The sequence below is a fragment of the Periplaneta americana genome, chromosome 4 (genome assembly GCF_040183065.1).
Source record: "Periplaneta americana isolate PAMFEO1 chromosome 4, P.americana_PAMFEO1_priV1, whole genome shotgun sequence".
NCBI classification, from domain to species: Eukaryota; Metazoa; Arthropoda; class Insecta; order Blattodea; family Blattidae; genus Periplaneta; species Periplaneta americana.
This window is the reverse complement of record NC_091120.1, coordinates 38,062,270-38,134,358: the sequence shown is the minus strand read 5'-3', so window position 1 is coordinate 38,134,358 and position 72,089 is coordinate 38,062,270. Positions and strand designations below refer to the sequence as shown.

The following is a 72,089-nucleotide window of genomic DNA, read 5'->3' as shown; positions in this document are numbered from 1 at the left end:
GTAATAAACTCATTTCATCGTAATACTTCTTGGAAATAAATCATAATTGAAACGACAGTAAATGTTGCGGAAATACAGTACAAGGACGCTTCTGTTTGAAGACGGGTGCGTTATCAAATGTGTACCGTTTGTATGAATTACTGACCGTAACAATTCTACGACGCTCGAGTTCCGTGTTCATAAGTGACCGAAGGAGCCGTGATGGGAGCAGCTTGTTGTGTTCATTTAGGAGCCGAAGCAAGTCTGCTTAATGATTTGCCCTAGTCCCTACTGATGGACAATCCGTTCCGCCAAACAAAACAACAAAGTACAAGAATGAACTATAACAAAACGCGTATGTATTACACACCCGTGACCCAGAGCTACAGATAATATCGAAATATCTTCGCAACTGTTAGCCTACTAACATAGCTGCCGAATTTTAGTTACATTCTCTCTGGCCACTCGGGTATAAATGCTACAGTTTATAGCAGCGTTTGTGGTTCAGCGCTAAAACACTGTCTTCCATCCAGACGGCCCGAGTTAGATCCCTGGTGTGGTCATATTTATGGTGGGCAAAGCAGACAGAGAAGGGTTTTTGGAGGGTAATAATACATTTCACCAGACAGTAAAAATTGGCTAGAGTGAAATCTTGGACTAGCACGTAGTATGGGTCTCCAATACTGATATAGGATTTAAGGGCTGCAGTTTATCAAGTTCTCGTCTATGGATGAAACCTGGTTTTGTTAGAACTGAGAAACGATGACCTGTCAGCTTCGGATTCACGAATGTCATCCTAGCCACTCGTGGGACTTGGACAATCATCGCGTGTACAGGACATACAATGGGCTAATGAGTAACGAGGTGTTTGGATTCGTCCCAAGACTTGTCATCCAAAAGCCAAGCTATAGTTTCTAGCTACAGCTCTAACCGACAATAGGACTGATCTTTCCGTTATTCTTTGTATTAAATACAAAAAAAAAAAAAAAATCTTAATTTATCAACAGTAATCTCACTAGAGGTTTTGATTTATCTAGAGAAAATCAAAACTCAAGTGGGATTTAATTGACTATTGCACGATTAGAAGAATGTATATAAAGATTAGAAGTAACGAAATACTCCAATACAATAAAATACTAATTGACTTAGGAAAATACAACTGTCTTCGAATGTATTATTGTACCATATCAACATTACATATATTACGCTAGATAGCAGTAGTGTGATTAGCTGTTTTCTTATTATCAGTTGTGCCAACTATGGAATCTTCATTGAACTCTGTGGACGATTACTAGTTAAGAAGACTTTGTTGATTGTTTCATTTTTATTAAAACTGTTGCATTTACTGAATTTCATCAATCACCATCTCTATTCATCTTTATAATCTTCAGTGTATATTATTTATTTTCAATAAATTTTTATCGTTTTAATAGTTACCACATCTTGTCGCAGAATATTTTTTTTTAAATTTCATTATGTATTTTTCTAAAATTAATTTACATTTTCTTTTTTTGTTCATTTGAATTGATTAGGATGTCGATATTTTAAATCCAAGATTTGGACGGCTATCATGTCGATATACTACTTCATTTCACGGCTCTTTCAATAGCCTCCAAATTCAACGTGAGAGAGAAATAAGAAACTTTGCATGGAGTTTTCTATTAGACACGGAATTCTCTTACTTGCAGTAAATCTACGACATGGGATCCCCAGTTTCACTTCAATTCCGGCGGAAACCATGCCAAGGATTTTATCATCCTTTAAACTACATCACCATAGGTCGGATTTGAACCCGTCAACTTCGAATTCAGCGGCTAACATGGTAACCACTAGACTATCGAGGACGATTAGCTACCATTCAGTTATACGAGTATGAGAACTGCCAAGTTATAACGAGAATTAAGTTACATTTCTTTTTAACAACTAATTAGGAAGGTTTAATTTCCATGTGTGAGGTGGCTGATAACAGAACACTTTCAAAACCGTAGACATTTTGTTAATAAAGTGTACGTAAAAGTATTAATAACATTTCATTAAAAATGGGCTTTATCTTCACAAGGATTATTTTCAACTGTATGTTGCTTTAGAACAGTTTCTTTCACAGTAGCCTATAAAAATTAAAGCTATTCGAGCTATTTTTGTGAAGTGAATTATTCTTAGTATTAATGATTTTTCCCTGTATAACATAAATATGCCCTTTATATTCCAGACATCTCCCCACACTTTCTTTAAATACAGCAACGTCATTTATCGAGAAGGCGTTGAATGACTGAAATTATGATGAGTTTGAAACAAAATAGTTTGAAATCCAGCCAACCATGATAAAAAATAAAGAGGAAACAAATATGGCATCATAATGAATTGATTATTATTCACAGAAAATTTTTGATATTATAAATTTGGGGTGTAGAAAAGAAGGACATAGTTAATATAATATAGTATCATTTTATTCTAAAGTATAAACGTATTTAATTGTGATATCAATTTTCAAATGACCGCAATTCTCTGTAATCACATGTTATTATGCATTGCAATTTCAAACACATACATTCACACTAGTATACCACATAACTCTTCATAGATACAGATCATGCACAGCGTGACCAGCCGAAGTGGTGTGCAACTTGAAAATGGGTCACAGTCCTGCCATCTATCCGCAATATGAGGAACCCATATTACGTAAGTGAAGTGGGCAGACATTGGACACACACATAATGCAATTCGGCGTCATATTGATGTATGAAACGTTTCGACTATCAATTGCATTCTTATCTCGAGACTAGAATTCAAGAAATGAGGAAGCACTAGTGAAGTAATTAAAAGAAAGCTCCGCCTCGTTAAATTTAAATGTGGGAGGAATGAAGACAAAAATGAAAATAGGAGTAAATATGAAAATTATATCCCAAATTCCAAACATACAACAATAACCATGATCGCAGTATTAATCACGAATAGCGTAAACGTTTCACACAATTCTAGGGATTCGACTGTGATTTTTTCAGAAACTGTTCAGGAAAGTTCGGTTTCGTGACAGATATAAACGGTCTAATAGCCTACATAGAACAAAATGCTTAAAATACAATATGAATGCTGTGAAGGTTTTACAGTAAGCAGATATGTAACGAGTATTCCAAATGCGGCATCTGCAGTGAAAAGAAAGTTGAGAGAACTATAAACCAGCTAATCTACAGCGTGACGAAATTTCAGACGACAGTTACAGCTGTATAAACTTTACAAATTAATGCTTTTTGAACATAAAGAGGCCGACAAGGCGTTTCATATCAAGTTCGTTTCATAAACACCGGTAGGAATTGAAAGAAATACGAAGTGAACAGAACGCTGTACTGAATATGAATGAGGTACTATGAATGGGTGAAGAACAAAATGGCAGCCATAATTGTATTTTTTATAAATCTCTCTTGACACAAATAAACGCCATTTTTCTTTTGGGAATTAATTAAAGTTTGTTATTTTCGAAACTGTACTCACTTTTACTTGTTTCAAAGGTTTAAGAATTATTGTCCTAATTTCTTAATAACTTACTAAATTTTTCTTCCAAATTATTATAAAATTTGTGTCATTACTTCAGACACTTAAAAGTCAATTTTCCCCAGACTTACCAACTACAGTTTCATAAATAGTTTAACATTTTAACGGAATTTCTACAGTTTGTGCCAAACGATTGTAAAATATAATTCTCGGCATTTCATAACTATTCAGTTCGCGAGCAATTTCCATAGTTCCGAAGTCCTCAGCGCAAGGTTATTATTTACTATACAAAACCTAAAACAAAAATTGATCGTTTTGCAATTTTATTGAATTTCACTACTTGAACTCGGGTTCTATTGTAACCACATTCTTTGATATTTTTGACAGAAGGGATGGTAGCTTGATTTTCAGCTACAGTTTCCATTACGCCATTTATGCATTATCGCCAAATCGTCATCCTTTAATAGCCTAACTATAACATAATTTAAGCCGTGCGTCATGTGAAGAATTTAAAGATATGAAGGAAACATATTCATATAACAGACTCGAATCTCACAAGTACACATAAGACTTATGTTCTTTCCATAATGGTAAGATTCGTACAAATTATGCATACAAATGTGTGCTTTATATTAGATTGAAATTGTGTACTTCTTGAATTACTAAGAACATTACACATTAATTAAGGAACTTTGGCCACATTGTCTGTATGAAGAATATAAATTTCATCGTAATTTCTTTAGTTGGTTATTTAACGACGCTGTATCAACTGCTAGGTTATTTAGCGTCAATGGGATTGGTGATAGCAAAATGGTATTTGGCGAGATGAGGCCCAGGATTCGCCATAGATTACGTGACATTTGCCTTACAGTTGGGGAAAAACTCGGAAAGAATCCAACCAGGTAAACAGCCCAAGCGGGAATCGAACCCGCCTCCGAATGCAACTCCGGATCGGAAGGCAAGCACCTTAGCCGACTGAGCTACGCTGGTGGCTTTCACCATCATTAAATTGATGCATGAGTTATTAAAAAAATCGCAGTTTATATGTACGACAATGAAAATTATCTGAATTCTACACAAATATAAAAAACTGTGTCGAGGCTAGCGTATCAGATGACACACTTTACCTAAACCGTTACTTAGGTTTTCCAAAAAAGTACTAAGAAACATAATACGCAAAATCATGAAGTGAAATATTAAGTTTAGACGTACCATGAAGAAACATATTATTTACAATGTTAGAGCCCTGTCAAATTAACAGTGTTTGAATTTAAGTGAGTACAAAGCTTGAGGCACTAACAGTTCTGTGAGAGTAATGAATTTTTTTTAACAATTATTTTTTTATTATTATTGCAAGCAAAAATTACTTAGAATAACAAAGATTTTACAGTACTATTGTAATATTCGTATATGAATATTCTTCAAAATTCGAAATTGATTACAAATCTCATATTCAAATACACATTAGGCCTATAAGTCCTTGTATAAATACAACTGTAACTGGGTCACACCCGAAAAAGCAAGATGCTTGAGATCGGGTGTGACCAATAATCAAAACTGGATAGAAGAAAAAAAATAAAAACAATAATAGTATGGTAAATTAGGGTCTGTTGGACAGTCGGGCATTTTGGACACTTTGTACTTTAACGTGTTACCTCGCCACTTGTGGGCACCACATTCTGCTAGAAAACAATGACGGAAGTAGCCCCACTCGTGTCCAACAGATCCTAATTTACCCTAATACTAATAATAATAATAATAATAATAATAATAATAATAATAATAATAATAACAATAATAATAACGATAATAATAATAATAATAATAATAATCATCATCATCATCACAACTGTGATTAAACTGTTAACTGTAATTACACATACATGTAACGCAATAGTCGAAAACTTGCAACATATAGCCTATCCATCAGATTAATATTCGTTGGAACAAATAACCATTTAAACTGAAATAATGCTTCCCATAATTTTAATGTAGCCTAATAAGCCTATATTATCACTACTATGAATGTATGTATGTATGTATATTTACCTATTCGTCCAGTCACATACCAATTCATCTCCCAATCCGACCATATATTCACCCATCAAACCATTAATCCTTATTAGATCTACCCATCCATCCACTGGCCTACCCATCTGTCCACCCCTCAATCTATCTACAAATTCACAGATTCTTAAATCCATCTATCCATTCGTTAATGCACATATTCACTTGTCCACCAATATCCATCTATCCACCTGACCAGCATTCCACCTACACAACTGTCACTCATTCACCAATTCATCAATCCATCCATCTATCCGTACACAGTTTTCCATATATTTATCCAACCAAGCGTCCATCCATATATTTAACAGAATTCATATATTCGTTTATTAACCAAATTATGCATGAATTGATTGTTTACCGTCAATTTCTCAACTACAATCGTTGGATTGTTATTAAATTTATTGTCATTCATTCGTCCACTCATCTACATATTCATTCATTAGTTTTGTCAACGATTTATATATCCACAAATGTATAAAATAATTGATTCAATCGTCTCATTACCAATTCATTTGTTCATACATTCGTGCATTCACCCATGATATAACCTACTTCTATATTAATTATTCTTTTTCCCTATGTCTATTAACTTATAAACATCGCTTTCAAATACATATAACATTCATGACTATCAGAGAAAACACAAGTGATAATGAAACGATAGTGATATGATAATTATGAAAGTTTTTCTAAGTACGTACTTGGAAAAATACCTGCTTCTTAGGCATTTAGTTAATCGTAAATCACACAGTACCTGCTGGGAATCGAATTTCGATCGTTTCGATAGGAAATCGCCACCAGCTTACAGAACCACACACTGACGTAAATAATAATATTGCGATGTCGATGGGTGTGAATGATTGATAAATTCAGTAGCGATTGTTCTCAATTACATGAGAAAGTGTTTCGACTGCTTGACATAGTCTCGTTCTCAATTAGTTTTGTTTTATTGTCGGCTGACCGCGAAACATCCCAACCCTCCCTTCACTTTTGACTTCTGTAACAATCACATTCCCTCCATCAACTCATTTTCATTCCATTTTTCTTATTTCCCTTCTTCTTTTGTTGCAGGACTTACAAAGTCATGCTCCACTAAAATCCATTTCAAAACAGTTCGCGGATGAATGGTGTCGCCCTCGGTCCATCCCGAGCTCGGCCAATGGCGAAAGAGAGCAGAGCGGCGGCAGATGGCCATATGGGAGAGAACAATCACTGTGCAGTAAGTGAAACATTGCTAGGAGTCTGTGCTCTTGAATTATCACTCCCCTCTCCTTCCCGTTACATGATTTTTTCCCTACCCGTCTTCAGAACCTCTTAGTCCCCTAATATGACTATTCTCAAGCGCCCCACATTTTCTGAAAGCGTACCGCTTGAATTATTTTCTTTTGCAATTGTGACGAAGCGTTATATACTAACAACAGTATATAAGCGGTCGCCTAGGAAACGAGTGCATTATTTGCATTGGACAGACAGGAGGAATGGACGTTTATAGCACATTGCGCTGAAGCTATTCTAACGTCAGCTCTTGATTTAACTTTTTTTTTGTTTGCTTTGCTGAATAACAAAAGCAACAGTGATTATACGCAGCAGTGGTGGACAGGTATAAAATGTTCAGGAGAGATAGTGTAAGAATGGACTTTCGTATAACTACTGTACTCTTAGCTGTCATTGTGATTCATCATAATTCGCGTCTTGTGACTGCTGAGATTCTGACGTCTACTGTAGATGCCAAAGTAGAGACAGCTACACACGTTTATCCTTCGCCATCATCGGAGGATAGTCCATCTGCATCATGGAGAAATTTCGACGGGAGCAAGAACCACGTGCCCTTATCTGCAGGGGATATAATGAAGAAAGTCATGTCTAAGGGTTGTTCTCACAGATACACCTTCACCTGTCTGAAACTTGACGTCGTGTCCTTGGTGGATCGCTTGTCCGAAACGGACAAATATCAATTGCTGCCAGGGGTGACTGTCGTCAGGGACAATTCTAGTGCCGGAAATGACAGTGATGGGAATGAGTCCACAAGCAGGAAGTTTCCAGCGGAGTTGGTGGCGTCCTTGGCCAGGGATTATCCCAACGACGTAGACTCCCGTTTGGACGCTTTTCTAATCCGCAGAGTGGGGCAATATCTCAATTCACATGCGATCACCGTCAAACTTTTCGACGAGGAGAGTTTTGCAAAAGCGAGGCAGCTGGAAAAGGAGGCCGAGGAGCAAGTGCAGGAGGCAAAATCCGACGATATGCAAACAGGTAAGCCTCTGAAAGTTAAAGTGTGTCGTGTTTTATTTAAATGTAATTTCAACTGAAGACTTCATATAGCGTTGAAATTTAGCGTGGCAAAATACGGCCGACGTATTTTGCTTGGAGGCCACTACTCAGAATAGGCTTCATTTATGTCCAGGAAACCTACGACAAGGGTCTGGGCGTCCACACCTGTGGAGTAACAGTTAGCGCGAAACCAGGTGGTCCGGGTTCGATTCCCTGTCGAGGCAAGTTACCTGGTTGAGATTTTTTCCGGGGTTTTCCCTCAACCCAATATAAACAAATGCTGGATAACTTCCGGTGTTGGACCCCGGAATTATCACCTTCATCTCAATCAGACGCTAAATAACCTAATACGTCGTAAAATAACATACTAAAAAACAAGGGTCTGGGAAGTTACAGTGGATACAAAAAATAGGTTGTCGGTTCGATGCGATCGTACTACTGTAACTAACTACAGATAAGAACGCCATCCTCATCACATCAAAAACCTCCATGAAAATTATTACATGGTAAATAATTCAAATAAACAGTGATCCACAAAATCCTAGCTGCAAAGCAAAGACAAATGCTAAGACACAATAAAACTAAGTTAAAAGCGAGGGAAACATTTTCCAGTCCAGTAATACGTGTTAAGAGGCATTAGGACTGAGTTCTAAAATTTTTACAATTTTAACCCCTTTTTTTCATTTTTTTTAAGTTTGTTAGATGCATTAAGAATAAGGTGTGTGCAAATTTTCAGCTGAATGGACAGCTAGTTTCGAAGTTAATTTTACTTTCATTATGCTCATTAGTGATATATTCGAAATGTTAATGTGCATTACATATAAATACAGCAAGTTCATTTTTTTTATTTACGGCCAATATTTAACTTCCAGAAATTCATAATATCTTGGTTAGTTAGGCATAATAAACGTTTTGAATTAAGACATTTATTTCTTCATATTTTTATTTTTATAATAATTTTAGCTCCTAATTTCGAAGAAGCTTAAGGTTAGATTTCAGATAAAATATGCCTTTACATGTACGAATATTTTCTCTAATTCGGTGAAAAGTGCATGCGCATGGATCATTATTAACATCTAAAAATGTAATTTCGAGAAAAAGGCAAATTTGTGAAAGGCGATGCTCCTAGACCTCAAAAAAGACGAAAAGGAAAAAACCTCTTACTATCAACTTCTTAAGTGACCAAGAAATATAAAAATTTAAGAAGGGAAACTTTTATTAGATTTGAAATGTAATACGAGTATTTTAGTTTTCTTCGATTTCAGTGAATTAAATATAGTAACTTGTAAATAAATAATATAGTCCTTTGTTACTGACGTAGCAATAAAAATTGACCTTTTAGAAATGCGTACACTATTCAGAGATGATTTAGAAAATGTAAAAACTGTGAAGGGAGAACAGAATATGTGTAATGAACTCTATGAAAATCTAAATCACAGTAGAACTGTCCAGCACAATCCCAAGAGAATTTGCTAAGAATAGAACGTCTACAAATTTGGTGAGAAGCATTCAATTAAACTTTTTTCGCAAATCGCAAATGACACAAAAACTTTTAGCCGTACCAAATAAGGAAGGTTCTACTTTGGCCATGATGTCATATTCAAAGAATTAATGAGAAGGAACTGATTTCGATATACATAAATTTTCTAAACACTCAAGTTACGCGAGTTGTGTGATGTCCACTTCCAAACACAGTTTATTTTGCTCCAGGCAACGAACAAAAACAATTATTATTTTTAGATTTATGAGCAAACTAATTAGTTAGAACATATTATGCTGAAAACTGGTAAAACATGTGTATATGTCCCTAAGACATATACTACATAAGATATATTGTTTGTTTTAGTATGCCATATGGTAATTGTACAGAAATATTTATGAATATACTGTCCACATTAATCATTGTTACTAATATATACAGTAAATTTGCATTACATGTTATTGGGTCACACAAAAATTTTTTGAAGTTCACGAAAACAGATACATTCTCTTACACTAAAGGTCATGGTTTGGTGTCCTACGCCACCTTTGAAAGTTATCGTGTTTTACTTTCTATATTTATTTTAGATTTTGAAAAGCATACAATATAAAACGTTCAGAATGAGATATTCTACCATGTTTTGGAACTAAACACTTCCAACGTCTCAAAGATCTACTTCTGAACACATTCGCCGTGAAAGCCTAAAAACTCACCATTAAAATGGTATCACCAGAACTCTACTACAAGTTACAGTATGTACAATATTAAGCATACAGATCCTAACAAGCAAACATTCTGATGAGGGCAGATAAAAAAGTTATTTTTTTTTCTTTCACCATGTTAATAATGCCAAAAGAAGTGCTTATACAAATTTTGGCCAATCGACCGCGATTACGATGGCCGTAAAAAAATTTCGCCAGGAGCCGTTTAACAGAAAGAAAACATAATTGCATTGGTAAAATTTATTGGAACAGACACAGCATTGTTGAGCTATTTTTCAACATATTCCCCACCGCAACTGAGATATGTCATATCGTGGGATCGACAGAGAGGTGCAGACGGCTGTCAAACGCTGGTTCCGATTCCCAGACGGCTGACTTCTACGACACAAAGATACAAAAATTGATCCCATTGTATGACAAAATGTCTCAATTCCAGTGGGGATATGTTGACAAATAGAGTAACAATTGCTGTATCTGTTTCAATAAATCTTTCCATGCAATTGTGCTATTTTTCTGTGAACGTCCCCAAGGAAAATCACTTTCTGGACAGTCTCGTAATTGCGGTCGAATTCCCAAAATTTGTATAAGCACTTATTTTGACGTTATTAACATGGTGGAAGAAAAAAATTTAACTTTTTTATCTGCCTCCATCAGAATGTTTGCTTGTAAGAGAATTGTCTCCATATAGACTCATTTCTCGAAGTGGTAATTCCCTCTAACAGCTCGGTCACGTCTTGATCTTTACGGATTTATATGATCATATCTAAGGAAAGAATAAAACATTACAAGAAATTTCAAGTGCTAAACAAAGCAATGAGCGATTTCAGTCTTACTTCACATAAACGCTTAACGAAAATATGAAACTATTTTTGTACGATACATTATGTTTCATTTCTAGAAATCTGTTCTTTAAATGAAGACCTCCCCTGAAAAAGGACGTAACATCAAATTATTGAAATATGTAATTTAGGTGGAAAAAGTAATTTTGAAGCATTCATTTATAAAAATAAATGAATGCATCTAATAGCTGAATAAACTTGTATTCTTCATTGGCCAAAATGGTTCTGCTAGTAAATATAGGCCTAGTGAAATATGTCCCTGATGTTTATTTACATGTTCTGGATTGACTTACCCAGTAAAAAGAGGTATTATATATTATTATTTTGTTGGCATCAATTGTTTCATGAAAAAATGGTAGAGACTTAGGGCCGTATTCACAGACATTTTTAGCGCGGGCTTCCGGTGGATGATCAGCGTTTTTCGTATTCATAAACCAGTGTTAGCGATAGGATATGATTTGAATTCTGTACAAGTAACCAGTGGATAACCGGGGCTAGCTTGGTACGCTAGTAGCGCGTGCTGAGAAATGTCTATGAATAGCACCCTTAGTTGCTGTCTCTTGTCTTCATGGACTAAGCTTATTTCACCTGTAACGAAATATTTCAGGACAATACTTTTAAGCAGGAGATACACAGTATAATACCACTAAGTCCAATAATGGATTCTCCTGTCAAACATTTTACGATTTGTGGCTTAGTGAAAATGAATAATCCTCGATAGCCCGTTTATTTATTATTGTAAGACTAAATGGATTTCACCAATCGATAGACCAAGAATAATACCATATAATAGTATAAATAACTCAAAATTACTAAAATTGGACTTAGGCCTAGTGAGTTTCGCTTGTATGCCGACGTTCTTGTTTTTGCCATAATTCACAGAACAACTTCGTAGTCTGCTTAATCTATCACATGATTGCCTGAAAGTATATCTATGAAACAAGAAAGGAAGAACCATTAAAATATTATCCACTCATCATTCTATTGTGTCAATTTAAGGAAATTTAACTTCCTCATCTCAACCGTGAAGTCAATTTCTAAACAAGGGTAATCAATTATGAATTAATTTTGACTGTTTCCTCATCACACGGAGTAAGAAAAAAGTATTGTAAATAAAAATGAAAACGGATTTTACATACAAACATAAAATTTAATTCGTCCATAAGTTGGGCAGTCATATGTTATGTTCATAAAGGCTATCTGTCATCGCATTCGCATTCTCGAGTTACACTACCTCGGCTACCGCACGACCCTCCAATTCGTGCCTCAATTCCCCCCTCCCGCGCATAGCTATGTGACGTCACCGGCTCCACGTCAAGGTCACGTTGCATATGCTCCTTCGTCTGCCGATCGCCGTTTATACTTCATTAGAATATATCATGTAGTTTATAAATTATAGGCGCGACAAAACTAGCCTGATGGCTTCTGGGATGGCACCCTAGTACTGGACCGAACTTACAGATATATAAATGTATTAATTGACATGAATTCGCATCATGTACTGTAGAGTAGTGCCTCTTCATTTATAATAGCTTCAAATATAACTAATCAGGTACAAACAAATAAATAATATGTACTTAAGGTTCAATAGTTTTGCTGCTGCTAATTTTACGCTAATTTTATGGTATGTTTCTTTGTATAAAATATATACCTGCTAATTTCTTCTTACGTCTCTGTTCACCGTAATATCCGTAGAGTAACGGTTAGCGCGTCTGGCCGCGAAAGCAGGTGGCCCAAGTTCGATTCCCGGTCGGAGCAAGTTACCTGGTTGACGTTTTTCCGGGGTTTTCCCTCAACCCAATATGAGCAAATGCTGGGTAACTTTCGGTGCTGGACCCCGGACTCATTTTACCGGCATTATCACCTTCATCTCATTCAGACGCTAAATAACCTAAAATGTTGATAAAGCGTCGTAAAATAACCTACTAAATTAAGGATCCGTAGAATCAAGGTAAACAATACTAACGCCACTGCGATAAGACTAAATTAAACGACGGACGTCGTATAATCTTCCGTAAATAAATTTACAAATCTTGATTATGATTTCATTGCATTCTTTTCTTCTGTTTTCACAGGTCGTCGTAGATACGGAGGGAAGGGCGGCAGAAAGGGCTTTGGTCAGCTGTTGATGATGCTGCTGATGATGAAGGGCACGCTTCTGCCCATCGCATTCGGCGGCCTAGCCATGCTGGCCGGCAAGGCCATTATGACAGCCATGATGTCTCTCATGTTATCGGCCATCGTCGGTCTCAAATCTCTGACGAGCGGCGGAGGTAAGCAAGCCGTGACGTATGAGATAGTCCAGAAGCCGGTGTACTCTCATTCGCACTCCCACTCACACGAGCTACATCACGAACACCTGGGCGGCGGGGGCGGATACGGCGGCCACGGAGGGGGCGGCGGCGGCGGTGGCGGTGGAGGCGGCTACGGACACTCGTCATACGGCCGCAGTTTCAACTTGGAACCAGGAGTGACGCTACGAGACGCGGAAGAGTCTGCAGAGGTCGAGGGTGTTCGTTTGAGATCGGTGCAGGGTGCAGACAGAGAAAAGAATAGCAGACAAGCACAAGGGGATGCCCAAGAGATGGCTTACAGCGCTTATGTCACGCAGGGCGTCGACGCAGCGACCCGCATCAGCTAGCGTAAAAGCTCTAGCAATCAAATGTTAATTAGCTACTATTACAGGCGATAAAATCCATTGAAATTCTATTTAACGTATCATTTAAAAAGTGTAAGTAATTTATATTCTCATATTTATAAACACGATGCACACTATAATTTATGTCACAGATTAGATGTAAGGTAAAAAATAGTACTAATAGTTGTTAATATCCAGTGATAGTTGTGCCACGCACGCCCAATCATTACGGAGAAAGACAAAAAGAAAGCGACGTTGTAGCCTCGATCCGTCCAATTAATTTACATGATGACAGACATAAATCCTACGTCCATAAAGTCTTCTTTTTTTCTTACACTCCATACAGACAATAGCAGACATTAACTGACACTTTGACACACTATTAACGTATGTGACTTGAGTACATTAATAAATTAAACTTGCCAACGAACAATAAGACTAAAGCTGTTATAGATGAAACATGCAACTTTTTCAGCCCGCAACACACTTCTGACAAAACCGAGAGACCATAAATTGACCATGAATATTACTTCGACCTATGAAAAACACGTTGACGTCTACGGATGACAGGAAAGATACAAATACATTTGTCTTTTCAACGACAGCAAACGTAAAACCATAAATATTTCTTACCGCTTCAACTAATTAATAATGAAACGATAATGTGACGTTTATTTTATCGCTTAGATACAGTACCGACAACGACAAATTTATTGAAATCCTTATCCCACTCTCGAAATAAATACAGTACATAAGTTATTTGGCTTAATAACAGAATTTTAAAGAATGACAAATAGCAAAAGAGTTGCTTAAATAACAAAAGGCTGCGAAAAGAAAAATTGTTTATCAAGCAATATGTTGAGTGCCAATTTCTATCACATTTCGGATCTATTTATGAGATACAGAATCATGGACGTATTATAGAAACAGAAAATGTTAGAAAAGTTTTAGGAAATAACTCTAAATATCTAAATAAAATCGATCGCGCCGTAGCGCCGTGCTACAAGGCATTATGCGCTATTTCGAGTCTTCACGGGGAAGGAATTTTCTTATGAAATGTCGGCCAGTGTATGGCACCGGTGCCCCAAATCATTGTGTTAAATTTGGGGAGCTGCGATAGGTTGTAAAATCCGGTTACGGAAACCAGCTATAACGACTGGGTGGATCATCGAGCTAATCATACAATACCTCCGTTCAGGTTGGATGATCGTTCACCTATGCTGAAGCATTTGGGAGACCAGAAGCCGGCTGTTCGGTCTTGGCCCTTCTTGGGTTGTAGCGCCACGGATTTGATTTAACTTAATTTTAATAAACAAAATTGCGAGAAATTTAACATCCCTCTTCGACTTTTTTCCTTACTATTAACAGTTTGTACAGAATTTTTCGGTTTATCGATGCAGCATGATTTTGGAAGGGAATACAATATTTAAATACCTTTAAGATTAGGCTGTAATCAGAATAGGATAGAGTTCTTTACCTTCTGAAGAACTTCAGTGTATCAGTGGTTCTCAGTTCGTTTATCTGGAAGACTGTCACAATTGAAATATTATTTAAGCTAATAACATCGTTGTTTCAATTCATAAAAAGCATTACGAAAAATGTCATAATGCGTAAGGGATGTGCTGTATTTTTTTTTATTATTCTGCAGCAGTGAAATATTGAAATTAATTTTCGTAACACTCAATATAATCTCAACTCATGTATGAAAACTGCAAAATAGCCATTCCAATTCGATCCCAGTGAAAGCTAAATATTTCAATTTACTTGAGTTTATATTTAGTAAATAATTCACTTATTCTTACAAAGTTCGATTAATGTTTAATAAAAGCATTTAAGACGAAAAACGTAAAATTTAAAAAAAAGGAAAGAAAAAACACCACGCATTTACTCTTACGAAGTATTCAAGCACTCTCAGCTGAAAGTTCTGTACAGTATCTACAGCTGTGTAATCTTACGAAATGAACTAAACAAAATGACAGCAGATAAAAGTGGTAGTTTTGTAATTTTTATTACTTGGGAGTGAATACGTGTAGAAAGAAAGAATTTGTTAAAGGTGAACAACGCTTCTTGTAATCCATACAATTGAAATTATTGGATAAGGTTATTAACAAAATAAATACTTAAAATATTCGATACTGTAACTGATAACATAATATTAATTTTAAATTTTCGTACCTCAAATGCGCGAAACAAACAAAAATCTACTTGAAAGAAAAATAAAGGTAATATTTCAAACATGAGCATCGAAGAAAAGTTTGAAAAACCAGCAGAATTAGTTTTTCATTTTCCGAGATTTTGTAATGTACTACACAATAACATTTTTTGCACGATTATATTTATAAAATTGCAAATACAATATATTTTTCATTGAAGATTTAGAGCAATATCATTCCAAAGCCTTCGCAAAACTATACTGTAATGATAACTAAGTAACAATAAGTGCACTGTAATGGGTCTATTTCAGTATAGTTTTATGTTATGAAGAATGGTTTCCCTAGCAACAAGTTTCTGTGTGGGAATTTTAACTTTCAAGGCTTAACAACAATAGCTGTCAATACAACAAAAAAACAAATACGATCGTTCAAAAAATAATTTCAACGCACTTTTTTAATTTCTGTAGAGTGGGGGAGAATAAGAATGGACACAGATTAACTTTCGTGCGCACTAATCTACATAAGGCAGGCTTTACCTCTGACAGACTAAGTGTACAACAAAATACTAAACAGGACATGGACTTTACACATAATATTTATCTGACAATAACGAAACCCATAAAATAATATGGGCTAATGAATACAGAGACGAAATTTAAATACATAATAAGACATTCATTCGAAGATTATAACTGAATAGACAACTGCATAAAATTTGATAAGTTTTTACTTAAGTTTATACTTGTTAGTTATTTTGAAAGATAGCTACATTGACACAAACTACTTTCTAAATGACTTAAGTTACTCTATAAACACTTGTACCGAGACTAATTTTGAAATCAAATGAATAAGCACAAGACAAACTTAAGAACATATAGATTTGCTTGACTAACGTTAAATGATTTAAAGGAGAAATATACGAAAATGAACACTTAACTAACATCTTAATCGACACATAATTTATAAATACATAAACTTGCTCTAAAATAGAAGTGTGCGGACCTGACTTGAACAAATAAGACACCAAAAGTATTAATATGACTTGCTAACATACTTCTCAATAAAAATGACCTCGGATTTGACTTCAAACGGGAAAGGATGGATCGATGAACTTTTGACGTCTTCCGTGACAAGTTTAAATAGACATGTAGCATCAAAATGCATAGATACTACTCTGACGACTTCAATTTTAATTTTCTACAATAATTATCTTTCTGCAGACCCGGTTGTCAACTTATTTGCATGTAGCAATGAGGATATGCTGTTAAGTCGATCTTGAGATGCGACTTGCCAACGTGACCGTTATAAAACGAGCACACGAACACCAATTTTGAAGTTCATTATAAGACGATCATACCGACATACGAATGACATCAGAAACATGACTCAAAACATAAGAATAAATGACTGAGGAAATTCCACAGACTTCAAAGTAATGACTTAAAACTTTAACAGAAATTGACGATGATTCCAACTTATTACTTATTACTTCTACGGAAAATATAAACAAAACTTATTTGTCACAAAAATTGTACCACTCACATAATAAAGACTGTTTATTGTTAATTTTTGTATATATTTCCTGTCTTAATATTATTTATATACCTGTATAATAACATTGTGATTTTATTGCCTAGACTATCTTAGTGATAGATAATGGAAGGAGAGGTTTTGATTTTACTGGAATATTTACAATAGACTTAGACTACATTCAGTTGTGAACACTTATATCTGAGGCTCAAATGGTATCTAGTGAGACTATATCGCAAATTTAATAATTAATATAAATAATATAATTTGTAGTATTAAAATCATATCATATACTAACGTACTATCACAGTCTACTATATACAGTCACGAAGCTTGAGTTTTGAGGGTGCTAGAAACAATAGACTGTGACGGTACTATTTTGCATTGCCTGTAATGAGGCGATATTAGCGATCCTAGTGGTGAGCAACTATCTAATGTTTGCATATTTACTACGGATTGAGCTTCGCAACTGTATATACTAGACTGTGGTAGTATTATATGTCATCGGCTGGCATGACCTACTATACTCGCATTCTTGATTGGTTTCGCACAGTTGCTGAGATTTTGAATGTATTAAACAGCCTTAGTTTTAATTATGCTAACATTTCTTAAACGGAAGCTCCATCGCATCTTTTTTGATCTTCCGCCATTGTGAACATACTCATTTCATAACCATAACCTTCTACATTGCATAAGAGAAAACAACAGCGATGAAACAAAATTGAAAACTATTATATTACAATGATAGATGACTCTAATTTGTTGTAATTCGACGGATTCTGCTGGTGAATTAGTCTATTTTAAAATTTTGGACACCAATGTTTTCTATCATTAGTTTTCCACTGCGTGACTCTATGCAGAACACATTGAACTTTTTCAGAACTCGTTCTAATTTTAACCACGAGACTTATGAATATAAGTTTATTTGAACATATTGTCCTAAGTTATTAACTATTTTTTTCAGTGACAATTACATGAAAACAACACTGTGTGTAAGCTTGCTACTTGAGAGGAAATCTTCCGCAACTCGTATGAGAATTTGTATACATGGTAAATAGTGTAATACAAAAAACGATAACATTTAGTTAAAATTCAAACTGTAAAACGCAAAGTATTAGCTTTTAAATATGCCGTAAAATGTTCCGTTTTATTAACGATTTGATATATGCATCGCTCTGTATAATGATACTGCTGGCGCCCTCCTAGAAAAAGTGCATTGGTATGTCAAATGACTGATATTAATTAGCTACATGAATAAGCTTTCAACTTCTTACCCAAGGTAAGTCATTTACGTTAATCTTGGTGGCGGCAGTGATTTAATGTCTTGAAGCTTTCTTTTTCATTCGAGGTTCTTAAAGATAATAAAATCTGCAAATAAGATATGCGCCAAAACAAACAGTACTGAAAATCTCGCACTGATATTGCGCATGTACGTATTGTATCTATGCTGAAGTTTATTTATCTGAACCCATTGTTGTATTATTGATACATAAATAGTGAAGATTTTCTGAAATGGTCTCACAACTGAGGAACAAGTGTTTATTGTAGAGTATTATTTTCGTTCATACGGGCTGGGAAGCGCAAATGGCCCTAATTTGAAACAAGTTTCAGATGAGTTTTGTGATAATTTTCACAAAGCTCCGCCGAGTAACGCGATGTTGTTACAAGTTGTTGTTAAAGTTTCGCCGTACAGGAAGCGTCCCTACTCAAAGAAAAGCTGTACAAGTCGGCCCGTTACTATGGCAAATAATGATAATCATGGACGGCTTCTGACCCAGGTGTTACAGTCTCCGAAAAGAAGTCTTCGGCGAACAGCTTTGAAAATAAAATTAGTATCAGTACAACGTCCATACGTCGGATGTTCAAGAGACTTGGTGGAGTTTTTTGTAGGTTATTTTACTACGTTTTATCGACGTCTTAGATTATTTAGCGTCTGAATGAGATGAAGGTGATAATGCCGGTGAAATGAGTCCGGCGTCCAGCACCGAAAGTTACCCAGCATTTGCTCATATTGGGTTGAGGGAAAACTCCGGAAAAACCTCAACCAGATAATTTGTCCCATCCGGGAATCGAACCCGGGCCACCTGGTTTCGTGGCCAGACGCGCTAACCGTTACTCCACAGGTGTGGACTGACTTGGTGGATATGCATATAGAATCCAGATTGGACAACATTTGATTGATATTAATCTTCGTGCCAGAATTGTGTACTGTGGTTCAGTGTTAGCTATGATAAACGAAAATCCCACATTTTTGTCTAACATATGGTTTAGTGAGAAATATCACATTAATCTCGATGGATACATTAATAAACAGACAACTCGCTTCCTTGGTTATGAACAAACATAGACATCCATTCATTCTGAATGTGTAACAATATGGTGTGCCATATCTGCAAAAGGTGAACTTGGCACGTATTTTGTGGAAGACGATGGTGGACATCCTCTGACTGTTAACCAGGATCGGTATAGGTATCTCATTATCACACCATTTCTGGGGGATCTGCGAAGACTTTGTCGTGCACGAAACATCGCACATCATACTCAATGGTTCCAGCAAGATAGAGCCAACTGCCACACTGCCAGAAACTCGCTCATTTTTCTCTGGGAACATTTTGCTGAACGCATAATTTCCCGTGGAACAGATTTTCCGTATCCATACCCGATGCGTATGTCTGGGGTATGTTGAAGAAATCAATTTTTCGACAGAACCCGCCGATAACAATTATGGAATTTCGAGGAAAAATCGTATAGTTTTTTCGCCACTTGCAACAACTTATATTTTCAAACATGTTTCGAAATCTACGCTAACTTTATGAATATTGTTTGGAACGTAATAGAAAGCATTTTGAACATGTTTTTTATATAGAAAATGTTAGAGAAAAGTGAGTCATCTTCATATCTTCATGACTATAATATATATATATATATATACATATATATATATCTGCCCAAGAACAGGTCTTTCACTGTAAACCCAGCATTCTTCATATTTTCTATTTTCTGCGTTCCTCTTTGTTTCCTCATATGAACCATATATCTTAATGTCGTCTATCATCTGATATCTTCTTCTGCCTCGAACTCTTCTTCCGTGCACCATTCCTTCCAGTGTATCCTTCAGAAAGCAGTTTCTTCTTAATCAGTGACCCAGCCAATTTCTTTTCCTCTTCCTGATCAGTTTCAGAATCATTCTTTCTTCACCCACTCTTTCCAACACAGCTTCGTTCCTTATTCTATCTGTCCATTTCACACGCCCCATCCTTCTCCACAACCAAATTTCAAATGCTTCTAGTAGCTTCTCTTCACTTCATCGTAATGTCCATGTTACAATTCTACACTCTACACAAAGCACTTCACTAGTCTCTTCCTTAGCTTTTTTCCAGAGGTCCTCAGAAGATGGTCCTTTTTCTAGTAAAACTTAGTTTGCTATATATACAAATTGTACAAATTTTCAGTTCAATAAATATTTTCAGTAACTTACTGTTTGTTTTGGCGCATACTCTATTTCTTAAACAACATTAATTCACATATTATTGCTATTGAAGACATAAGAAATAATAGACATTACTATTTATTTGAGAATAAGGTTCTTAGGAAAATATTTGGGGCTAAGAGGGATGAAGTTACAGGAGAATGGAGAAAGTTATACAACGCAGAGCTGCACGCATTGTATTCTTCACCTGACATAATTGGGAACATAAAATCCAGACGTTTGAGATGAGCAGGACATGTAGCACATATGGGTGAATCCAGAAATGCATATAGAGTGTTAGTTGGGAGGCCGGAGGGAAAAAGACCTTTGGGGAGGCCGAGACGTAGGTTGGAAGATAATATTAAAATGGATTTGAGGGAGGTGGGGTATGATGGTAGAGACTGGATTAATCTTGCTCAGGATAGGGACCAATGGCGGGCTTATGTGAGGGCGGCAATGAACCTCCGGGTTCCTTGAAAGCCAGTAAGTAAGTAGTAAGTACTACAACCACATTTCTAAATTTGTCGAACGCTGTGAAACGAAATTCTGAGACGTATGTTTTAGGAGGATATTGTTGTTGTTATGAGATTGTATACGTTGTTATGTTATCGCCTAAATAAAGTTGTAATTGTTGGATGGTTTTCCACCAATTTACACAAGTTAATGCATAAATTAGTACGAGTGGGGCTGCTGTCGGGGACTGCGTTTTATGTGTAGACTTGCGATGTTATACAGTCGAAACTAGTGAGTGAAATTACATTATTGAGAAGATTTTTGCTAAAAAATGTACCGAAATCAGGAAATGAACAAACTAGAGCGTATGATAAAAGGAAGCGTCCGAATGAACAGCTGAAAATTGGTTCAAAAACGAAAAAAGTAGACTTTAAAGAGGAAATTGGCACTTTATAATCTTCTACAATTCAGTCTCAAAGTATAAACGGCTAAGTTAATGTTTCTACACCACCAACAGTCAGCACGTGTAATGTTTGATGACTTGTATCATGATTTAGAAATTATTAGACCGTTGTTCACCACATAAAGACTTCAAATCATTGAAATACTTGAAAAGCAAATAATTCATAAACAATCAATTGGGTTTGTGTGCTTCATTTTTGGTATCATATTTTAGCAATCATAAACCAATTTTATTGATTATTTTTTAATTCTGAACAGTATTGAGAATGAAAATCTTAAATTTAACCTAACATATTATCATCTCTCATTGTACGAATATTTAAAAAAACTGTACAATCTCAGCCTAAGAAGTTTAATTTCTACGGCGCGTAGAGGCTATAATCTAATTTACATTTATTTATTTAATTATTTATTTACTTATTTACTTGTTTATTTATTTATTTATTTACTTATTTATTCCTTCACCCATACATTTATTTATTTACAAATTAAACAATATTATCCACAAAATCTCAATAAAACATGCAGTTCTGGCTACATTCTTGCAAGATTTAATGAAACAAATAAAAATCTTGGAAGCAGTTCTTATAATTAAATATGACAACGACAAGATTAAAATATTCAAACAACTTTTTGATGGCGAAAATCTTGACAGCTTCATTAAGCAACGGCATTGATTCTCTTGACACTTTATAAAACTTAATCAGCTCAGTTAATAAAATTCTCCTCACGATCATCTACTGTAATGAAGACTCTAGTGATTGTCGACATTTCTTCAGACCCACTTGAATTATGTATGTGTATGAAGGGGACAGACCAATATTCTTCTACAAGGAGACCATCATAGATCCTTTATGCACAAATCTCCGAAAAGATAGCGGTGAGACGAACAGCTAACATTACGAGTGGCTCTTCATAACCGAAGCATCATCAGAATTGATCAAGAAGGTCCATAATTGTCACCAGATATCACATACACATTACTAATGCCGGAGGAATGTCAATTAAATTGTCTTCCAACTGATACCATTATCTTCTTTGAGAGGGTAGCGAATTTCGCCGCTAGAATTTCATCACCTGGCACAGAAAACACTCCCGAAAGTCAGCAAGAATTTCCGTTTGGAATATATGCGGTCGTTTTTATAAAGAAGGAGTCGTTCTTCTGATCATTTCCATCCCGTGTCACAAAACTTCATACTTACACTTCTACATGAAAATAGACTGTATTTTATACATAGCCTATAATATAAAATTATATGCCATTAAAACAAGTTTATGATGAAATAGGAAGTATTGGTGCAGTAAAATCTGTGTTGTTGTTGGAAACGGCAAAATCTCAGGAAAATCCTCATATTCTGATGTCCAATCCAGTTAGTGATTGCGATCGAACAGGAGTTTACGAAAATAGTCTAATAGTATAGCGGTTAACCACTAAGGTACAGGAGGTGCTTTCAACACCACTTAATTACCGGTACATTAATTAGTTGTTACATTACCTCGGAATGATGAATTTACACCACTGAATCAAATAACTTTCCGCCGCGGTAGCTCTGAGGTAGCGTACGCGCTTCCCAACTAAGCGGCCCGTGGTTCGATTCGATTCCCGGAGTATGCAATGGAAGAAATTTATCTTCCATCTACGGAACTTGTCATGTGATGTCTCGGCGGTAGCACTGGGTTGTGCCAATTCCACATCCAGGGAGGCCCGTAATGTGTAGATTTCTAATGTGGATTCAAAAACAATCCCTCTCCTATACCGCAGTGGTCTGTAAGGCGGTACCACAGGAGAGGTAAAACGGATAAAGAACTAATCAAATCGCTACACTCTTCTGTGTAAATCTTCGATTCAAATCTCTCTAAGTAATTTCAATTTTAATTTTTCTCATTTACCATTCCAAATAAAATATAAATAAAGTATCACCATGTTATTGAAGCTACGGCAAAACTATGGCGAAATTACAGAGGCAAAGTTAAGGCTGGTTCACAATAAACCGGGAAGGAGAACCAGAATGAAAACGAGAAGCAGAGGACGTGAATAAACCGAGAACGTAGACGACTATGCATATCGATATGCATGTCAATAACGATATGTAAAGTCGATATTACGCATTCTGATGTTATTTGTGTATAATTGACCAATGGCGTTCTCTCATGAGTACAAGGCAGCCAACATAAACACAGGTTAACCAACTTCGAAATTTCAACTGAAACATTTCATTAGGTACGGTACTATAAATATGCCCATGCATCTTTATTATCACAACCTATTTTAAGTCTACCATAACGTAATATAATTAGAGAAGAAACATTTGTAATAGAACAAAAATGAACACAACAGTAGTTATTGAATTGAAGCGTGAATATGTATGTGTAATACAACCAATACAGTAATAAACTATGATTCACTTACGATCGGTGTTCAAGGATGCAGCTATTGAAAGCCACGTATTCTTCTCATCTTTATCGTAAACGTGAGGATTTTCCTCAACACTCAATATTAGAATCTCATCAAATAGAAGTTGCTCCACAGAAGTTGCACAGAACAAAATAATGCATAGGTTATGTCACGATCTTCTACAAAATATACGACGACAAAATAGCTTTCAGATGGCAATAGAATGAACCTAGTGGGCTGTGATCGGAAACGTGAACGCCAAAGTTGAAACTTGGCCAACTCTCCGTTCCCGATCCCGGGCTCCGGCAAGCTTTTCGTTAATTGTGAATGCTCACATTTAAATGTACACATTTTAACAATTTTACCGTTTTCGTTCCGATTCTCGTTTCCGGTTTATTGTGAACCAGCCTTTAATGGATATTCTCGCAGAAAGTCCGCATCACAGAAGATAAATTTCACAGGATCGGATTGGTGAGAAGTATATGCAAGAAAATTGACGAAATGACAAAGTGAGAGCGGAATTCGACGTGGGATTTAAACTTCAATCAAATATTAATCTACAGACAGGATTGTCTTCACCCAATGGTACCGTAGAATACAAAGCAGCAGATGACTGAGCAGAATATTAAATAATTTTGCCTTGTTACTAAATCATTCATAAGATTCTCTCAACGAATTGTTAGATTGTTATCTCGACATTCGTAATTAACCTTTAGGAGAAATATTCAACCTCTGTAACGCATCTTAACTTAATAATGATAATAAGTATATTGAAATAGGATTTTCAATAATTCACAGCAGGCTTTTCAGTTTAACAGCTATTTCCTTCGTAGGGCAAAATCGTAACTTATTGACAATAATTAAATACAGAGGGCCTCTAAATTAAACTGACAAACTTTAGGAAAGACAGACAACTTTTTAAAAACACTTTTTATTGGGGAACAAATGTCCTGCGACTTTTCGTTTCCCTGCAACAAGGATTTATATCATTATTTTGGTGATTTTACAGGACGAGCGTGAGGTAATCAGTTATTTTAAAATTAATTAATGAATTGAATAAACAAATCATTAATGTCATTGGTATTCATTTGATCTCCCCCAAAAAACACAAACAAAGCAAAAAGAAAAGGAGAAAACATTTACTGCAATGTTAAATTAGTAGCCTGAACCCAATACACTGTAGCCCATTTGCTCCTTAAAAAAAATGTTTCAGAAAAGATTATCTATCCGATTCCAAAGTTTCTAGATTTAAGTTAGAGACACTCTATAGCAGCGGTCATCAGCACAGTGCAACCTCGGACTAGCGTCTCTTAACCGCGGATAAGAGACTGCACTGTGGTGTATCCATGGCTGCTGGCGGGTATGCTGTCTCCCTCTTCCTGCTGCAAGACGGGACATATTACGATGCACTGCTTACCCGTTGCTCATTTCAGCGAGTGCGAGTCCTATGTTATATATCAAACAACTGTTAGAAAAATTATATGAAGGGGTTTCTTTTTCATCAGATATTTTTCTAACGAATATACTAAAATTATTTCGTATGAAGTAAATTAAAGATGTAATTTTGATATGTGAAATTCTTACGTATGATTTTCTCATTACCAATTATATTTAATCTCTTCGCTGCCAAACTGTCGCCATCATCATAGTCTTCTTCTATTTCAAAAGTTGAAATTTGTGACAGTTCCTTTTCAACTCTTGTGAGAAAAGCAAAGAAACAAGTCATAAATAGTGGAATTCCTTGGAAAGTAATCACTTCAGTAGTAGCCATAAAATTGAAAGACGAACCTCTTTTGTTAAATCGAGCGTTCCAGTCATCATCATTCACAGGTCCAAGAGAGGTATTGGAATTTGTCTACACCGGTTTATATTTGTGAAAAACATCTGTATTTACGTAATTACCAAAACGTAGGTTGAATAACTTATTAATTCTACATTAGATACCTATATGGATCTATGCGAAATCTAAGAGGAAGGAGGAAAATAGGGAAAATTGGAGAATGCTGGGTTTGTAGTGAAGGACTTGCCCTTGGGCAGAAAACTATGAATGAATTAATTAAATTACTATTCGTAAAATACAATGCAAACTGTTTTATCTAGGGACTAAATTGGAAAGATAATTAATATAAAAAAGTAAATGTTACTTGTCTTTATATGCATTGAAGTCACCTGTGAAACTAAATATTTTGTTCTAATAGGTATTACACAGTTTCTAGCTCAATTTAACTAATTTTCCACAAGTACTAAGTTATATAAAAGTGATGGCGCAATTCTCTCTTGAATAGTCACCTCTAATTTATCACAAAGGTTCATACCCCACTGTGCCATTTTCTTTTGAGATAAAATAATAAGAAATCAATGCTAAGGCAGGGTTAATTACATAGAGAATGTTTCTGTAAAAATAAAAAAAAAAAACAAGAGAACCCCAGAAGGAATTTTCATCCTCCAATTATCTCCGGTAAACATAAGGAAGGTCACCACCATCACCTAGAGAGACAGAGCGGGATTCGTGTTCCAAGCTGCAGTAGTTTTGAGTTTTTCTTCGAAATTTTCCGACTATACATAAGTCGAATGTTTTATAAACTTACGGCGAATCTTCGAAATCATTACGTCAAAATGTCATCTCGCTATCACCAATTACATCCATTTTTGATAAATACATACAATAGAGCATCGATTATCCGAATACCGATCAACCGAAACATCGGTTAAACGAAAGCGTTCCAGTCGGCAAATTTGAATTTGCACGTGCGCATGTAGAAGTTTTGCTAGCGCTGTTGGCGAGATTTAGCGGCAAAAAAAAAACGAGTCTCAGCTCTGAAGCAAAAAAAAAAAATGTTTGGCCTTCAATTCCTGAACTGTAGGATTACTTTAATGGCCGTTTTGAACTTGTCAAACTAGGCTAGTCAGTTTTCTGTGTTATTTGTAAGACGTGTGATACAAAATATATACTGTATGTACAGTTTTATGTTTAATATCAGTGTTTCTTTGTTTCATACTGCCCTTATGACACTGGTACAATTTGTTTTCATAAATGATCAGTTATCCGAAAAATCAATTATCCGAACACCCCCCCCGTCCCCAATTGTTTTCGGATAATCGATGCTCTACTGTAGTTCCATAGCAAGATAAATTGGGTCTTAAAATGCATAATACATACTGTATGCAGTTACGATATTTACGTGGGAGACTTGAATGAACGTAAAGACATTTAATTTTTTATATTAAAATGTAATTATTTTCGATACATTTACTGATGAAACACTAAGTAGGTACTGGGGTTCGCATCCAAGTTCACGGAATTATACGTCCATATTCTAACACCGAGCAATAACGGTAGAGTCAAGGTGTTTATTTTCTTATTCGATTAAAACAATATTTAGATATAGAAAGTAACTTAAGAACGTCGGGCGTAAGATTGTTTATGACAAGGGAAAATTATGCTGAATCATGTTTGCATACAACATGAGTCGGGAACATTACGTTCTCCACGTACATTTATTGTATAAAAATGAAGGTGAGTTTGTTCTTACTTTATGTCCTTGTACCAGCGATAATTTTCTATAAAAGGAGTATATGCAAATCAAATAGAATCGATGAGTTAACACTGAACCACCAGATAAACTCCAGATGCAATATGGAAGTCTCTGCACCCGGAGGGAGGTCAAGACGCTGTGGGGTGTCGTAATTTGGCAAATCGAATAGAACCTGAAGGCATTCGATGCTACACGAACCTCATGGTAGCAAGTCATTTGTATGGCATAACTCAGGAGGCAACTTGCTTTAAAAAAAACAACTCCGCGGGGAGAGACAATGATGTCTATTGCCGACCACTTGGTGCTCAGACACTTTTAATATATTGGTTTCCTAAAAGGAATGTATGTATTCTCTACTTCTGCCAAAAAATATTATTTACATGCCGTCAAAGCGTACTCCTTCTGAATTCGTAATTAGATATAATTTCTTCTTAACGGTAAAGCCCCCACTAGTAAACAATTTCTAAGACTAATATTGGAGATTTATGTGATAGCCAAGCAAATACGTAGTATAGCTAACATAGATAACCACTGAGGTGAGTTAATCGTTTGTGTAAGAATGTCGTAAGTATGAAGTGGAAGTTTTCTTGTTTTCGAATTTTACAGTACAAATTGCTGGTCCAATATAAAGCCCTTACTGTGTACCGGAAGATGCATCATAATGCTGTTGAAAAGTTAGAGTATTAGATCATTCAAAAAGTTTTCTAGAAGGCCTATATTGATATACCGTACATTAATATTGGCCAAGTTTAGTGAACTTAACATACCGATATTAATACATGCAATTGGAATAATACAAGATAAGGTTCGCTGAGTAGCCAAGTTTAGAAACAAGAATCGCCTTCTCCGTGCGTCACCGTAAGCCATGGAGTGATAATGGAAGGGATATCGCAAGGAATAATGTCCATGCCTAAATTAGGGAAATGGTAGAACCAGAAGAAAAACCCCAACTGTAAACCTTGTCCGTCACAAGTATTAACTAGAGATTTTTAAATGAAAAATAACACGTCTACCGGTATGATCTCGGACCGTCATCACACATATATTATTATTATTTTACACGTTCATAATTTTTAAGTTATGATCCAAAATTAGCCTATATACAGGGATGTAGCACGAATCTGGCCATGTTGAACTACTCCCAGGCATATGATCGAATTCCGCTTAAATGATTACACGTCTGCAAATTGTTTCCTAAATTTCGCGCAACATTATGACGACGACAGTCGTGTCGGAATCATCTCATCAAAATACCTCGCTATCACCAATTGCAATGACGCTAGATATCTATGTAATTGACGAAGCATAGTTAAATAACCGATAAGAAACGAAACAGGAATAACTCAGGACCAGAAACACATAGCCAGTTTCTGAGAGAAGAAAATACATCTCTTCTTCTGTGTCAGGAACTGGAGCCGCCAACTACAAAATAAATTAATAGATGCTGCATAAATTTACGTAGAATTAAGTATTTTTCTTGTATTCCCTTGTTTTCCCGTTGTTCTCCGTATATACTCCTTGTTCTCCTTTTCTTACCCTTGTTATCTGTGTATTTACCTTCTTCTTCATGTACTTGTATTATCCTTGTTCTCGTTGCCTCTCGCTCTGTTTTCCTTGTCTTCCTCTTGTTCACCCTGTCTTCCCCCAGGTCTTCTTGTATTTCCATTCTTCTCCTTGTATACCTCTTGTTATCCTTGCATACTTCTTCAATTCCCTTTACTGTTTGTATTCCTCTTGTTATCCTTCTATTCTTCTTACATTTCCTTTATTCTCCTTACATGCCCCTTGAACTTCTTGTCTTTCCTTTGTTCTCCTTGTCTTTGCCGTCTTCTCCTTGTATTTTCCTTGTTCTCCTTGTATTTCCCTAGTTATTTTTGTATTCCTCCTGTTCTTCTTGAATTACTCTTCTTCTCCCTGTCTTCTCCTTGTCCTCCTTGTGTTTACATTGTTGTCCTTGTTTTCCCTCTGTTTTACTTGCATTCCTCTCGTTCTCTTTGCATTTCCCTTGTTCTACTTATAGTTTTCCTATTCTCCTTGCAGTTTCCATTCTCCTCCTTGTTTTCCTTATACTACCCTTGTTGTTCTTGTATTCTCCTTATTTTACTTGACTTCCATTTCTTCTTGCCTTCCTCTTGTTCTCCTTGTATTCCCCTTGCTTTGTATTATGCGACTCCTCAGATCCAACCTATATATTGATGACAACCTGTATGTATTTCGGAAACGTTGGGGATATTACGTTTCAGGACACGATAGAATATCCGAAAACATATTTCACAGTAAGATCGTGAGCGTTCCAGCTACTCTTTAATTTGAGTTCTATATGGCCTTTGAGGAAACTGCGAAGAAATTTAAATATCAACTAATATCTTAAATGTGTCTCAAGCAATATACTGAAGAATAAAAGCGCTACTAAAATGTCAGACACGTATAAACACTTTTCAACTCTTAGATGAAGTAAACAATATGAAATAATCTGTTAGAAGTTAAAAATTAAATGGATTGAAAACAAAATGTTTAATTTCATAACAGCTCCTAAGTATAAACAGGAAAGCAACGACGGATAAAGAAGATTTATTATTCATTTATAGGCTACCTCATGAAACCGAAAGAAGGCTTTGCCTGCACATGATGATAATGATAATGATGATGATGGTGACGATAATGATGATGACGACGACGATGATGATGATAATGAAACAGTCAGTCATATTATCAGAGGCATTAGACACATTATTATTAATTTCAACGTTTAATATAGAGTATTATTTAAATCAACATCAAATATATATTTGTTCTACGAATTCCCATCATCACTACAGTGCCAATAGTGAACCTTATGCCGCTTCTGCATTTATTTCCCCTCCCAGTAGCGATGACGAAACTGCATACGTCACTAATAAAAAGGTCGTGTTCGCATCTTGTAATAACGTTCCCCTTTGAGGTCAGGAATACAAAAGAAATATAGGGTCCTTTAACAACTTTTTGTTAATCGTTTTAGGGAGTCATATGATCCCCCCTCTCATTCTAGAGGAATCTATGTTATTATGTAAATTGAACGTGGTCAAATTTATAAAAGTCGTCATCAGCCATATCGGCTTCATTTTTCAAAGTGTAACTGAGCTACAATGGCGTGTGTTGTGCACAATGTGGTTATTGTGATGTTTTGTGTTACACTTCCGGTTGCAGTGGGCACTACGAAGAATGATCCAGATCAGTTTGGGATAGTGGAACTTCATACGTTGGACTCAATGCAGAAGAATAATCCACAGCCTTACCAGAACATTATCGAAGGGTTAAGTTCTTCAGGTAATTTAGAGAACAGAACAAGTGCACATACACAAAATAAAAGTGAATCAAGAAATGTGAACTCTAATGACCCTGTCACCGGAACAACTATGAGGAAGAAAGGGGAAGTTTCGGTTATATCATCTCTGGTGAAAATGTTAGGAATCGACGATACAACAATGGAAACAGAAGCAGTTACAGGTTAGTGAAATAATATACTGTACTTAAATTATGTAGTGAAAACTCGTGAAACAGAGATAGCTTTTAACTTTATAATTATATTTTATACTATATGAAATAATAATTTAAATATGCGTACACAGGGATAATATTGATCATTCTATTTGTACTGTAACATAAACAGTAAGTAAATCATTTCGAATAGCAATTTAAGTTTGTAGATATTTTGAATTATAGTGTATTTAGAATTAAAATTTCCTTTCATTGTCACCATTATAAAATACGTAGGTAATGTGTTGGAAAATATAGCAACATACAGGAGTTACTTCAAACGGATCACTTTCTGCGTAATTACAGCTCGACTACGAATGGTGTTTATTGTACAGCTTCTTAACTTTCCTTGTTGTCTTCATGGGTGCTATATATTGGAGATTTTAAGTCCAAATACAGATGCAAAATTCGATATTTTTTTATCTAAACATAGTTATTATCAGGGAAAGGATTTATATGTAAATACATATTTACTTATAAAGCTAATATAATTTATATTTTGCATTATCTTTATGTTTCACAATGTGTAGGGTTGAAAAATCCTACTTTTATTTTCCATATTTTTCCATATTTTAGAGTTTAGTACATATTTTCGTTAATTTCCATATATTTTCCATATTTCATATAAAACAGTCCATATTATATTAGGTTTAACAATAAAACAAAACAAAATTCCATTAACTTTTAAAAATACATTTCAACAATAGAGATTTAAACACATGTTCAGTAATCCCTTTAACATCAGAGTTATTTGAAAATTAGCAGTCCTATCAACAATGGGAAAGTAAGTTACAAAACTGTATTAATTTAATTTAAAATTTTTAACAGACTTCAGTTGTGCAGCTCAACAGTTAAATGCCAGTCAGAGTACACATAGGTTCAGTTTTGTAAATCATACTATAAAGACGGTAAATATGCCAAAAGTACGTCATTCAGTCAATTTAAAATCAAAACTAACAAGTTACATTTCAGAATTTAAAGAAGATGGTTTATCAACTGACAATAAAATATTATTTTGTAATTTGTGTCAGTGTGCAGTATCATCTACACAAAAGTTCCTGGTGCAACAACACATTACAACTAGTAAACATCAGGCCAACAAACAACTAAATTCCAAGCAGAGACAATTGTTTTTAACACAACCAACAACATCGAATGTAAGATCTGAGTTTAACATCGACCTGTGCCGTTCTCTCATCTCTGCTGATATTCCTCTCTACAAACTAAAGAATAAGGTCTTCAGGGAATTCCTTGAAAAATATACTCAACATACAATCCCGGATGAGTCAACACTTAGGAAGACGTATGCTCCATCCATCTACGATGAGACAATACAGAAGATAAGAGATGAAATTAAAGATAGTTCAATTTGGGTTTCCATTGATGAGACTCCCGACAAAGAAGGTAGACTTGTTGGTAATGTAGTTATCGGTTTGTTAAGTGAACAATATTCTGAACGAATTCTTTTACATTGTGATGTTCTAGAAAAGTGCAATAACAAAACTATAGTTAAACTGTTCAACGAAGCTATGGGTATCCTGTGGCCAAAGGGTATTATGTACGATAATGTGTTATTCTTTATTAGCGATGCTGCCCCTTATATGGTCAAAGCTGGACAAGCATTATCTGTTGTATATCCTAAATTGACTCATTTTACTTGTGTGGCGCATGCATTTCATCGTGTGGCAGAAGTGGTCAGAGACAATTTCCCTAAAGTAGATTTGTTGATTTCATCAGTGAAAAAAGTATTTCTCAAAGCTCCCAGTAGAGTTAACGTGTTGAAAGAAATGTACCCTGAAATTCCATTGCCACCAAAGCCAATTTTAACTAGATGGGGTACATGGCTAGAAGCAGTTGAATATTATGCCGAACATATAGACTCTATTAACAATGTTCTCCTTGCATTGGACTCTGAAGATGCAGTCTCAATTGATACTGCGAAAACAGTTACCTGTGACATAAGTGTGAAGAATGACTCAGCTCACATTCAGCATACATTTTCATGCATCATAAAAACGCTCAAAAGTCTCCAAAATAGGCACCTTTCACTATCTGAAAGTTTTGAAATTATAAATAGTACTGTGGAACAACTGAATCGTGGTAGAGGTAAAGTTGCAGATGCAGTAAGAGCTAAGGTGGACACTGTACTTTCAAAAAACCCTGGATATGAAGAACTACAAAAGGTTGTTGCTGTGATGAGTGGTGAATCAACAGTGAAGATTAACTTGGACTTATCCCCAGCAGACATTGTGAAATTGAATTATGTACCAGTTACTTCTTGTGACGTCGAACGCTCTTTTAGTCAGTATAAATCTATCCTCAGAGACAATAGAAGAAGATTCACTTTTCAGCACTTGAAAGAAATGTTTGTAACCTATTGTTATGGTAACAGACAATAAAAATTGTGTTTTGTTGAAACTACATTGGAAGATAAGGTACGTCCATTATATTTTTTGTTTAGTTTGATTAAAATGTACCAATATTTAACGTACATAGTCATTTTTTTATAATTTTAAGTCCATATTTAATTCCATATTTTGGTAAAAATCCATATTTAATTCCATATTTTGGTAAAAATAACTACATATATATTTACATATTTCATATATTTTTAGTCCATATAAATCCGTTCCCTGGTTATTATAAATGCTTAAAAATTTACAACTTCTTCAAATGTTGTAATAAATTGTTATAATATCATATATCCACGATTAAACATGATGCGATAATATACCAAGATCATATTGAAATTCCTGTAAAAACTAGATGTCAACTTTTTCTTAATACATTCAACACTTCATTTTTTTTTTCGATATTTCTGTCATTTATTCATACTGTTTATATAACTTCCTACATTTTAGTGACAACATGCATTTAGATTTAAAATATATTTGTCAACTACCGGTACATTCAGAAAAATTAAGCAACATTGAGTCGGGTTTTTTCAATTCATCTTGTCTGCCAGGAGAAATGATGCATGCCATACCGTGCCATATCCAGAATAAGAAACGAAGCTATGTTGGAAGAGTGGGTGAAGAAAACATGATGCTAAAACTAATCAGAAAGAGAAAAGGGAATTGGCTGGGCCACTGGCTGAGAAGGAACTGCCTACTGAAGGATCCACTGGAAGGAATGGTGAACGAGAGAAGAGTTCGGGGCAGAAGAAGATATCAAATAATAGACGACATTAAGATATATGGTTCATATAAAGAGACTAAGAGGAAGAAAGAAAATAGGAAAGACTGGAGAATGCTGGGTTTGCAGTGACAGACTGTCCTTGGACAGAATACAATGAATGAATAAATCCGAAAATAGAATTATGTACTAGGCCATAAAACAATATCATCTTGTTAGATATCGCTTCTTGGAGAAAAAAAGTGCCAGATATTAGAATTTCTACAACATGCTGCACTCTGCATCCCTTCTCTCAATTCATGACGTCACTTCCGTAAAAGTTTCATGATCATTGTTATTGTTATTATTGTGAGGCAACAGTCTGTTGTTGTTTCAGTGTTATTCGTTCGTAGCATTTGCAAATGTCGGGTGGAGAGCAAGCGCAATTATTAATTTTTTTGTTTTGTTACACAACATTAAGACTGCTTGAACAAACTTATGGTGAAGCTAAAATAAAACAAAACTCTCAAAATGTGCCACCGCCAGACAAATTCATCTGAATTGGCAACTACACGCAAGTGTAACGAGAAGACAGAGTGATTTCGCAATGCTTCCAAATACTTTACACACATTCACAGAAGTGTGTAACTACGCAAAGGAAAAGGATGTGAGGATGAATGCACAGTTATTTATTTGTGCATTTTAAAACATTCCGGGAATATTTTGAAGCTAGTATGTATTAATATTATAATGAAGAAACCTGTTACATTTATTTTGTAATGTTTATTGGCTAATAAAGAATTTTAGTACTAGAGTAGTAGTAGTAGTAGTAGTAGTAATAGTAGTAGTAGTAGTAGTAGTAGCAATGGTGATAGTAATAGTAATGGTGGCAGTAGTAGTAGTACTAGTAGTAGTAGTAGTAGTAGTAGTAGTAGTAGTAGTAGTAGTAGTAGTAGTAGTAGTAGTAGTAGTAGAAATAGTGGTACAACTACAGATTCGGCTAAATTAGAAAATATACAAAGAAAATCTATATCCTAATGTTCATTCATATTTCTGCCCACTAACTCCGAATATAGCTATGAGAGAAAATGCGATTATTTTAATTTATTGAAGCCTCTATATATTTTCTAGATGTCATGAGCTCAATTATCTATTCCTTTACAGAGTTCTCGAAGGTGATAATATATCCTGTGACTGTTTCCTATAATATTAGCTTCCGTATTCTTAAGCTAATTTTTAAATTTGCAAAAATACCCAACGATTGAAAGCTAGCCATAATAATCCCAATATTTAAAAAGGAAGACAAACAGGTAGTCCAAATGAAATTGAACAAGATGACGAGTTAGCAGATTTTCCATTTTTTTTTTCAGTTCCTAACAAAATTTCTATATGATTTCATTGTACAATTTTCGATATTCAGCTTGTCTTCATTTTTTCCAAGAAAATTTAACCAATTAAGTCATCACGTGCAGACTGGCCGCTCTGGAGACACTAAATGTGTTGGGACTGAGGGCTCTGGTTGTTTGTATTCCTCAGTACCGAAGCATAGTTGTTAATTATGACTGAAATTGTTTCTATACAGTTTGGTCTTTTGTATATGTTTCTGTTCTTCCCTACACGAAATTAAGTACCTACTTTATAAATTGCTAATGAAGAAAGGCACTAAATGTGTTAGTATTATGAACTCAGGTTATCTGTTTTCCACAGTACCTGAACACACAAATTACTTATAAATTGCTTTTATATTTTTGCATATTGAATTAATTTATAATTGTAAATTATATACTGCACTAATAAGTCACTACGTGTATTAAGACTAGCGGCTCTAGAGACACTAAATGTGTTAGGACTGAGGGCTCTGGTTGTCTGTTTCCTCAGTACCGAAACACAGATATTAATTATAGAAAAAATTGTTTCTATATATTTTTGGTCTTTTGTATATGTTTCTATTTTTTCCTACAAGAGATTAAGTACCTACTTTATAAGTTGCTAATTAAAAAGGCACTAAGTGTGTTTGTATTATGAACTCAGGTTGTCCGTTTTCCACAGTACCGGTACCTGAACATACAAATTACTTATAAATTGCTTTTATATTTTTGCATATTGAAATAATTTATAATTGTAAATTAAATACTGCACTATTAAGTCACTACATGTATTAAGACTAGCGGCTCTAGAGACACTAAATGTGTTAGGACTGAGGGCTCTGGTTGTTTTCTTCAGTACCGAAACACAGATATTAATTGTGAAAGAAATTGTTTCTATATATTTTTGGTCTTTTGTATATGTTTTTAGTCTTCCCTACAAGAGATTAAGAACTTTATAAATTGCTAATTAAAAAAGGCACTAAATGTGTTAGTATTATGATCTCAGGTTGTCCGTTTTCTACAGCACCTGAACACACATATTACTTATAAATTGTTTTTATATTTTTGCATATTGAATTGTTTTGTAATTGTAAATTAAATACTGCAATAATAAGTCACTACGTGTATTAAGACTAGCGGCTCTAGGGACACTAAATGTGTTAGGACTGAAGGCTCTGGTTGTTTTCTTCAGTACCGAAACACAGATATTAATTGTGAAAGAAATTGTTTCTATATATTTTTGGTCTTTTGTATATGTTTTTAGTCTTCCCTACAAGAGTTTAAGAACTTTATAAATTGCTAATTAAAAAAGGCACTAAATGTGTTAGTATTATGAATTCAGGTTGTCCGTTTTCTACAGCACCTGAACACACATATTACTTATAAATTGCTTTTATATTTTTGCATATTGAATTGCTTTATAATTGTAAATTAAATACTGCAATAATAAGTCACTACGTGTATTAAGACTAGCGGCTCTAGGGACACTAAATGTGTTAGGACTGAAGGCTCTGGTTGTTTTCTTCAGTACCGAAACACAGATATTAATTGTGAAAGAAATTGTTTCTATATATTTTTGGTCTTTTGTATATGTTTTTAGTCTTCCCTACAAGAGATTAAGAACTTTATAAATTGCTAATTAAAAAAGGCACTAAATGTGTTAGTATTATGATCTCAGGTTGTCCGTTTTCTACAGCACCTGAACACACATATTACTTATAAATTGTTTTTATATTTTTGCATATTGAATTGTTTTGTAATTGTAAATTAAATACTGCAATAATAAGTCACTACGTGTATTAAGACTAGCGGCTCTAGGGACACTAAATGTGTTAGGACTGAAGGCTCTGGTTGTTTTCTTCAGTACCGAAACACAGATATTAATTGTGAAAGAAATTGTTTCTATATATTTTTGGTCTTTTGTATATGTTTTTAGTCTTCCCTACAAGAGTTTAAGAACTTTATAAATTGCTAATTAAAAAAGGCACTAAATGTGTTAGTATTATGAATTCAGGTTGTCCGTTTTCTACAGCACCTGAACACACATATTACTTATAAATTGCTTTTATATTTTTGCATATTGAATTGCTTTATAATTGTAAATTAAATACTGCAATAATAAGTCACTACGTGTATTAAGACTAGCGGCTCTAGGGACACTAAATGTGTTAGGACTGAGGGCTCTGGTTGTTTGTTTTCCTCAGCACCTGAACACACATATTACTTATAAATTGCTTTTTATGTTTTTGCATATTGAATTACTTTATAATTGTAAATTATATACAGAACTAATAAGTCACTACGTGTATTAGGACTAGCGGCTCTAGGGACACTAAATGTGTTAGGACTGAGGGCTCTGGTTGTTTGTTTTCCTCAGTACCTGAACACACAAATTACCTATAAATTGCTTTTATATTTTTGTATATTGAATTACTTTATAATTGTAAATTAAATATGGCATTAAATATGTTAGGTTGAGGGCTATAGTTGTCCGCTTTCCGCAGTACTTAACTTCAAATTACTTATGACTTTCGGTAATGTGTATGTTTTCTATTTTTTTCTGCATAAGTTTAAATGTCACATAATTGTAAGTAAACTAAGGCAGTATGTAAGGCTGAGCATATTGATTATCCATTTTTTTCATTAAGCAAACACTCAAATTACTTATGAATTTATTCCTTGTTTCTATTCCTACTTATAACAATTTAAAAGCTTTATATTTTGTAAATTTACTAAGGCGCTACACGTGTTAGGAATGAGAGTTCTGGATATCCATTTTTTCTCTGTACTTAAACACAAAAATTGCTTAAGAATTTTATTGAGTCTATAATTTTTCGTTATTTATATGTTTCTAATCTTCCCTTCTATAAATAATTACTTTATAACAAATTAACTAAGACGCCAATGTGCTTGAACAGAGGGCTCTGGCTGCCCGTTTTCCTCAGGAACAAAACAGAATTTTCTTCTGAATTACTTGCATATTTTTTATATCGTGTATGTTATTTTATTGCCTAAAAATTTAAACGGTTCGTACCCTTCTCTACAAAACTTTAATAAACTATAGTTTGAACTAACTAAGATACTAAATGTTTTAGGACTGAAGGCCCTGGTTGTCCGTTTTCCTCAGTACCGAAACACACACATTAGTTTTGAATTGCTTCTATATGTTCTCGGTATTGTGTATACGCTTCTCTTCTTCTACACTGCAATTTATTTCTCATAATTTTAAAATAAGGCATTAAATACTTTAGGACTTAGGGCTCTGCGTATCCGTTTTCCTTAATATCCTAACACAGAATTTACTTATGAATTGCGTCTATATTTTTGGGTATTGTGAATGGTCCATTCCTGCACATAGAATTTAAGTATATATTTCCTACTCTACCCAGAACATTTTAAATGCTTTATAAATGTTTTAACTAACACACTAAATATGTTAAGACTGAGGACTCAGACAAACTGTTTTCCTCAGTACAACTTATGAATCGTTTATAATTATGTTTCAATTTTTTCCTATAATAATATATAAAGTAATAATTTTAAATTAACTAAGGAACTAAATATGTCACAACTGACATCTCTGGTTGATCTTTTCCTCGATACCTAAAAGCGAACATTACTCATTTGTTTCATATTTCTTTGAGTATACTGTAGCGTATGCTTCTATTCTTCAATTTAAATTCCTATTCTTCCATACAATAATTTAAATACATCGTAATCGTAAATTAACTAAGACACTATTTGTGTTAGAACTGAGATCCCAGTTTTCCTGTTTTCCTCAGTATCTGAACGAAAAATTACTTATGTATCGTTTCTATATATTTTCTTCTCTACAAGCAATTACATGCTTCATAACTAAGAATGAATTATGGCATTAGTTACGTTAGGGCTCAGAGCTCTGGTTATCCGATTCCCTCAGCACCTAGGCCCATAAATTAATAACGAATTGATTCTACAAGGTTGTTTCCGATCTCTGATAACGAATTTGCATCAGGAATCACACTGACAGCTGAATTGAGGCGAGAGGTGACAGACCAGTAGTGAGTGATTTCATAATCAGCGCACGGTGTATCACAGTAGCAATGTCCAAGAATATGGAGCCTTTTTGAGAGGGGTACATAACAACTCTTTCCGATGCCAAGTACAGGTATGTGAAAATCATAGGAGCCTGCAAAAAATGTGATTTCGTTATTTCCAAAAAAGGCATCTTGTGTATACCTAATAAGACTGGCAAAGCAAGGATGGGATTAATTCCAGTGTGGAAAAAGCAAGCAAATCCACCCCCGTCACAAGTCGCCGCATCCCACGAGATGATACAAATTAATTCCATTCGACTTTACCAATCTTACGAAGTATACAGAAGATGCCTTTCTTGGAAATAACGAAACCTCGTTTATTGCAGGCTTCTTTATTTTCACTTAACTGTACTTGGCATCGGAAATGGTTGTTATGTACCCCTCCCAAAAAGGCTCGATTTTCTTGGGAATTTGTGCTGTGAGTCGCCGTGCACTCTGACTATGAGATCACTCTTTACTGGTCTGTCACCTCGCGCCACAGTTCAGCTGTCGTGTGACTCCTGACGCACATGATTTCATTCAAATTCGTTATCAGAGCTCGGAAATAACCCTGTACACATGTTCGTAATTGAGTACCTCTATAAGTTTCTTTTCCACCCTATATCAATTTAAATACTTTATGAATTTTAGATTAATTGTGACCCTAAATGTGTGAGGACTGAGGACTTTATAAACTTTCTCTGCAGTGTGTTTGAAAATATCTTTGCAACAACCCAGATACGACAAAGAAGGTAAATATAAATATTTTTACGTTTCAAAAATATTGTAGGTCCACTGTTTTCTAGATAAGATGGATCACTTAGGGGTCTAGGATCGTTCAACCTCCCTGATATTACCTTTCATTTCTCTTTAAATCGTTGAATATTGAAGTCGTGTGTTTGTGATTAGGCTCTTTGGCTTAGAAGATGAACAAATTCTCGTGTTTGTCATAAAAGTGCGTGACACTATCCCAAAGAAATGTAAGACGATATAAAATTAAATGTGTATCTGTAAAAGAGAACTGAGAAGATTTAATCGGCAGAGCTGGGACAAATAGTTTAGCAATATAGAATGGTAGATAGAAGAGATCATATAAAATGAAGTATTTAAACAAAACAGAAAAGGATAGAATAACTATCAACAACATTAAACTAGAAGAATGGATGAAATTTTATAATATTTATGGGAAAACAATGAAAAAAAATATATAAGCGAGTCCAAAAAAATTGGTAAACTGACCCACTTGACAAGAATGAATTAGAAGAAGCTTTAACTCATTTAAGGATTATGAAATCTCCACAAATTTTAAAATTAAAAATAACTGGAACATGACAACAAAAATGTTGAATTATTTAAATGTGCACTCCAAGATACACTAAATTAGGTTCTTTACACATTCTTGGTCATGGATACTGGAAGATAAGTGTAGTTCATCTGCTCTTTGAGAAGAAAATATACTGTATTACAGCAATTATAGGGGAATAAGCTTGCTAACAATGGTTTATAAAATATATGCTAATATTACAACTCGTCGTCTAAACGTGATTAACGAAGCAGTCCTTACAGAAGAACAATGGAATTCAGAGACGGAAGGAATCTTGTTCAGATTACATTTTCGTCATGGAACAGCTAATTGAAAAACGGAGAGGGTTTAGTCTGTCTACAAGTATGTATATTATTTGTTGATTATATAAAAGTCCTTGATCGTGTTCTCCGAGAAAAGATGTGGTCCATAATGTATAAAAAGAGTATATCCTAATCATCTGACTAAAATCAATTAAAAGTTTACAGTATACATTTAAGAAAATGAAACTTGACAATGGAGAAAATATAAAATCTTGGGTAGAAGAGGTAAATCAAAGATTCAAACAGGGAGATAAATCTCTTGCTCTTTTAGCATAAATACTCCATAACAGGACATAATTTTAATTCACTTTTCAGCAACAGTATAACTAAAAGTATTCTCGAAACATCTATAAAGAAAAGTGTTGAAACATTAAGAAACTTTGCAGCATTTAATAAACTAAAAATCGTTGATAGAGAATTTAAACACAAAGACCAACATACATGGCCACGGCTTATATGTCGTGACACGGGGCAACAGATATTATAGAATATCGACTTCACAATGAGTCAACAAGAAATTAACAGTAAAACTGATATATATATATATATATATATATATATATATATATATATATATCTAATGGCCACGTAAGGTATTCGCTATATAAGCCATGAAGGCAGAGCTCCATGCTTTACTGATGTCGTCACCAGAATGAGCTGGTTTAGTCGACATCACGCTCCGACCGCCTTTTACCCACGAGAAAGAAACAATACTCAAATTGATATGAGCCTGATTGAACATCGGAACCGACCTAAGATTTCTGGTAAGGAGAAAAATTCCGTCACCAACCGGGACTGAATCCATGACTTTCCAGCCCGTAGCCAGTTGCTCTACTAAGTAAGTTATCATATCAAAGGATATCCAAAACTTGTTATTTTTTCTGTCATTTTTCGCTAACTAAAATAAAACGTTTAAAAAGGTAGTAACATTCCTGGGAAATAAAAGATCAAGAGCAGTGAGTTTTTAAGTGTTATTTTGTTTTAGAAATATTTGTGCGCCTTTTTAATGGTTCATCACTTTATGGAAATATTCCTGAGTTTTTCGACATATTAAGTATGGTTTTTTACTATTTGGAGAAATACCACCTCACCTCCATTGAAGTAGTTGGGCTAATGGTTGGCGCTAGGGGCAGAATACCTCGCTTCTTTCACAGTTTCTGCAAGAAGTTCCAGCTGAACAACGACTTCATTCGTGATGTTTCCCTTACTGCTATCAGAGGATCACTTGCCATTTTAAAATACCACCTATATTTTGTTTCCTAAGAAGGAAGAACTTTTGTTTGAATGTCTAATCTATTTGTTTACTATGTTTAGGCCTGTTATGTGTATGCTATAATCTGTACTTAATTTCCCTTTTTTTTTTTTTTTTTTTTTTTTAATTCTCCACATTTCTCTTTTGTGGTCTGTTTTTGTTTTCAATCAGTGTGTTTGTTATGCTTTGTCCAATGAGGCAGTCCCGTTAATGTGAAAGCTGACAAACTGTCTTTCTCTAGCAATAATTTTTAGATTCTTTACTTAATTTAACGACGGTTTCAATTTCAAAAGTTATTCATTGTCGAAACTCAATGTGGACAGAATATGCCGATGCATTTTGTACAGAAAACTATAAATACATCGGCCTCCTAGCTACATTTCTTTCCATGAGAAAGCTATGTTAAGCATTTTATGACCCTTAAAAATCCATCGTCTTCGGGCGACTTTGAACTGGAGAACCTCGAATCCAAAGACCAACATTGTAACCGCAAGACTATGAGGACAATATCGCTCTTAACTGCCGAGTATGTTTTCAAGTTACGTACTTGATTTGAGCATGTTTTCATTATATTTTAGGTCGCAAAATGAAACTGAAGCGGATGATAATCAAGATGGCGCTGGGACTAAAGATGCTGACATTGGGCCTAATTCTACCTGGAGTAGTGGCTCTTTCAATGCTGCAATCTTGGAAAGCTGTCACAATAAGTCTTCTCGCTCTGGGATTGGCTCTAGTTTTAGGAATCAAGAATATCGTAAAAGGTAATTAAAGTTTTAAAAGAATCTCCAGATACTTGATAAGATTTGTGACGTAACATTAACTTTTAATTTTTCATAATATTCATGATACGCTAATAAATTATTGTCATCCTGAAAAATTGTATTTCAAGATTTTTACTGAAACATAATATATGTTTATCAACCCTGAAAACGAAAAGTGAATTTTGGCATTCAATCTATGTGTTTGATTGGGTATAGCGATTTTTCTGAAATAATGGATAACTTTCGTTTGAATTCACTATCTGTGACTATATCGATCGTCTAGTTCAAAAGTGCGAAAACAAAAAAAAAAAAAAACAGGTTTTGAGATATCTTCAGTCGAAAGTTTCAAATAAATCACTTAAAAAGGAACATATTTTTTATTCATAACCACGACAATTAGAAATGAGTCAGTATTCTGGACGAGTTTATCACAATATTCCAGTTCATTATTAATACATTTCGAAATGTACTAATGATGAATTAGTAAAGTCCATAGTTATAATTATTTCTAAAGCAGTTTATTTAGTTTTTTTTTTCTTGTTGGTTGTAAATATGACTTATCTCAATACTGAATCGGAAAGAGCTCCGAAAGGGGCTTTCAGTAGTATAAATAACTAAAAAAATAGCAATTTTTGAGTTGTCGCACTTTTGAACTGGACGATCGATATCTACTACAAAAATCAAAAAATGGTAATTACTTCGAAAAAACACTAACATTTATCTGTAAGGTACACGGGAATATAAGCGTACGAAATTTTAGATATAATAACTTTGAACAGTAATTAATAAGACCCTGTAAGAGATAGTACATACAACTCCACGCGTATAGGCCTACACTATACTAGTCTCTCTTAAGAGGAGGGGCACTGGCTGGGACTGCCCTCACAAAGTTGTGAATTGTATTTAACTTTAAAAAAGGCGATATCATAAAAAATAGTATTTGGTATTACAAAGTAATGTTATAGTAGCTACTAATGCTAACATATGACTCCTCAAAGAAGCAATTTTTGCTTAAATCGTTTTAATATAATACTCACTATGTATTTTGAAACACTTGATATAGGCTCCTCAAAGAAGCAATTTTTGCTTAAATCTTTTTAATATAATACTCACTGTGTATTTTGAAACACTTGACATAGGCTATAGTCAGTTGAAAAGAGCCAGTATTATAGAATCAAGAGTAAATAGTAGACGCTAAATTGGGGTAAGTGGTCTATTTCTTTTTGTAGAATATTCAAGTCTGGTTTAAATTTCTTGTAAAAATTTGAGGCCTACTTGTTTTGAAATCTGTATCGTCACAAATTGAGTATCATACATAGTATCTATATAAATATCATTCCTAGTTACCTTGCCACGTTGAGGTTCCACATTTTCTAAATATTCAATAATATATGGCCTAATAACTCAGTATCAAAATAAGAAGCCAATGTAATAATCAGTTCACTTTTGAAGGTTATTTTCCCTATATTAGCTTCCCAAAGTGTCTTTTAAATGATATGTTATCAGAGATTCACGAAATATTCAATATATAACCTAATAACTCAGTATCAAAATAAGCATCCAATATAATAATCAGTTCACTTTTGAAGGTTATTTTCCCTATATTAGCTTCCCAAAGTGTCTTTTAAATGATATGTTATCAGAGATTCACGAAACATTCAATATATAATCTAATAACTCAGTATCAAAATAAGCATCCAATATAATAATCAGTTCACTTTTGAAGGTTAGTTTCCCTATATTAGCTTCCCAAAGTGTCCTTTAAATGATATGTTATCAGAGATTCACGAAATATTCAATATATAACCTAATAACTCAGTATCAAAATAAGCAGCCAATATAATAATAGTTCACTTTTGAAGGTTATTTTCCCTATATTAGCTCCCCAAAGTGTCTTTTAAATGATATGTTATCAGAGATTCACGAAATATTCCTTAAAGAGAGACATGAAATATTATTTTCACAACTTCTGTTTGAACAGCTGTGGTGTCATCTGTCATATTTAATTTGTCAAATGAGTTAACTGCCTAAAATCCTAAACTTAAAGTTAACAAACACTTAACAATCTTAAGCATACAAAGATATAATTTATTACAATTGTATGAACACTTTTTGATAATTAAATTAAAAATTAGTATAATCAGTTAAAAACCAAACATGTTTCGGAGGAATGCTCCTCCATCTTCAGTGGCATACCACGACGCTGGTTCAGATGTTCGACGATACGCGGTCGAACATCTGAACCAGCGTCATGGTATGCCACTGAAGATGGAGGAGCATTCCTCCGAAACATGTTTGGTTTTTAACTGATTATACTAATTTTTAATTTAATTATCAAAAAGTGTTCATACAATTGTAATAAATTATATCTTTGTATGCTTAATATCTCATTTATGGACACTGTTGAATCTGACCTTACTTGTGTAAATTCAACTTAATCTGTTAAGCCAAATTAGTGTTGAAGACATGAAAAAATTATATGTAACAAACTGTTTAGAGTTTAACATTCGTTAAATGATCTAACAATACTTGGAAAAACCGACCATAAGTGTTATGTGGATATGGATAAAACGTGGAAACAGTTACGATAAATTACACTGCACATTCACAATCCATTACCGTGTACGAGTGCATAATGTTATTGATATGAATTTTATATACAAAGTTAATTTGGTGGTTAATTCGAATTTTGTATTTTTTTTTTTTTTTTTTCAAATTCAAAAGTTCGACTGTGTATATACAATTCAACACCTTTAGGATCCTGCCGTTTCTGAACTGTGATCCGTTCCGAAAGTTATGGTGAGGCGAAGTATATCTCCTTCGCCGTGGATTGAACCCCGGCTCTTCTAGAGCTCTAGACTCTTCCAGTCCGTAGTGTCCTCTACCGACAGAAGAAACTCCTCTCTCCAGAGCGAATTAAATCTTTTCGTTTTTGCTACTGCCGCTAGATGTCTAACAACTGCTCGACACACGAGCGCAGTCTTCGGTGAAAGTTTCGAATTAACTCAACAGGTTGGAATAATGATGCTGATTAATTTGCTCCACTCACAGATGAAATCCGTGTTAAAGCAATGAGAATGAGTTCCACATTTTTGAAAGTTAACACTCCTTTCGGGTTAATATCATTTCGGTCCAATCGCTCTCTTACAGTTCATGACTGTACAGGCACAGCAGAATTAGTAAAAAAAATCCTTCGCAAGTATATGTTTAAAGAATGAATACGATCCAACTTTATCTGCCTGTAAAATACCTCTTCACGAGAAGCAGTACTTTTGTAGCAATAATTAACAAATGGCTGTAATAATCATTCACAATCTCCAGGAACTCTGTGCCAGAGAGTGAGCTTTTCCTGGAAATTGGGTTCGATCATCGGCGTCACTGTGAATAATATTTTTTATGGACATGTTCAGAGGATGTCTTTCAGGGCTATCCAATTTCCCCTCTACTTTACATATTATGTCAATTCCACAAGCCCCTTCCGCTTCAATGTATTTTTTCTCTAACTAAATATAATAACATTAGGCAAAGCACCACAGAATGTCATGACGTTTAGATGGTGCCATATAGAGATAGTAAGACATACTGGCAATTTTTGTGGAAAGCTTACGATCATGTACCTCTACCAATAAGACCGGGAAGCATTTCGCGATGCTCGTAGGTATAGGGCGGAAGTAAGTTGAATTTGGTGACCGTTAATTAGGATACATTATATAAAAGGTTTTCAAATCATTAAGTACAATTAAAATATAGAAATAATTGGTACGACCATATAACAAGAATGCCCAACGACAGGATACCTTTCAGAACATGGTGTTATAGACCTACACGAAGAAGACGAGTGGGAAGACCAAAGAGACGTTGGAGAGACCAGTTTGATGGATAAAATTCTGGAGGCGGAACAGGCCATCGGCCTAAACCTTGAAGTTATTGATGATGATGAAGTACAATTATTCCTATTAATACTAAACTAAGGTGCATAACATTACATCAACGAGATAATGAAATATCTGTTTTCGAAACAATTAAATAATAAGGTTCCAATTGCAAATAAAACAATTTTACTCGTTACACTTACATCCATTATTTTTACAGAGGAGGGGCACGAAGGCGGCTTGCACCGCAGCCTGAGGCTCATTATGCTTGTCACTTCTGTTCTGTAAATGATAGGATCTATTTGTCGCTGTCTTAAATTGATTGAGCATATTCGGAATTAAATCAATGGCTTTCCCAAAATACGCTATGGAATGTTCCATATAAAACAATAATTTTTATCTCGAAACGGAAGCAAAAACGAGCAAAATTGTATTAAACTTTTTTGTTCGAAATATTTCAAAGAATAACCTCCTAAAATTAATGATATTATTTACGGATCACTCTGTATATTTATTTTTGCAATTTCAGGAACACTCCCGAGCACAAACTTTGGCTTTTACGGGAATGAGCTCATTATACATATGATTCTAACTTTTTGTAAAACAGCTTAATAAATTATTACTAGTGGCTTGTGCAGCAAATGCTGCAAACTAAGTTCATTAGACGTTCAAATAAACATTTTTCAGATTTATTTTCAATGAAGAATACCAGACATTCTGAAAGTTATTTGCTTCCATAATAATGAAAGATTCTCTCTCGAGCCAATACTGAAGAGAACCACGCATATAAATATCTACACCACACCGCCATTAAATATATGAAAAAGACCCAACCCCACTTGATTAATAACTATAAAAATATTTGATTTTTAATAATATTATTATCTTACGTAAGTTTTGTAGCTTTCAGTAACATATACTATATATACTATATAGCCGCCACTCAGTAAAATATAGAAATCAAAATCTAATTTAAGGTATTCTCTATATCTACTTACATAACCCCAAACGTTTCACTTTCATATCATCAATATAACATTAATATATGTAATTAATTAAAAATAGTCACATCACGGCATTAACTACAATAATATTTCATTTCTAATGGTAATAATATCATCAAACCACCTCAAGTTTTGTAGTTTTTAATATCCAATACACAGCTGTACCCAGAAAATTACACACCACAGAATCGAACCTGCAAATTATTTTTAGTAAGTTAAGTTTTTAATAACCGATTTAATTTGAGCTCTAAATATGTCACCATTCTTGCAGATCATGGCCTTCTTGTAATATTGTTTACTATAGTGTGTGTTTTGTTTTATTTTGAAATGCAAGTAGCTAGTTCTCAAAACTGACAACAGATGGATTTTGGAAAATGGGAAAATTATGTTGAAAAATGGACATTTCACTGAAAACTACTATTTTTCTGAAAAACTTTGAGTTCCAAGCTTCAAAATGACGCGTCATTTATTAAAATCCGTTCAGCCGATTTCCCGTAATTTCCATTACCAGTTCAAATTATATAGGCTATATAGATTATTATTATTATTATTATTATTATTATTATTATTATTATTATTATTATTATTATTAAGTTATTGCTATTATTATTATTATTATTATTATTATTATTATTATTATTATTATTATTATTATTATTATTATAGGCTACTTTATGAGGAATAGACTCACTACGTAAGGCCCACCCTTCAATGATCTGCTTGTGTTTAAATATTTTAGAGTGGACTGAATTTAATCAAACTTAAAAAATCACTGCAACCGTAAGCATCAGTCGAGATACGGAGAGGCATGCGTAGCTACACCTCAATGCACTGACGTTAATTGATAGCAACCACTCACACCCTCGCGACACAAAGCTCCCAAGATGCATGACAGAGCAAATTTATGGGGTGTGCATGTGTCCCAGATGACTTGTAATGGTAATTTACCTTTATATAACATCATGCTTGACGCTATCCTGAAGGCAATGCATGTCAAATCTAACCTTGTAGAGCTCAATATGTTGCAAGTAACTCGGGGATTTACATAGAGAAGAGGAGATTTACTGCAGGTGCTTCAGAACATGAATTACTTTACCAGATACAGAGTGAAAGAATCAGTGTCATGAAGATGACACATAATTTATCATGAGCTCTACGTATGTCATAAAAATTATGTTATCAAGCATGCTAAATATACCACCGGAGTAGGTCAGAGATAAAGAACTGCGCTTGAGCTTGGGTTTGAATCCCGTTTTGGCTAAACATCTGGTTGGTTTTTATTTTTGAGCTTATCCCAATTCTAGGGCGAATGTCTGGTAGTTCATAGTGAATTTTCGGTCTCATCCCGTCAAAGTACTTGGTATTGGTATTGCCTGTGTAGTAGAATATAACAAAATAAAACACAATATTATGATAATTTTACCTTGTTATGGAAGGATGTTTTAACAGTAAATATTATTATTATTATTATTATTATTATTATTATTATTATTATTATTATTATTATTATTATTATTATTATGTTGTTGTTGTTTTCTAATGCCAGGCGTTTGACAATAAAGCCATTTGACCTCTTGCACTCCAATATTTTTCAAATATATTATAATGGCCAGCCACTGAAGCACAGATTTTGAGGTGTTCCGAATCCATTTCTTGGTTTGAGTTGCACAATGGGCAGTTAGGGGACTGATATATTCCAATTCTATGCAGGTGTTTGGCCAAACAATCATGGCCTGTTGCCAATCTAAATGCAGCTACAGACGATTTGCGTGGTAAATCGGTAATTAACTGTGGATTATGATGCAGAGAGTTCCATTTTTTCCCTTGAGATTGTGTTATCAAATTTTGTTTGTTGAAGTCTAAGTGTGTAGATTTAATAAATCTTTTCACAGAGTAATACGTAGATTTAGTAACAGGTCTGTAAGTAGCAGTGCTGCCCTTCTTTGCTAAAGCATCTGCATTCTCGTTTCCCAGGATTCCACAATGGGATGGTATCCATTGGAATACAATTCTTTTATTGAGTGATATTAATTGAGAGAGCATTTTAGCTATTTCCGCTGTTTGAGATGAAGGTGTGTGTTTAGAGACTGTTGACAGAATAGCTGCTTATTATTATCATGTTTCTTCTGGTAAATTGAGGACTGACATATGTCAATTATGCGATAAACTGTATATAAAGATGAAAATCACCTCAGTTGAAGGATCTATTTATCATGGTTGAATTTCTTGATGTGAAATATAGAGAATGTTACATCTTTTAGTGTCCGTGATATTACCCTGTAAGAATTTTGAGTGTGGTGACTCAGAGCACATTCAGCGTTTTCTTGGCAATGCAGCATAACACATACGTACATCTTTATCAAAGTGTTCATTTTAATATGCGAGTGCATCCCAAAATTAATGTGATTTTGAGACATGTTCAAGTTAGGTGTTAATAGTGATGTGAAACTGTAAGAATTTCCATTTTAATTCTGTAGTGCTGGGGAAAAGTTTGCTGGTTTATGTCGATTTGATTTTCTTTTTTATGCATTATTATAATGGGAGAAATACTTATGTCTCTTTTCCCAAGCGAGCAGATGTTCCGTAAGTTGTCAATAAATTAATAAAAAATGTTTGTGGAAACTGATTTATGCCACTTTTCCCAAGCATTGCAGAATTATATATAAATTATTTGTAATATCAACTTTTTATGTTTTTTTCGCGTTTTCGGATAATTTAATGTTTTGCACTTTCAGCGTTTCACATTTTCAGTCTTCAATTGTTCAGAATTAAAAAAAAAACTTATTTTGACAGATGATTTCATGTATTATTATATTGTACCTAAGTACATATGATATTTCCATGTAGATATTCTGCGTCATCATACGATGAAAGAGTAATGGAACGGAGAAAAATTCTCTCCGGCGCCGGGAGAATTTTTCTCCGTTCCATTACTCTTTCATCGTATGATGACGCAGAATATCTGCATGGAAATATCATATGTACTTAGGTACAATATAATAATACCTGATATGCGTAAATCACTCCGTGATTTAAGACGGCGCTTATTCCGTCGGATCCCGGCCAACTAGTCACTCATTACGAGTGCACCTCAGCACATGTATGGACTTCGGTCCTAGGTTCATAGATATTTATGACGTAGTGCAGAGGGCGGCCATTAGAGGGAACCCAAGATTTGGAACTTAAAACTGAGACGATTCTTCCGACGTTGGGGTGGAATCCGGTGTGGCTTAGTGGATAAAGCGTCAGCACGTAGAGCTGAAAACCCGGGTTCAAATCCCGGCGCCGGAGAGAATTTTTCTCCGTTCCATTACTCTTTCATCGTAAGATGATTTCATGATTAGTAGGTTCCTTATTGTCCGTCATTCTTTTACTTTATGAATTAGACTAGATGGTCTGTTCTGTTTTCAGGAGAAGTGATTTTATCTTAATCTCAGACGATCTATATCAGAATTGTATGTTAAAAAATAAAAATATATATGGTATATCATTTTAGAATAATCGTCCTCACTTTCATACAATATAGGCTATGGATTATCGTCAACTAAGTTATATTAATTCTCCAACTATTGTACTACCGACAACTCAGTTGACTAAAACTTGTCCAGAATGCGGTCGGTAAAACCGGCCGATACAGTTAAATATTCTAATATCGCTGTTTCTGTTTCCAGCTGCGAGTAGTAGCAACAGTCATCCGGCCCCGCATGTGGTACATGCTACATGGCCATCCGATCGTCGCCGATCGTGGAAGACGTTCCAAGTGGAACCAGAAACTCCTATAATTGTTGCACATGACGATAATTACGACTTCTCCTCCCATGATCTGGCCTACAGAAGACATCTCTTTACGTAGCATACACATCACAGAAGAGAAATCACATAAATCAGAAGAATTCAGAAATCTTTTACCGATTGTTGCATATTTATATTTCCAAGCCATATTCAAGAGACCTAGACATATTGTAATTAAATAAGATATAATCAAACCTTTCGCTTGCGATGAAACAAAATGAAGTCCAGGAAAAAAAAATAAGTAAATGGAGGAAGTACACACATATTCTCGCATTTTTTCGCACCACTGCTGTCAAACCTCTTTTTTGGAATACATTTCCCTTCTGGTAATATCTATTGCCTTCTTCGTGTTTTTGAGTAAATTTTCCTGTTTCCCCTTGATAATGTATAATTCACATTCAATTACCTTTCTTGAAAATGCAGCTGATATACAGCTCCAAAACGTTGAATACCTATGTCTACACCTATGACATGCTGTAAGAATAAAAAATATTTTACATCATATAAAGTAACACAAAGGTCTTATTTAGTAGTAGTAATATTTTATTCAGCGGCGCTTTGAATTGTAGACTAATCAGCGACGAAATTCATCGTGGGCGAATAATGGCAGATATAATATTTTGCCTTGATGTCTCTAGCAGGAATAGGTTTTTTTCACAACACTGGACCCACAGCATTATTTTCTTCTCGGAGCAAGTCATTTTAGCAATTTTATGACACCAACTTCAATTTCATAATTAGCAATGTATAACTTAAATTACATTCTCTACCCGCTACTCTTCGATTGCAACACATACTATCCCCATCCACATACTACACTACGGAAATCAGTAAACACTGTTGTATTTACAAATGCCTTTTGGAAAGTCCGTCCTCAAATAAAGCCCGCCATCGGTCCCTATCCTGAGCAAGATTCATCCAATTTCTAGCATCATATCATATCTCACCTCCCTCAAATTCATTTCAATATTATTTTCCCATCTACGACTCGGTCTCCTCAAAGATATTTTTCCCTCAGGTCTTCCAACTAACACCCTAATATGTTCCTAGATTCATTCATATGTGCTACATGTCCTACCCATCTCAAACGTCTGGATTTAATGTTCCTACGAGTAATTATGTTAGGTGTAGTTCTGCGTTGTGTAACTTCATCCCTCTCAGCCCAAATATTTTCCTAAGCACCTATTCTCGAACATCCTTAAGCTCTGTTCCTCTCTCAAAATGAGAGTCCAACTTTCGCACCATACCGAACAAACGGTAATAAAACTGTTTCATAAATTCTAACTTTCAGTTTTTTTGAAAGCAGACTGGATGACAAAAGTTTCTCAACCGAATAACAGAAGGCATTTTCCACATTTATTCTGCGTTTAATTTACTCTCGAGTGTAATTTTTTTTGTTACCGTTGCTCCAAGATATTTGAATTATCCCATCTTTTTAAAGTACAAATTCGAAACACTGTTAGCCTATATGGTACAAAATGAAACACTTCGAATAACTAATCATAATTGGAGAGAATAGATTTACAGTGCCGGCAAAAAAAGCGACCACTCTTAACTCTTATTTGTCTATTCGCTTTTCACCTTTACCTATATCAACTATCTGGCAATTCTATCGTAATATACGTTAAAAATTTAACATTTTGTTTGATAAAACAATCCTGTTTCTAAAACGGTTCAAGAGCTATGTTTTTTTAAGTAAACCACAAGGAACTACAATGTTCCATAAAATAAAGTAATTTAGTTCAAACGTGGACTTAAGTAGAGCTATGATTTTAGGTTTCTAAAAAGAAGTTACGAAGAGTATTTAAATGCAAAGTGTGAAAAATATTACAAACAATTTTCAGCTTAAATCTTTCTGAAGTGTTTTATTTCTGAAAATGGGACTAAACGTTTTAATTCTAAGATATTATTTTAATATCCTCTAAAATTTTCTCCTTTGATTTCAGGCTGCAATACATATATACAGGATCATTCACGAAGTTCTCCCCCGCTTTATGGAAGTGATCCCTGAGGTTATTTGGAACAAAATATGTGAGATCACATTCATAATAACGCAGTTACGGTAATTTCTAAATGGCAGAAAAAAAAACTTTTATTTCAGGATTTCACTAACAAAAATTTAAAAATAAAAGGAAATAAAATGTAAACAATTAATTGTTTATGTATCAATCTCTTTCATTTAGAGTGGACTTAAATCACATTTTCGAAAATGCCTCCGTGTATCTCAAGGCAACGGTCCGCACGGATGTGAACCGCACGTGTAGCATTTCGCAGCTTCAGACTTGTGTTCTTTATTGTCACTGCGGCATACAGAATGCGTTGAAGCAACTCTTGGCCTGTTTGTACCTTATCCTGATGCACGATGTCTTTTATCCACCTCCTGATGCAGCAATCCAAGGGTGCAAGTTGTTATGGCAACAAATATGTCTAACGCATCATTCACTATGACGCGTTTCGAAAATGTGTTGTAACTCAGTAATTATTGTGAATGTGATCTCATTAATTTATTTACATATTTTGTTCCAAATAACCTCATAAATCACTTCCATAAACCGGGAGAAAACTTCGTGAATTACCCTGTATATGACCTAAAGCACAAGAAGGAACATGCAATATAATGCCAATGTAAAACTGAACATCTGTGAAAAGCGAAAAAAATATGTTATAAGAAACTATGTGTCACCTTGGTGACATTGATTTTTCTGTATTTTGGTGGAGGAGGAGGAGGAGGAGGAGGGGGAGGAAGAGAAAGAGGAAGAGGAAGAGGAGGAGATGGTTGTGGTGGTGGCACAGCAAGATCTCGTAAGGGTAAATTCGTCTTCAGGTAGCCGTGAACGCTTGTCAACAATTCCGGGCTTTGGAGACGATGACGTCGCGTTAAGTCGGAGCAAACCGGCCGGGCATGAAGGCTTTAATTTGTTAACCCACTGCTGCGCTTGGCTGAGCGTGCTGCACCTTCTGGAACAAGTCTCTGTAATTTAATGCATTTCAACGCAAGACCCTAGGCTCCATAATCAAGACCCTGCATATCGAATGCATTTCACACCCAAAGTCTGTCTGTAATTTTACATTCTTAGTGAGAAATTAATTGGAAGGATTACCGCACAGAAGTGTTTATGTTAAATACTACAGTGAACACAAACACTAAAGTAACAAATGTTTCATTATACGAAAACTGTATTGGTTTCCTATATTCTTCAATGTGAATAAATGTCTTTATAATAAATATTCAAATTTTGTAAGGAATAGAAATACGGGGTGATTCAGACCACCCGTAACAGTCATTTATTTCGGAAACTATTGCATTAAAATTTTCGAGATTAAAATATTTATTACTAAACCACATGTAAACTTTCACTTGAGCTTGATTTCATCAATCAGCCTTAACAGGAAGTAGGGTCAGTGGCGTATTACTTTAAAATTTCAAATGGGAGTCGGGGTCAAATATGGTACCATTTGATAGAGCTCTTCAAAACAAACAACTTTCATAGGAAGCGTTTTTATTAATTCCTACTCTTTCAATGAGAAAACGTACTAAAAGACAATGGGTGATTCAGACCACCCGCGTCATTTATTTCGGAAACTAGTGCATTAAAATTTTCGAAACAAAAGTACTTGTAACTAAAGCAGATGTGAACTTTCACTTGAGCTTGATTTCATCAATCAGCCTTAACAGGAAGTAGGGTCAGTGGCGTATTACTTTAAAATTTCAAACGTGGTGTGTACTAGTCTATGTCAATATTAAATGTACAATTATCTAGTTTACATTTTCTTCTCGTACGTTTTCTCATTGAAAGAATAGGAATTGATAAAAATGTTTCCTATAATAGTTGTTTGTTTTGAAGAGCTCTATCAAATGGTACCATATTTTAAACCCGACTCCCATTTGAAATTTTAAAGTAATACGCCACTGACCCTACTTCCTGTTAAGGCTGATTGATGAAATCAAGCTCAAGTGAAAGTTCACATGTTCTTTAGTAACAAATATTTTTGTCTCGAAAATTTTAATGCACTGGTTTCCGAAATAAATGACTGTTACGGGTGGTCTGAATCACCCTGTATAGTTCGATAAAAGATCCGTATTTGCTATAACAAATTATTTCAAGAAGAATATAACCTTCTAGTATTAGACAGAGAAGCTAGACAGAGATTTTATTGAGGAAAGTGAGCCATCCTCATCAATCTATGATTGTGTATTTCAGTATGTATCAATAATAAATTAATTTTCAATTTTACAGCTGATTGTTTATATATCTATTACTCTTAACACTAACAAAATTATTATCGCTCAACCGGTACAATAAAAAAGATCTAAATGCTGAAAAGGACCGAGGACATTTGGTACAATCGAAAATGACGACGGCGAATGGTCCAGTGTTACTGTATATTCAAAACATTATAATGGTGAGGTACCAAAGATCAAAGATGGTTGGCACTTCAGTGCTACCAACATTGAATCTAAGGAATTATTTTATTTTGTTGCTTTCTCAAATTTCGAGATTACAACCAAACCTATAATAAAGCTATCTATATATAATTTTATATTATCCCAAGGCTTCAGATGAAGGTTCAGAATTAAAACATCCTTGTCATAGGCCCGGAAAGAAAGAGTATGTAACTCTTTTATTTGTTTCAGGGCAAGATAATAAAATTGTGAAGTTCCCATCGCCTTTTCTAGAAGACTCCTTTCCTAGATGTATCAAATCCATTATGTAAAGCCTCTAACTCTTATACTTATCGCAAAGTCATGCAACTTCTTACGTATATTATGTCGTAAGTGAAGGCTTCCAAGACGATGCTGAAGATTTTATTTCATGTTTTATGTATTTAATTTTGAAATTGCGGTATACTTCCAACCATTCAACTTCTATGTTTCACTAAAATTTTTACTGCGCGCAGCGTAGCGTTTAAGTATCTCCCTATGCATACTGCGGGACCCTTTTCGACGCAGTAAAAGAGATTTTATCATAATGAAAACTAAAAACAAAGGAAACATTCGAATATACTGTATTCATTTATTTAAATATTATTATTAGCAACAACATTTTCATTCGCTCTAAAGCTATTGAAGTCTCCGATTTCTTTGTCAATGAGTCGACTATCGAAATTCTTCTATTGCTATAGTATTCTGATATTTAAATTAGATTATTATTTTTGTGCACCATTTGTATCAGGAGTTAACATATGGCTACAAATTTAGCTGTCTACGTTAGACTCATGGCGAAGAGGGAAGCTTTCTCTGTCAAAATATAGGTTTTGTCTGTTTTCTTGTGTTACCTTAAGCGGAGGACTTTTTTCCCCTCATCACTCTACAAGGTCAACCAAGAGTATCGCTTACTTGTTAAGTTTTGCGTTATTTGTAATAATCAATACATGAGGATGAAACACGATGGGTAGAAGGATCACTGAGTAAATTGGTATGGTGATAATAATGAACGTCATCCATCACCAAATTCTTCATGAAATTTAAATTGCAATAACATTTTACCTTGAATATATGGCATTGTTATACATATATAATTTCCCTGTAAAAAGGAACTATAAAGAATTTCAAAATTGATCGTGGCTTTGTTGTTTTATAAAATGAAAAAGTAAAATAATACAAAAAAACAAGATAATTTATCTTACAAGACAACGTAATCTTAATGATTTCATATGGAAGCCTTTCATCACTTTTCAAAAAGTTAAACACATACAAAAAATAGCTGCCCATATTGACGAAAAGTTTGAGAAATTAAAGCTTGAATAAGAGATTATTGACCCGCGAGTACGTAATGCTCACTCAGCTGGCGAAGCGCGTTGACTACACGAAGTCATCTCACATTATTTTTAATGAACCTTTGCGAAAGTGACATGTTTCCACATCCTATATATGGGGACGATGCTACCACACGTGTCACAATGTCATAAATAAGAATAGAAATATAACTTTATATACAACAGAACGTTGATCATGCGAATTAATTAGGACCGGAAGAATGTACGTACACGAAATATCACACTTTAGCTTAGAAAGCTCATTTTCAGCTGCTAAACGAAATCCACTTTCTTCCTAGAGTCAATTCTTTGTTTAAATGGTTAAGACTTTATGGTTCTATTTTCCAGGTAAAAAGGACGCCATAATTACAATATAGTATAATAATGCTTATGAATATATCAATCACTAACACAAATCAAAGCCATTATAATCAAACGTTGTTAAAATATTAGTCGTATGCCAAACACAGACACGTGCAAGCGAGTTTTGAAACATCAAATTTACACTTCATTATCAGCCTACAGTAAGTAAATTATTATTTTGAAGTAGGCTATACGTATTGTAATAAAATACAGTACAGTAAACAGGCAGATTCATAATTCCCTCTAGAGACTCGGAAGACTATAGCGCAATAATCATGATAAACAGAGCAGAAACGTCCATATCAGGAGATAGAGAATCTCTCCAAGTTCGCATTCGTGATAGGCGCCGTGGTGTGCTTATATACACTATCTACCAAAAAGTAATTGGGCACTGTTTTTGCCCCTTTAGAACCTCGTGGTACCACCTCTTGTTGCTATAACAGCAGCGACCCTGTCAGGTATGCTCTCCACTAGTTTGTGTAGGATATCCACTGGAATGCGTCGCCATTCTTCTTGCAACATGGCACTCAGTTGGACAACGGAAGTTGGCCCCATGTTTCGGCGGCTAATATGCAGAGGTATGCAGACAATAATGTCCACCGGTTGTACTGGCCTGCAAAGAGTCTTCATCTCAATCCCATTGAGCACCTTTGGGACGAATTGGACCGGCGATTGAGGTCTCGGGAGATGACGCCAACTTCCATTGTCCAACTGAATGCCATGTTGCGAAAGTAATGGCGACGCATTCCAGTGGATATCCTACACAAACTAGTGGAGAGCATGCCTGAGAGGGTGGCTGCTGTTATAGCAACAAGAGGTGGTACCACGAGGTTCTAAAGGGGCAAAAACAGTGCCCAGTTACTTTTTGGTAGATAGTGTATTTAGCTGCTAAGAGGCAGTCATAACGGAAACATGGCATTTACTGGTGAAAAGAAAGGTTTCTGTGTTTTTTAATTCGCTAAATGTCAGTCGGTTGTGACGATATAACGGAGATTTCGTACGAAATATCAAACAGAAGTGCCTATAGATAGAACAATTCGTGCGTGGTACAAGTTCCACAAGACTGGCTGCCTGTACGCTGCAAAATAAACAGTTCGCTCCGAAAAGCAGAATGGCTCTTGGAGATCCACACAGGACTGGAAACGAAGATTGTGATCCTGGGAACTCAGCGCCTGCAACAGCTGCACCCGGTACTGTTTCACGTGAAGACATCTGCGTAGAATACACCAGGGTTGGCTGCGATGTCTGGAATTCCCGGCTCGCGCGACGTGCTGACTTCTGAGGGCTCCTGGCAGATGTTCCTCGAACAAGCTGAATGCTCTCAGCAGACTGTCTGGGCGGTCTGTTCGTTTTGCAGCGCACAGGTAGCCAATCTTCTGGAGCTTGTACCACGCACGAATTGTCTCGTCTGTAGGTGCTTCTGTTCGATATTATTTCCTATGAATTCTCCGTTGTACCGTCACAACCGACTGAAATTTAACTTTTCTAAGACGCAGAAAGCTTCCTTTTCACCAGTGAACACCATGTTTTCGTTATGACTGCCCCCCCAGCGGCTAAATATAGACTATAAGCACGCCACGACGCCTATCACGAATATAAGCTTAGAGAGATTCTCTATCTACTGATTTGGGTGTTCCTGCTGCGTCTCTTAATGGTTATTGCGTTATCAACTCCCAAAATCTCGGAAGAAATTATAAATCGCCCTGTATATTGTTGTTAAATCTATAACACCATTCTGTATAGTTTTATTTATTTATTATTTTTGTTTATATTTCATAAGACTGTGTGCTTGAATCGTTTTTTATGCTCATTCCAGAAATTTCTTTATTTTCATCCATCACGTCCAGGTTTTTACACAATGTAGTACTTTGTTTTGTAGTTTTTAATACATCTAATCATAAATATTGCAGCAATACTTCGTATAAAAACAAATTTTTGTAAACATATGTTTAAATTTCACAAAGAACTATCTTAATGATTTCTTTATTGCTTTAAAAATGATCTATTGATTTTCAAACTACCTCTTCATTTTTCCTTCCTTGTAGATTCCACTGACGTAATGACGTAATAAATTAGACATTTTGATTAAATTCCGAAACCTTTAGAAATTCTTTTTAACTTTTTATCTTTTCTACATTCCTTTTCTGTGTTTCTTAACAAAAACTTGGTAGACCTAGCTATTCTTCTATACTACCGCTGTAAATAAACTTTTTTTTCTCTGTAGGATATACTTAATGGAAGAATAATTTTTCTGCTTTGAGTTAACGATATGTAAATAGAAGTATAATCGAATTTCAGCAACCAACCCCCCTAATACCACGAGTCAAGATATTTCATTTATTCCACTACAATGTTTTCCGAAGAACCATACGTTCTGTGGTACAATATTTCAGGAATAACTTAATTAAAAATGAAGATTTTGAACAACATTCAGTAGTACGTACATTTAACGGCTTTGAAATATAGACAATATGCTTATATATAGCAAAATGACATAAACATTATTTTGAAAATCTAGTCCTAATAATGTATTCCACTTAATTTGAAAAATAACACATAAGAAATATACAGCATCGTTATAAAATATACATTACTAATAAAAATTATGAGTTTGTGTAACAGATGTACCTTGTCCACTCAATTTGTTCTGAGTCGTCTCAGGACGTGATGACCAAGAAGAGCATTCAGGTAAACACGAGACGTTTCAGGAGGTGGTGACCAAGAAGAGCACTGAGAGACACACGAGGCGTCGTGATGACCAAGGAGAGTATTCAGGGAAATATCTGCATTTCCGCTAACACTGGAAATATGTTGGTAGACTGTTGCCGGAACTGAAACAAATTAAAATATTTAAATGTTAATCTAATTTGTGATATTATATTTTAATAAACAGAGTTACGAGTAAATAATATCCACAATGATACTAATAATTTTCCCCTTACAGCATACCAGGCTACCTATGTATAATACAATGGTACATAGTATTGTACATTGAGACTATATTTTGACGGGTCACTAGGGACAATACACATTAAGAAACAGAATTAAGGCCCATTCACAATGAAAATTAAACATAACGTAAGCGTTAACTTAAGAATGTAAACGTTACGGTAAAATCACATCATTCATGATGGGGACGTAAACACAACCGCAAAGATACGTAGTAACCATGGAAACATAACAACGACGACGCAATTTCCTCATATTCTGTCGTATACTTCAGCGCTCCACGATTGTTGTTGTTGTTGTTGTTGTTTTCTAATGCCAGGCGTTTGACAATAAAGTCATTTGACCTCTTGCACTCCAATATTTTTCAAAGCTACTATCATGGCCAGCCACTGAAGCACAGATTTTGAGGTGTTCCGAATCCATTTCTTGGTTTGAGTTGCACAATGGACAGTTCGGGGACTGATATATTCCAATTCTATGCAGGTGTTTGGCCAAACAGTCATGGCCTGTTGCCAATCTAAATGCAGGTACAGACGATTTGCGTGGTAAATCGGGAATTAACTGTGCATTATGATGCAGAGAGTTCCATTTTTTCCCTTGAGATTGTGTTATCAAATTTTGTTTGTTGAAGTCTAAGTATGTAGATTTAATAAATCTTTTCACAGAGTAATATGTAGATTTAGTAAGAGATCTGTAAGTAGCAGTGCTGCCCTTCTTTGCTAATGCATCCGCATTCTCGTTTCCCAGGATTCCACAATGGGATGGTATCCATTGGAATACAATTCTTTTATTGAGTGATATTAATTGAGAGAGTATTTTAGTTATTTCTGCTGTTTGAGATGAAGGTGTGTGTTTAGAGACTACTGATAGAATAGCTGCTTTGGAGTCTGACAATATAACTGCATTCTTAAATTTATTGATGTGGCATAGAAGATTCCTGAGACTTACACTTATTGCAACGATTTCTCCATCAAAACTTGTTCCATATCCAAGAGATCTATAAAGTGAGAAGAGACAGCACATTACACCTGCACCCGCACCTTGTTCTCTGAAAATCAAGGATCCGTCGGTGTATAAATGAAGCCAGTTTTGTGGAAGGTACCTAATATTAATTGTCTCTAGGTACCCTCCACAAAACTGGCTTCATTGTGTACTGTTGTAAATCACGTAAGCATAAGCATGAAAGTTTGGAGTTTGCAAACTTTCATATTAACGTCTAACGGCAATGTTAATGTCAGTGTTTATGTGAATCATCGTGAATGATCTCATTTGATAACCTGGCCGCAAACTTCTGTGTTTATGTTACTGTTATGTTTAATTTTCATTGTGAATGGGCCTTTACTGTATGGAGAAATCATGTTTGAAGAAAGGATATAATGGCGTAGGCCTACCCTTAGCCGAGCAGCTAGATCATTGGCATTCCACGGTGGTAACCTTAGTTCGAAAAAAAAAGCACAAAGACCATGTCACAGGAAGAATAATAAAGAAGGTAAACTTTCGAATTCTAAATGAGACAGTACAGCAAGTGGACGGTTCCAAATACATGAGCTGCTGCCAGGACGTAAAATGAAGGATAGCAATGGCCAAGGAAGCTTTTAATAAAAAAAAAAGGAGCATCTTCTGCGGACTTCTGGGAGAGTGAATGTGGCATTGTATGGAGCAGAATCATGGACATTACGACGAAGTGACGATCACCATGAGAAATTAAACATTAATGTTGGTTAACAACTGGCTCCGTATGCAGATCATTATTTGTCTATTCGCTCTTTCTTAATCGTACTCTAGTAAGCGTCAAATTACAGAATAGTAACACTTACCTATTTACTTCTTTTATTATGGAAATTTAATTTACTTACTACATTATGTGGATTGAAATCGACAACAGTAGCTTCACAACGAATCAGCTGTGATATTTAGATGTACTATATCATTGAGCTATGAGGTCAGTTGTATAAATACTAAATGTAGCATTTGAAATGTGTGATAAATGATGTCATAGTAGCATTATGAAGTGAATAAAGGCAATAGAAATAAAATAAATAAAGATACAAAATACAGTATACATCTAATACTAATCTAAGTACATTAAACAAAAACTGATCTGAAGAAACATGCCCAAAAAGTCAAAGACAGACGCCGAGATATCTCAGGCGATAGAAGCCTTTGTCTGCTAGTTCGGAACTTTCGGGAATGGTTTCGATTTCCGCTTGGAATGATTACCGGATTGAGATTTTTCGAGATTTTCTCCAGTTGTAGTGCGAATGACAGGCTATCCCATGGTGAGTCCTCAGTCTCATCTCGACAGACATCACTCCTCTGTCATCAATTCCATCGCCGCCAAATAACTTAATATTTGATATAGAAACTACCTACTAAAGGATACGGCGTTATTAAATAAAAAAATCTTAACATAGGCTAGTTTAATGACGTACTTTGACTACTGTGACATGTTCTTCACTGACTTAAGCAAACAAATTACGTGTTCATAATATGTGTATAAGATATGTGTGCAATGTCCGACGATACGATATTTCACCATTTTTCGAATCTTCATCTTGGCTCGGGCTCAACGATAGCAGAACTTTACACTGTCTTTCTCTTTCATTTCAAATTCTGCACACCTCAACCCCAAGTTATCTGTCGTCTCGTCTTGTATATTTATGCTCCAACCATAACCTCGATCTCATATCACCGGTACATTGAGTATACATAATACTTCCCGATACTCTTCATCATTCACCGTTTCAATTTCTCGTTATTGGAACTCCCTGCCTCATACCATAAGGGGCTGTCAAACATTTACTAATTTCTAAACCCGGTTGTCAGCTAGACTGCTTAGACTGTGAGCTTTCCTAAAATATGTATAATTTTCTTCTAGTGTATGATTTTTATTTTTAATAAGTTAGGCTATATACATTTTCTTTGTTATTTTATAATTTCTTCGATTCACATAACTGTAATTGTTTTATTTTTAGAATTACACTTGGTTTCATTTTGTTTTTCTTCTTCTTCTTCTTCTTGTTATTATTATTATTATTATTATTATTATTATTATTATTATTACTATTATTATTAGAAGTTGAGTCCGATCTTTAATGAAGCCATGATCTTCAGTGTGCCGGCTCACACATTATTGTATATTTTTCCTGTACTTCTGTAATTTTTATATTTGATATTGTTCTTATACTGGTTGAGTGGAAGAGAAGGCTTTATGGTCTTAACTCTGTCAGTAGAAATAAATCTAATAAATAAATAAAATAAAATAAACAAAAAGATCACTTAAACAAACTGACGCTAGATTCTAGTATACAGTAACGAATCTGTTCAAGCATTAATAACCTTGCCGTCTCCAGCCTCGAACCAAAGACGAGGAGAAACAAGAGAAGAACAGTAAAGATGACTGTGCAGTGTACCGCTATTCCCAATAATAATTATCCCCGGACGAAAAACTTTAGAATATTGTTGTGCAGGAGGAAAACCAATCGCCCATCAGTACGGCAGTAGTGGAAAAATATTATACATATTACAAAGCAAAGACATACGTAAATAAACGTACGAATATGCAAACAGACATCACGGTATAGCTTCAGTAGGCCTGCCCTATAGCCCTACAGTTACAGGTAGGATCGAGTTCTGTGACAGCTCCAAGTGACAGGCAGACCTTGGTTAGCGACATGTCAGCTGAGATCTGTGATACAGTCCTGTCTGCGGCAAGGTTAGTATAGGTTAGACCAGGCAAGCTATCACATTTCAGCATTAAGGACATAATCTTGGCAGAATTGCTTTTGGGTCTTTTTGTGTCTCAACGTAACGACACTTGTATAGTACAGTCTTTCCAAAATTGACCTCATTTTCAGAAAATCATAATCTAAAGAAAACAAAATTGACCTAAACATATCTTTCGCAAGTGAGTGCAAAAAATAGCGCAAGACTTTAACGGGATTTAATAAAGTTAAGTTATCTCTATTACAGTAGCATAGCGGGAGTTTAAGACTCCCATCTTTGCAGGAAATAGTAGCGCCGGTACTCATTTCTGTTAGAGGCTGAATCTACCCCAAGACTATAGTACAGCCGAAAGGAATGAAAAAAAATCTATGACATCATCCGCAATCGAACCCGCGACTTTAGGTTTTTATAGCGTAGTGACTTGAACACTATCATATGGTAACTTAAACTAAATAATAAGTAAATTAATAGTGTCTTAGCAGTGTTTTAAATTTAAGAAATGCTCCCCTGAAAACGTTTAGGAAAGGTGACTTAGCATATTATTTCCGTGGATCTTTCAAATAGATTTTAATTAATTACAAAAAATCAATACATTAGCCACCAGCGTAGCTCGGTCGGTTAAGGCGCTTGCCTGCCGATCTGAAGTTGCGTTCGGGCGCGGGTTCCATTCCCGCTTGGACTGATTACCTGGTTGGATTTTTCCAGAGGTTTTCCCCAACCTTAAGGCAAATTTCAGGTAATTTATGGCGAATCCTCGGCCTCATCTCGCCAAATATCATATCGCTATCACCAATTCCATCGACGCTAAATAACCTCGTAGTTGATACAGCGTCGTTAAATAACCAAGTAAAAAAAAATACACTTCACCAAATTTGGAGAGAGATTAACAGACCAAGACGACACACTTTCTGGAAGTGAGTACATCATAAAATCGATTTACAAAAGTATTAAGTAACAAATTTAAAAAACCAGCATTATTAGTATACTGCTGATGTAATGCTTACTTACAAGTGGCTTTTAAGGAACCCGAAGGTTCATTGCCGCGCACACATAAGCCCTCCATTGGCCTCTATCTCTAGCAAGATTCATCTTGTCCCAACCATCATAACCTATCCTCCTCAAATCCATTTCAATATTATCCTTCCATCTACGTCTTGGCCTCCCCAAATAAAACACTATATGCATTTCTGGGTACACCCATATGTGCTATATGACCTTCCCATCTCAAACGTCTGAATTTAATGTTTCTAATTTTATTAGGTGTAGCAAATAATGCGTGCAGTTCTGCGTTGTCTAATTTTCTCCATTCTCCTGTAACTTCATCCCTCTTAGCCCCAAATATTTTCCTAAGTATGTTACCTTATTCTCGAACACTCTTAACCTCTTTTTTTTTTTCAAAGCGAGAGTCCAAGTTTCACAACCATAGAAAACAACCGGTAATATAACTGTTACAGCAGAATAATATCATTGTATAAATGAAAAATACGGTAATATTAAATCCAAATTTATCCCGTAAACTAATGTCCACGGAAATGTACGGCTTTTGGAGGTCACATTCTTCACCAAAAATTTTACAATCCCAAAATCATATATAAGGCCTAAATTAAACCTGCATAAATACATAGAGACAGTTTTTTTTTCTGGCGGAACGCGCCAAAATAACCTTGTGCCATCTTGTTTGTTATATTTTACATCATGGACTCGAGAACATGTTAATAATTATGTTTTAATATATATTTTGTTAACTCCGCTTACACTTTGAAAGTCTTAAGTTAAACGAAAAGGAGGTTAAAAGAACAAAATTCTAATGCACTAAACAGTAAATATCTCACCATCCGCTGTAATATATTTTATAGAGAATTAATTATAAAAACCAATAAAAAAGTACTGCACAGAAATATAGCGAATTCAACTTACTTAACTGGTAATAATTTATATACTAAAACATCACTAATTAAATTTTTTAATTAGTAAATATTTTCTATACCCTACAATTACAAATAAGCGTTTAGTTACCTTAAATCCATTTTAGAACACAGATCATTCGTATGAGAACAGCACTACATTCACCTCTCTTATAGTCCACGACGACTGCTAAGATGGCGGAAGCATTTCAGATTAATTCACCTTTTCCCTCCAGATTCGTCATTGTTATTTTGTAGCAATAATATAATTCTGAAAATAAAAATATATAATCCATTAGAATATTTAAGAAGGAAACAAAGTATTATTAAAATAACATTTTAGTCAACAATTATCTTTAAAAAATAATAAAATTCAACTAATCTCTAAAACGAAATTGCTACCCCTAATTACTAACATTATATTGTATTAACAATAAAGATTTCGTTTTTACAAAACCACCTTTTTTATTTGACCACGTATTCAAATAAGTTTTTTAATAAAATAAAATAGAGAATATAAAGCTTTTGCTGTGTTAGTGCAAATTACTATTTTTTAATTATCAAAATATCATAAATATACATATTTTGTTGCAGTAGTTAATTAATAACAATTAAATAAACAATACTTATGCATGGGAATGCAATTGACTTTCATAGTATAAAGCACCTTGTATGACGTACGCTTATATCCCTCCATAATGCATTGTTCTACGCCTTACATACAATTCAAGAGAAAATGATTTACATATTTGAAAAATTTAAAGAAATTGAGACTATCACAGTATATTTTGGTCAATGGTGTGAACAACTATTTCGTTTGGAAGCCGTATTTCATTTTCTGCATATCGGTAAGCAATGTTATCAGCATTTTTATGTTAATTAAGCCTGCAATTTTATACGTTGCAAATGTTGCAATAATGAAACATGATTCTGGTCAATTCATTTTAATACAAACGATAGACTGTACATGAAAGATAATAAGATTACTGGATAAAAATTTCGTCCTTGCAAAAACGCTACGAACCTGAATTTCCATGCATTATTCCGGTGAAGGTTAATATCGATGCACCGCTTCGTAGCACATACGGAGTCACTGAAATAATCTAGAGAATGAAAAATCGCTTAAGAAACATGATGTGAATACTGTGAAACTATAATCCCACCTGACCGTCCCAAACAGAGTAGACAGAATAAAGTAAAGCTGCCCGCGAGATCTTGTGAGCATAATGTCACAAACTTCGGCCTATGGCTTAGCTAATTCCTCATCAAACTCTCTGTAACCTTGTCACAAACCTAGGCTCACTGTTATGAGAAATAACTCTCCAATTATGTACGAGTATAGTGGGTATCTGTGTTTAATTTTTTTATTAAACTTTAAATTTTCTGAGTTGTCTATTTAACCATGCTTAATCAACTATTGCCTTATTCATCGTCTAAGGAATAAGTGATAGCGAGATTTTGTCTAAATGAGACTGAGGATTCGCCATAGATTACCGAATATTCACCTTACGGTTAGGGAAAATCACTAAGTATTATTATTATTATTATTATTATTATTATTATTATTATTATTATTATTATTATTATTATTATCACTACTGTGTATTTATTACAGCTCAAATGCTTGTATGTTAAGTGCAACTCACCTGTGCAAAAGTATTTCAAGATTATGCAACTGTCGAAGGGCACATTATAGGAGGGTGTAGGAAATAATAACGGGACTGATTTTTTTCTGAGATTATGCCTTCTTCTATTGATATTCAATTACATACTTTGAAAATAATCCCATCCTGATGTGATACACTTATTCCAGTGTTCTATCCACTTTTCAAACCACTCACTGAAGCCCTTGTTTGACAGTCTGTTTAGTATACCCGAAATTGCACTATTAAATTCATTATCTGTTTGAAAATGGTGTCCAGGAAGCACTTTTTTCACTTGTGGGACCACTGAAGAGGAAATTGGCCGAGAAGAGACCTGAACTTGTGCATGATGGATGGATTCTGCACCAGGACAATGCCTCTGCCTATCGAGTCCATGCTACACAAGACACTATCAGTGAACTTGGCATTGACGTCATGCCACACCCACCATATTCACCAGCACCGTGCAATTTTCACCTGTTCCCACAAGTAAAAAAAGTGCTTCTTGGACGCCATTTTCAAACAGATAATGAACTTAATAGTGCAATTTCGGTTATACTAAACAGACTGTCAAACAAGGTCTGCAGTGAGTGCTTTGAAAAGTGGATAGAACGCTGGAATAAGTGTATCACATCAGGAGAGGATTATTTTGAAAGTAAGTATGTAATTGAATATCAATAGAAGAAGGCATAAACTCAGAAAAAAATCAGTCCCGTTATTATTTGACACATCCTCGTATAAAAATTAAAAAACAATCTAAATTAATTAAAATTTAAGAATCAAAGTGTATTTTTTAAAGTTATTGAGACAAATGGATAAATTTATGAACGCTGTATTTCAACCCCAAAAATTTGAAAATAAATTATTGGTAGTAACAATAATAATTATTATTATTACTGTTCATAATCAGAGAATATAATGTCTTGACTATCAACCAGGGAATCAAATTCCGACATGCTTAGGTAAAGAATCCGTTGACATTGATTAATGAAAGCAGCATTTCATTTTACATGGCAAAACGAGAGAGAAAACAAAAACATAATCATAAATAATATTTCAGAGCTGACATACTAGGGTGTTCGATAAATTTTCAATTGTAAATAGGCAGGGTTCTTTCTATCTCTGACAAAATATTACAACTTTTACTTACAAAATTTAGTTAGCTTCTTTGTTAACTTCATTATGATTTCCACAGTAACAGTAGTAATTTTAGTGTTACAGTTTTGCGTGCTTTATTAAATATATTCTAATTATTTTCTTAATTGTTCCTCATATCATTTCTATAGCAACATTCGTAATAATTAACAGAGATCTTGGAAGTAATGGTTTCATGCTGTAGTAATATAATATCTTTCTTCATTTACATATATAAATCAAGATAATTTACAAACATGTTAAACGAATATTGCACAAAATTTTATCATATTCGTGTGAGGTGAATGATCTCTCAATCATAGAAAATTAATTATTAAAAATAAAATGTCACATACATTTCTCGTCCAGTTGTTCATCACTGTAGTAATTACGTATTATGTTCTAAAAATATATAAAAATTGACACCCACCTTAACAAAAATGACCAACAAATAAAAACAATAAATATACGAATAATTTTCTCAAACATAAATAAGTAGTATTATAGAAAATCTTTATGTAAGGATTCCAGGTCAATTACATTTAATATTATGACGATTTATGACACTATGATGTACTGTAATTGTCAGATAGCCTAGGTATAAACTGAAGACAAAACGGAAAGCACAGCGATACAGTGAAAAACATAACTGCTAGCTGATTGGTTAGAACACACACATATCTGGTCAAGCAATCGTGGGAAAGTTTGCCAAAGAAGCATACTGTATATGCAAGAGGTGCGCGGAACTGCAACTCCTCTGCTACTGTAACAGAAGCGATAAAGAGGGACTGAATGGGATGTCTATACTTACGAGTTCATATTCAGTACAAAACAGAGGCATCGTCATAAAATTAGTGGATAAATTCTGTATCTATTTGGATTGAAGTCCAATCTTGCGTCCATGTGATATCAGGTTTGAAAATAAACACAAAAACAACTAACAAGCAAACGTTCTGATGGGGGCAGATAAAAAAGTTAATTTTTTTTTCTTCCACCATGTTAATAATGTCAAAAGAAGTGCTTATACAAATTTTGGCTACTCGACCGCAATTACGAGGGCCGTAAAAAATAAATTCGCCTGGGCCGTTAACAGAAACAAAAAACACAATTTCATTGGACAAATTTATTAGAACGGACACAGCTTGTTGAGCTATTTTTCAACATATTTTCCATCGGAATTGAGACATTTCTCATATCATAGGATCGACAGAGGGTGCAGACGCAGTCAAACGCTGGTTCCGGACTGAGGCGGCTGACTTCTACGTCACAAAAATTGATCCTATAGTATGACAAATGTCATAATTCCATTGGGGGGTATGTTTACAAATAGCGCAACAATTGCTGTGTCTGTTTAAATAGATATTTCCATGAAATTGTGTTTTTTTTCTATAAATGACCCTAAGGAAAATCACGTTCTGGATGGCCTCGTAATTGCGGTCGAATGGCCAAAATTTGTATAAGCACTTCTTTTGACATTATTAACATGGTGGAACAGAAAAATTTAGCATTTTTATCTGCATCCATCAGAATGTTTGCTTGTAAGCTTGAATCCTGTAGAAAAATATGCTTCACTCACATTCTCTATCAGCCGACTGCTGATAACAGTGTCGGTTTTTTCTACACAATGTAGGACGTAGCCTATGGTGTAGAAATCTATCGGCGTTACCGGTTTCCTGCAAGTAATTTAGTAAATTCTGTCAAATGCGTGTACAAAACATCAAAGACGTAGCTTGAAAAATGTAGAAAATAGAAATTTCACCCATCATACCCCTTAATATACCTAAACGCTCTCTATACAACGAACATGAAAACAAACACACCAACTTCAGTCACTCCAGTCAACTATACTATAGGCCTACACTCAAGTCTACCCAAAAATATCTACCTTAAAATCGTGTCAACCAACTAGATAAAATACAAATTATTGCTTTGCGCTCAATTTTCGTATTTTACATGTATCCTCCAAGTCAAATGATGAGGTTGTGAATAAATTTTGTCGAGAAAACACACCGTCAGCTAAAGTAAATAATTAGGCTACTACATGTTTTACAAAAGTCCAGAAGACTGGACAACAGTTTTCGCTAAAAAAAAAATAGAATATGCATGAAATATACTCTCAATGTCGGCATATGCACAAACGTCCAAAATGTGCATGTTTATATGCACAAACAACCGTGCGTCAATCATCAGAAGAACATAATTACTAAGTTTCATTAAGATATGCAGCTCCGAAACAAATATGCATTTGCATTATTTTCTCTTCGCCACTCCTGACATTCTCATTTTACAGTTATAATCATCAAACCATTATTATTATTATTATTATTATTATTATTGTTATTGTTATTATTGTTGTTATTATTATTATTATTATTATTATTATTATTATTATTTCACCCACATTAAGAGAATGGACTACCGACGTGACCTAGGGGTTACAGAGGCTGAGCTCTGTCGTTGATTTGAGTTCTGCTTGGGCCAATTAAGCGTTGATTTATTCATAGATTTTCCAAAATTTCAATGACGAATCCTCACACTCTTCTAGCTAAAATACCATCGACGCTATATAACGCATAATTGAAACAGGGTCATTGAATAGTTGATAACACCAATTCCATTATTTTGCTTTAAGGTCGTTTAATTTTATTTCTGTATCTTTAAAATTCTGGACTTATTAAAATAGCCTGAAGTGTAAAATATTCTTAATTTATCTAAGTGTTTCTGTTTTTTAAACCTCAGCATAATTATAATACATATAATATATTATT

The 72,089-nt window shown here is 34.7% G+C and overlaps 2 protein-coding genes across 2 annotated transcripts; both read left to right on the top strand.

Moving 5' to 3' along the window:
- The first annotated feature begins 7,004 nt into the window (after nt 1-7,004).
- Osi16 (DUF1676 domain-containing protein Osi16) lies at nt 7,005-18,106 on the top strand. Its single transcript, XM_069823196.1, has 2 exons — nt 7,005-7,791; nt 12,926-18,106. The coding sequence occupies exons 1-2, from the start codon at nt 7,146-7,148 to the stop codon at nt 13,489-13,491; spliced, it is 1,212 nt and encodes a 403-aa protein (XP_069679297.1). The 5' UTR covers nt 7,005-7,145; the 3' UTR covers nt 13,492-18,106.
- A 12,477-nt stretch (nt 18,107-30,583) lies between these two features.
- On the top strand, nt 30,584-53,689 carry LOC138698801 (uncharacterized). The gene is made up of 3 exons (XM_069825026.1): nt 30,584-30,972; nt 42,995-43,177; nt 51,725-53,689. The coding sequence occupies exons 1-3, from the start codon at nt 30,612-30,614 to the stop codon at nt 51,904-51,906; spliced, it is 726 nt and encodes a 241-aa protein (XP_069681127.1). The 5' UTR covers nt 30,584-30,611; the 3' UTR covers nt 51,907-53,689.
- The last annotated feature ends 18,400 nt before the right edge of the window (nt 53,690-72,089 follow it).

Coding starts and splice junctions, on each gene's coding strand:
- Osi16 (XM_069823196.1), top strand. CDS start 7,146: ATGTTCAGGAGAGATAGTGTAAGAATGGACTTTCGTATAACTACTGTA. Junction 7,792..12,925: donor ATCCGACGATATGCAAACAG/GTAAGCCTCTGA, acceptor CTGTTTTCACAG/GTCGTCGTAGATACGGAGGG.
- LOC138698801 (XM_069825026.1), top strand. CDS start 30,612: ATGGCGTGTGTTGTGCACAATGTGGTTATTGTGATGTTTTGTGTTACA. Junction 30,973..42,994: donor GGAAACAGAAGCAGTTACAG/GTTAGTGAAATA, acceptor ATTATATTTTAG/GTCGCAAAATGAAACTGAAG. Junction 43,178..51,724: donor AATCAAGAATATCGTAAAAG/GTAATTAAAGTT, acceptor TTCTGTTTCCAG/CTGCGAGTAGTAGCAACAGT.